The sequence below is a fragment of the Eucalyptus grandis genome, chromosome 3 (genome assembly GCF_016545825.1).
Source record: "Eucalyptus grandis isolate ANBG69807.140 chromosome 3, ASM1654582v1, whole genome shotgun sequence".
NCBI classification, from domain to species: Eukaryota; Viridiplantae; Streptophyta; class Magnoliopsida; order Myrtales; family Myrtaceae; genus Eucalyptus; species Eucalyptus grandis.
The window spans coordinates 13,214,742-13,275,689 of record NC_052614.1 but is presented as its reverse complement, the minus strand read 5'-3'; the positions used below and the strand labels follow the sequence as shown (position 1 = coordinate 13,275,689).

Here is a 60,948-nt window from a genome sequence, read left to right as displayed (position 1 = left end):
CGGAGCTTCATCCTCGACCACTTGGACGCGCTCCTTCAACACATCGATCGATGCTTCAAGGGCTTCGTCCTTATCGTGTAATGGCGCGGTAGCTTCGTTGAGGCCGGTCGTGAAGTCTTCACGGAGCGAACTCTCAACCTCCATGATCCGGTCTCGCACATCGTCAAGACCTTCCATGAGTTTGAGCACGGCGCTCCGGACCTTCCCGATCTTCTCATCGAACGCAGCTACGACGTCCATCGAGGCGTCTCTTTTCTTTGCATGGCCGCGGGTCTCTTTGACTTGTGTGGCCTCTCCATCCATGACAGCTTCTTGGCTCGACATTCCTTCGAACAGTTGGCGCTCCTTGGTCTCTCGAACGGATCTCTCTTTTGCTCTGATACCACTTGTCACGGGCCGATCGATTGGGATCGTGACCGCGCGGCGACTCGGGCAACTTTGGATCACCCAAGCCAAGCCTTGCTCGATCGAACACTTACCCGCTCGCTTACCCGGATCGTTGAGAGAGAAAGTTAGAGAGAGGAGCTCTGAAAGGGAATGGAACTTTGTAATGCTGAAATGGTGGATTGGATGATTACAAATGAAGGAGGACACCCCTTTTATAGTTGAGGGCCTCAGCTTACAACCGTTGATCTACTTTTCATCCAGCGGGCGAGATCGCACCGCCTCAACTACCGACATAATGTCTAACTACCGTCTACCGACATTAATGAAAAGGAAACTTCCGGAATTAGGCAAAATGACAGTGTCGCCCGCCCTTGGAAACTTCGGGGAGCAGGCTTGGTGGAAATCCGAGTGAGAGCAGGAGGTCCACGGGCGAGTCGGGATCACCCTTGGGGAACCTCTTGGGTCGACTCTCTTTAGGCCTGTGACACATGACAGAAAGAAAAAAGGGCAAGAAGAAAAAGAGAGGGTGATCTCAAACGGAGAGTAAAAGAAGAAGAGAAGAAAGAAAGGGAACGAAAGAGAAAATAGGAAAAAAAAGGGAAAAGGGAAAGGCTTTTGTGCATAAACTTTGCTAGCATAATAGTTTTTAAATTGCTGCAAAAATAGTAACTTATTGTGAGCCATAAACTCTAAAAGGAATAACCCCACAACAATTTATAATTATTCATTATTTAATTTTTTTCTAAAATAAATTGTTATTCTCATAGTGGATTTAAAACTGTCACCCAATCATTTTTCTTTGTGTGTACATGCCCTAGGTCAGATCAACACCATTTCACCACGTCAAGTAAGAATTCGAGCTCTTCATGCTTTGAATCGGAGTTGCTTTCGGGATTATAGCACAAATTTGAAATTATATTAAATTTGAATTGCAAAATCAATTTTGGAGTTGTTTAGTTGTGAAATTTCATGTAAATTATGGATTATGATGAAGTGGAGCTATGAGATTTCATGGGAGTTGTTTTGAAGTAATGGTTTAGGCGAAATGAAATATTAGAGATTTGCAATTAAGTTTCGTATTGCGGATAACTTTGAATAATCGCTTTGGGCCAGCGATTTGTTGGCGTCAAATTCATTTTGTTTGCGATTAAGTTTACAACTCAAAAGTGCTAAAATTAGGAATATCACTAGTCATCAATTTATCTCGAGAAAAGATTTTGCAATACATTTATGGCTTTGTTCACCATAAACCATCTATTCTGTTTTTTAGTACAATGAACTTATGTTGCCTTGCGCAAAATATGGCAGAATAATTTTCTCTTGAGTACTTTAGCTAAAAAAATAGTAAATATAGTCTCTGAGAGCTCAGAAGTTTTGTGAATTTGAAATAGGAAACCACAGTAGACCAACTATCGACCCCGCCCTTATCAATCCCAAGTAAAAACCAACAAAGTAAAATCAAAGTTTCAAATAACTTTGTGAACGAATAGTATAGGGGGGAAAGATGAAGTACCAGCTATTCCAATCGAGAAGTAGCAAGATGACGAGTTATGTTTTCCTAACCTTGTCACGTGGTTAAGTTAATTCAATATCAATTCTTGAATGCACTGCATGTCTTGGAAGAAAGGTCACAGGCAATATGCAACTTCAAAGAAAGAATCATAATCATCTGGTTGCAGCAGTCAACTTTTTCATTATGCCAAATAGCATCCACATGCATGTGTTCCACGAGCTAGTGTTTGATGATGCATTTCCATAGTCAAATAGGAAAACCACAAGAAAATAAGTCAAGTGAAAGTTTTTTGCGTCTTTTGGGGCTTGAAAAATCATCATCCAGATCAAAAGAGAAAAAAAGCCATGGATTCACAACCTACGTCAGTAATTCACTAATTTGACCGCTAAATTTTTGTTGTGAGTAGTGAAATTGTTCATGAGTAAGTAACTTACACTCCACTTGAAGTTGGAAAATTCCTTCCTCTGGTTATCACATACTACCACGAAATTGGAGCTCAGTTGGTAAGTTATTGGTAAAATACTATGTTCACAGCTCAATTTTTATTTTGATTGGTGAATATATCGAAAAATTGGGGAGAAGTACACTATCGGTGCCATAAGTTGTGTACGGCGCTCACTTTGGTGCCAAAAGTTTCTGTCGGATCACTTAAGTGCCAAATCGGAGGAAAAACGATCACTTTGGTGCCACCGGCGAGAAATTCCGACCAAAATGATTACGTGGCTTTTATATTTAAAAAAAAATTGATAAACCCTTTAAACGACGTCGTTTTCCGTCCTACTTAAGAAAATGACGTCGTTTTGCCGTCCTATGTGGATGACTTAGGAAAACGACGCCGTATAACTTATTTGGGATTGAAATTAGGGTTTTTTTTTTGTTCATCCTCGCCGACCTAGCTTGCTCGGTCACCGTCGCTTGGCCACCGTGCTCGGCCACCATCGCTTGGCCAAGAAGTGATGAGAAAATAGGAGGCGAGGGCAGAGGAGGAGCAGGAAGAAGGGGGGTTGAAGGTGTAGAGAGAGAGAGAAGACGAGGAGTGCGAGGGAAACAAGGAGAGCGTAGATGGAGATGGTGGATTGGGCTCTGCTCAGAGAGTGGCTAGTGCTGGTGTTGTTCTTCAGGGAAGAAGACGACGCCGCCATGGCTTCTTTCTCTTTCTCTGCTGGTGTTGTTCTTTGGGGAAGAAGACGATGCCGCCATGGCTTCTCTCTCTCTGCTGGTGTTGTCCTTCGGGGAAGAAGACAACATCGCCATGGCTTCTCTCTCTCTCTCTGTGCTAGTGTTGTTCTTCGAGGGAAGAAGATGACACCGCTATGGCTTCTCTCTTTCTTTGTGTTGGTGTTCTTCTGTAGGGAAGAAGACAATGCCGCCATGGCCTCTCTCTCTCTCTCTCTCTCTCTCTCTCTCTCTCTCTCTCGATTTAGGGATTTAGGGTTTCGACTTGGGGTTTAAGATGCCAAACGACGTCGTTTGGTGGTTTACATGCTGACTGTACTCTTCGGTGAACCACATTAGCGTAAAAAATTAATAAAAAACTGCCACGTCGGATTTCCGACTAACCAGATCGGCGTTGGCACCGAAATGATTGTTTTTCAAAATTTTTGGCATTTAAGTGATTCGATGGAAACTTTTGGCACCAAAGTGAGCACAGTACACAACTTATGGCACTGATAGTGTACTTCTCTTGAAAAATTGATATCCTGCTATTGCAGTGGACGTCCATAAGTTGCTAACAATTTTGATAAATTATCCCTGATGTGCCTGACCAACGAGATTTAAACTATACTAACCACATAAGGAAAATCATTAATTTCATAATTGCTTGCTCAGCAGAGTAAATTATCCCAATCTTTTAAGCACGTCTTGGAGAAGATACGTGTAAAAAGCTAGAAGGTGTTCACACACATTCATAAAAAGGCATTGAACTATTCGACCTCTACTATCAAATGCTTGGAAGCATTACCCTATTTACAACCTCTAAAATAGCTTCATAATGGTGTTAAGAAATTCATCAAGGGGGATGGGAGGAATTATCAGGTCATGAAGATGTTGCAAATTGCGCAATTCCAAGATCTCCATAACTAGAATAAGAACATGCATAATTGAGTAGAAAGATTAACGTACCTACTTTAGGATCCACGGTTCTTTAAAGCGTAAGCAGAAAATGGATTATCCACACATCAAGGGAATTACCCACGCGTCAAGTCTTTCTCCTCTATTGACCTCCGTATCACTGACTCAATGAGGCGACCCACTCACCTTTAGTATTAGGTTAACGCTCCTTATGTGAGGATATATGTGAGAATTAGGGTTAGAGGAGAGACTTGATCACTATTTATAGAGTTTCTAGCCAGGCCCCTTCATTACGGGCCAGGCTCAACTCGGCCCACACTAGGCAGTCCCATATTAGACTAATTAAGAAACCTTCTATCTCACCTTAGACCAACCCTATTTTACGGTAACCGTAAAAACAGTAAATTACAATATCAATTAATGTAATCCACATTAGAAAAACTCTTACATTCTCCCACTTGGAATATATTAATTGAAATCGTACTGTATGTGTGCACATTGGTCCAGAGATAATTCTTAATAGTCAATCCTATCCCATAAAGTCTTAAACATCGAATCATGGCGATAACTGCATGTATACACACAGAGCCTTCCATAATCACGTGTGTTCTCAACTTTATTGATATGGATTCAATATGATAGTGTGACAAATGGATAATATCTCTCATAGAGAGATCCCATTTGTCAGTCACCATTCTCTTACCTTAAGTGTCACAAAAAACTTGTGTTACTAGAGAATGTCTTTATGGTTCCAATGAACCCACATATGCCTTGTCCTTATGGTGAACATTTCTTTATGTATAACAAGGCATATGCATAAGATTAATAACCGGATGTCCCTAGCCTTCACTTAAGGTTTATATAGTACCCTGAGACTTTATCTATATGTGTTCAACATAATAACAACACATTCAAAAACATTTTATTGAATGCAAAAGTTGATACATATCAAACCGTTACAAAATGTAATGAACACAAATGAAACCTTTATCAGAGTAAAGTCAAAATAGCTCCCACTAAATAACAACATCTCATGAAGCTCCTAGGCCCATGCTAATGACATGTCGCTCAAATACACATGAGCGTATGCCTTTAGTTAGTAGATCTATAATCAATATAACGTCACCTTTATGTACTGTTTCTTTATGGTAAAAAATTTTGACTGCCATATACTTAGACCCCCTGAGACATTTATTATTAAATAATGTTACAAATTTATTATCTCAATACAACCGTATGAGTCTATTCATAAAGTTAAAAACGGTCAACTCCTTAATACGGTTCCGAAGCCTATTAGCCCAAGTAATAGCCTAAAAGAATGTTACAAACTCTACTTACATAGTAGACATAGAACTTCATTTACTGCGCTTCCTGCTAACATAAATATGTATTTCGTTAGTGATCACATGTCATCCTAACAGCCAGCAAAGTTTACATCTGAATACCCTACTAGCTGCACAAGGAACTTCATAGAAGTCAAAATATGAAAAAATAGATATGCTTAGATACTTTATTCTATGGATAAAGGATCTAATTGATAGAGAAAGCACCGTAAAGATCAATTAGTGAGGTTTTGGGCCGATACAATAAGAACTACTTACTTACTTATGTCATGATAGAAGATAAAAGTTAGGAATCCATTTATGTAATAAAGTTGATCCCCTAAGGTATTGAGCAGCGGTGTAGCATTAGATCCCAAAGATAGTAAGTCTGTTCTTTATTATGTTTGTAAATTAGTATATAATTTTTCGTTTTCTTTAAGTACCTTAGAACCTTCTTGGCGGCAACCCAATAATCGCGTCCTGAATTTGACTGATATCTGCCTAGAAGTCCCGTCACAAAGACGATATTTAATCTATTGTAAATTCAAGCATATATTATACTTTGAAGTGCATTAACACAATGTATACCATTTAACTAAATTTTCTCAATATCTAAATAAAGACAATGTAATGGATTCGATCCATCACTCTTAATGACAGGAGTAATTCCTGGCTTGCAATGATGTATATTGAATATTTCCAAAATACAATCAACAAATGTATTCTGAGATAAATCTAATAAAATCCAATATTTATATGGCGAGAACAATCTTTACGGATCTCAGTACAAAAGACAAAAGATGCCTAAAGGTCACTACTTGTAAATAAAATATCATGTACATAGAGTATGAGAAAAATAAATTTCCTCCCATTGACCTCGTAGTATATTGAATTATTTTGTTCTCAATTGAACAAAATAACAACACTATGAAACTTTAATAATATTGTCTGAAAATTTGCTTAAAATCATGAATAAAACTTTTCAGTTTACACATAAGTTTACTTGAATCTGTTGCAAAATCCTTTAGTTACATTTATATAAATTTTGTATCTCTTTGATGTAACTCCATATAAAAAAATAAACTATTAATGTCACGTTCACTCTGAAAGAATCTTTAAAAAATACTATAAAGAAATAATTATTTCTTCACTAACTATCCACCCATTTTTCAGAGTGAAAACTTTAGCTACCAATTTGGTTTTAAATTCCACAATCTTTCTTTGAAATCATTTTAGTTTTGTACGTCAATTTGCAACTAATGAACTTGTGATCTTTAGGCAAATCAGTAAGTTTCCAAACACTATAATGTTTCATAGATTGTATATCGCCTTTTATGGCATCTAATCACATACTTGATTGAGAATAAAAAACAACATTTATTTATGTCACTAAATCAACCATGTAGTAGATATTGCAATCATGCTCTTACAAATAGACTATATAGGCTAATGAAATTATTGATCGTCTTTCCCTAACAAATCTCCCGAGTAAAGCTACAACCACTTCATTTTATACTTGAGAAGTTTGAAAAAATTTCATTATAAACTATATTAAGAATAATACCTTAAACCTCAACAAGTTTTTAATCCATGGTATAAAAGATTCCATAATTGTTTGTACTACAATTATCTTATAGGTAAAGACAAAGATACAATGATTTTTCATCGTATTATTATCCTTAATAGTCTGAGAGCTGCTATCCTCTACAATTACGTCGAACTATAGAAACTTTACGGTATATGATTCCATAATACTTGTACCTTCTTTAGGGTCATAAAATTGACATTCATTTTAACAATCTGGGTAAGATACAAAATAATTCCGATTGGATCTAAATTCCAATACACTTAATATTGGATTAGATAACCTCACTTTTGCATGACATCTCTAAATTTCATATGATTCAAGTAATTTATATCTAGTCTATAACTCAAAAGAAGTTTATGAAACAACTTTTGTATGTTGCTTTCAAAATATCAACCCACAGAAGACTAGATAAATTAGTCTTACTAATCATACTCATCACCATGTTCATTATGGTGCATTTATGCCTTTCATCCAAATCTTTTTGTTAGGATTTTCAGACATAGTAATTAATTGGGAAAAGTATACTACAAGAGCCATAATTTTGCTCAAACGGACACTTAAGTGTCATAACTTACGAAAGGTACACTTAAGTGCCACATTTAAAGAAAAGTGGGACATCCGAGTGCCACATCTGGCGAAGCCAGCCGGAAATCATACGTGGCATTTAAATATTAATATTTCTCGCCAAGGTGGCCCGTCGGAGAGCTAACTTAGCTCTAATTCACCAAAAATGACGTCGTTTCAATAATTGGCCAAAATAGAGCCCTTAAATCAACCAAAACAACGTCGTCTCTCAAATTGCCTTAAATCTAAAACCCTAAATTGGGCAAAATTCCATTGAACGCTAGAGCCCTAGTCCCAAACCCTAATTTAATTTACCCCAAATTCTTTAGTCGAATATTGGAAATTGAGAGCAAGACTTTCAGCAGCGGTTCAAATTTCTCTTGCCGAAGCGAAGGAGAAGGCGAACGTTTCTATTTTTGTGGGTTACCAAGTCCAAGAAGAACATTATGGACTCGAACGAATCCCGGGAGAAGATTCTATGGATGTGCCCGATATAGAGAAGGGTCGAAGTGCAAATATTTCAAATAGGTCGATGCGAAATTCTCTCACCGAGCCACAGAGGTGATATTGGACCTACTTGATGGATGTCATCAACCTTCATCTACGTTTGTGGACGACTTGGACGATGTTGACTCAATGCAAGTTCAAACATCTTCTACTAACCATTTGAATAATGAAGTTTCAAGGATGAAAATTGAACGGAAGTGTTACCGAGCATTTATTGTGTTGCTGTTTTTTTTTTGTTTATCCTACTTTATGATGAAATGTAAAGTACTGTAAGTTGAGAAGAAGTTTCTCCAACTACCATAGTTGTAAATGAGTGAAGAAATATACTTGTTTTGAATGAAATGTAACTTGTCTTTTTGGAAGATGAGAAGAATTTTGTGCTGTCTACAAGATTGTTGTGGTTTTTTAATTTTTTGGGTTATCATTGTGTTATGTGTTACTTTTTGTGCTTGTGGGGAGGTCAAGGAAAGGGAATGCATGAATAAATGAATGAGATGCTGTTTGTAATATGTTTTTACTTATTCTTAAATATAAATCGGTGATGATGGAATGTATATTGGGTCGATGTGTTGTGGTGACTTCTTTACTTGAACTGATATAAACTAGCAGCAAACATTAAATTGAATGGGGTTGCCATATTAAACCAGCAGCTTCTCTAGTTTGCTGCAAACCACCATATACATAGGACAGACACGAGTGATTACTTGAGTGCTATAAGTTGTATGTAGTGATCACTTAAGTGCCTGTCGTGATAAAAAAATAGTCATTTAAGTGTCAAGTTATTAGTAAAAGTAATTACTTAAGTGCCACTTGTGATTAAAAGTGAACACTTAAGTGCTAGGTTTTTTAGAATGTGATCAGTTAAGTGCTAATTTTTTTGTACGTTTCTTCTACAAATTGCACCAGCCATCAGTTACTACCAGCCACCACCATCGCCCACCACTGGCCACCATCGGCCTCCAGCCATCACAACCAGCCACACTAAGCATCCCAGGCATCCACTTGAATCACCATCAGCCACCACTATGCTGATGGTATGCTATTGCAGAAGTTGCTAGTGCAAGGTGCCTTACACCAGCTTGCATCAGGTGTAGTACAAACTCCTAACCCAACCCCTATAATAGACCCATCATCAATAGGCATTAGCAGTCACCACCGGTCACCACCACTAGCAACACCAACATCCCAGCTACCACACCAGCATGTAGCCACCACCATAGACTTGCCATTAGCAGCCACTATTGGTGGTGGGTCGTGGGTCTGTTGCAAAAGAGGCTCGTGCAAGCTAGGCTATGCACATTGCATTCTTGCACCAGTAATAGCTGCAGTAAGAGGTCCCAACTCAACCCTCACAATGCACCCACCACCATTAGGCTTCACCAGCCACCACCTCCAACCACACGAGCACCCCATTCACCACCACAGATCCACCACTAGAAGCAATAAGTAAAAGTAAAAACAAAATAAAAAAATAAAATGAAAAAGGCAAAAATAACAAGCAATTAGATCGTTCCATTGATATTGAAATGAAGTCTGAAGTCTTATAAACTCAATGACAAACTATTAAAAAAAACATCCACAATTGTTTAACTGACTCCTCAGCCCCACAAACCATATTCCATCCCATTTTATCAATCAATATGCACAATGCCTCATGTTCGTGCTCATTTTGATGGACTTTTCAGTTGATTCATAATCCGTGCACTTTTTCTAACTGGATGTGAGACTTTTTCTTCAACTGTCTCGGGATGTGTTGATTCTGATGGAGCTGCAATTATCATAGGCTGAACTGATTCAGAAGGAGCTACAACTGTTGTAGGTTGAACTGATTTAGATGGACCTGCAACTGGGTTCTTCTTACTTTTCTTTCTTGTTGGCGCAGCCAATGTCTTCTTCTTTGTTGGCGCAGCCGTTGATTCTTGAGTTGGGCCTTGAGAGATAAGAACCTCTGAACTTTTCCCAGGCTTCGAAAAGAAAACTCAATTATCAACAAAAGTTGGCACTATAAATTAAATTAAATGCAGTCTATAAAACTTACATTAAGAATAATTGTTCCAGAACGCTCATCTGTATAAAGGCCATAACCATATTGTTTTAGCCTATTCCAAAAAGGCCCTCTTGTTCGAAGGGGAGCGTCACTTTCGGATACTTGTAATTGGTTGGCTCTTCTTCTCGCGTGTGATTTCTTGGGCTCTTGTTGTGGCTGTTTAGCTACGGCGGGGCTTCTTTGGCCAATTCTTCAGCTAGGTGTCTTCTAGATGACATTTTTGTAGATGGCTCTTGATTTGGTTTTCTTCTGGTTGTTTTTCTATTTAGCCATTTAGCTTCAGTGACACATTCAGTTGGCTTTTGTGGTGGCCCTTGTGATGACCTTTCTAGTGGCCTTTGTGGTGACCTTGGTGATGGATCTTGTGGTGGCCCTTCAGTTGGGCCCTCTATTGGCAACTGAGCCGTAGCTTGCCTTATTCGAATCTAAGAAAAAGACAAAGGACATCATAAATATAACATCAGGCCCTATAACAACGTCAAGGAAAACTAAACTCAAATTATTGAACTTACTGGGTATTTTTTTCTCTGCTGCTGCTGACGAATAGTCGACTTAACTGGCCCTCTAGTTGCTTCAGCCAATCTTGCAGCTGGCTGTCTTTTACCTTACCTTCTTTGAACAGGCCCTTCAGTTTCAAGTATAGCAGGGGTTTCGGCCAATCTTTCACGTGGTTGTCTTCTTCCTTGCATTCTTTGAACATGCCATTCAGTTTCAAGTACAGCAAGAGTTTCGGCCAATTCTTCATGTGTCATTCCCGTGACCTAACAAAGACAGAAATATTACATACATGTCACTTTTATCTATGTACATATTTGTAACCAACCATAAAGCAAAATAAACACAATTGTCATGACTTACTGGGTTTATTGTCATGGACTGAACTCACTTTGCCTTTCTTCTCCAACTGTCCCTTCACTAGGGCCTTCGGCCCTACTCAACTGTTCATGTTGCTTCTTTAATAGACAACGTCTAGTATTGTGCCCTACTATGTGGCAAACAGAGCACTTTATCGGTACACCTGTCCTATTCATCCTACGCTGACATGAGACCTCTCCCTTCGTCATTCTTCGTTTTTGCTTTGGTCTTCCCATTTTCTTCTTTATTGGCAAAGGTTGAAGTGCTTCGCGATCTGTTGGCTTCTAGAACTTGCTACTTCTGATTGACTGCAACATGAATTGATATGAAACAAGATATCTCGGTTTCTTATACCAATCATCAATGTAGTCTTATGTGTTGTGGCCTTTCAATTCAATGGCACATATGGTATGTGCACAAGGAATTCCACTTAGTTGCCATGCTCTACATGAACACTTCCTCGTATCTAAATGGACAGCATATTTATCGAAACCTTTCATGATCTGATATCCTTCATCCTCATTCCAAATGGGATGACAATAACTACTTGCAGCCAAGTTTTCATCCAATTTCTTAGCAATCCTAGGACCACATTGCCTAGTCCACTTTGCAGTCTCATCTTTTTGTTCGTGCAGCCGAGTCATGACCATAACCCGTATGTCTTCAAGCATCGAGATAATTGGTTTGCATCTGGCCTCTATTTTCTTCCCATTGAATGATTCGCGGATGTTGTTATCGATGTTATCGCACTTGAATTTCTTGCTGAAGAACGCCCTACACCAATACTTCGGTTCTGTTTGGAATAGTGCATCATAACCTTTCTTTGTCAATTGAAGCAGTTCTTCTTTGGCCATCCTAAAGTCAGCCATATTCATGCTCTTTGCTAGCTGCCAAAAGTGCGACTGCAGCTTGTCCCCTTTAAATTTCTTTGCCCAATTTGCGTATATGTGCCGCACATACAGTCGATGTTCAGCATAAGGCAACAATTAAGCAATTATTGGAACCAGTCCCTGCAATAATTCAAAATAATAAATGTAAACAAATGACATGTTGATATCAAAAAGCAAACAATTGACCAAATTTTTCAAAAAGCAAACATTACTTTTTGTTGGTCACTCTTGAACGCCCACCATGCCCCATTTGTTATCTCCAAATCAGTCATCAATTTTTTTAGGAACCATGACCAATCATCCTTGTTCTCTACCTTCACAACAACCCAAGCTAGTGGAAACATTTGGTTATTTGCATCTCTTCCAATTGCTGCCAGTAATTCTCCCTTGCACAAGCCCTTCCAAAAAAACCCGTCCAATCCTATAATCCATCGACAACTAGATAAAAATCCTCGTTTGCATACATCGATGCAAATATAGAACTTATCGAACTTAGTCACAATATCAGGAAGTGGTCTCTCCACGACCTCTATATACACTCTACTTGAAGGATTTTGCAGCCTACACTCCCAAGCATAATCCCACAACTGTCCATATTCGCTGCTGTATTGACTAATGAGTATTTTCTTCACATTTTGCTTTGATCTTTTGCATTGAGTCCTGGATATATTGATGCCTACCTGCTCCTTCACCAGCATCCTGAACTAAGTAGTATTAATCTGAGGCATCAGCTTAATCAAGTCAAAGAAGTGGTTCGACAACCATGCACTTGTTACCATTTTATTTTGAAAATTAATGGAACAAGTATGTTCCTCTTGGTAGGCTATAATCTGGAAAGATCCATTTCTTTTAACAAATACGACATAGATCTTCCATGGACAATTTTGCTGTGAACACCTAGCTCTTACAAAGGTCTTAATGTTTCTAATGAAGTCAATATTCTTCTGTGCAGTAATGGAGTTCTTCAATATAGCTTCTCTAAATTGTTTCGCATCAAGAAATTTCATATCTACTGATAAAGTAGGAGAGGCAACGGATGGATCATAAGAAAGAAACTTACTTTTCCTTTTACGCACAACTCCTTAGTCTTCTTCAAGCTCATCCTGGGAAGTAGCATTCTCAACGCTTTCTTCATAATCAGTGTCCTCGCCAGCAGCACCAGCACCAGCATCTGCAGGGCCTTCGGCTCTGTTTGTAACTTCATCAGCTACCTTCAAAGCTATAAACTTATCTGTCAAAAAATCCCTTCGCCTTTTTCTTGACTCTACAAGCTCCTCGTCGTTGTTATCACTTATAAAATTTTCAGCAGGCAATCCTTCATCATCATCATCAGTTGATTCAGTTACTTCCCACTCTAATCCAGTGATTGCGACATCACCTATGTCATCTTCATTTTGGGGAACTGCATCTGCGCTCCTCTCCTGTCCATCATATCTATCCTGCCCTCCTTCAACCCTAACGTCAGTACTACCTTGAATACCATCTCCTGTTTGTCCTATTTGGGCACTCTCTCCATCATCATTTTCGTCCTCACTTTCACTATCATACTCAACATATATTTTTACCTCTTCACCATGAAGATAATGGTATAGAACATTCCTGAAACTATTATCATCTTCTAAGCATCTCAAACCATCTCTTAAGTTTTTCCCAAGAATACAATACAGCAACTTCTGAACTTTACAAGGCAAATAAGTCCTTATATCCCTAACAAATCTTATATAAGATGCATTCTTTATATCGACAAAGATAGTGCCCTCATTTCTACCCTCATACTCCCACTCATTCTCTCCAATCACAAATTCCCCACCGTAGCAAACTATGATAGTGACATAATCCTTGTCATAAGCCATTTCTGCACCAAGAACAAGAAAAAGAATAATTAGTTTTTGGGACCACATCCACAAAGGACAATAGACAATAGACAATTGCACATGGGAGTCCCCCCACTCTCATAGACTTTATTAAACAGAGGTCTCCACATTGACAATATGCCTTTACATGACAGCCAAAAAAGAAATCACCACTTTAATTATTTGTCTTCCATTCCCTTAAAATATTAACCAAAAATAGAGGTCCCCACAACAAGCACAACCCAAGCAATTTTGTCAACTATCTTTTGCTAAACTAAACTTGCGATGTGAGAGAATGTACATCAACTTAATCAAATATATTTTTCCCATGAAAACACATACAAAAAATTAAGGAAAGCTCGATGTAAAAATATCAGGTGAAAGTTCTGTTTCTCATCCAACCAGGAGAAATCATACCATACTCTATGATATTTGGCCATTAATATATTGTGTCAAGAGGTCATTACACAAACCAAGAGAAATTCAAAGGAAAATCCAAGTCTTGAATTTATTCATTGCACAGTAAATTGATACTACATGTCAAAAGAGCTAATATGAACTTTAAAATGAGATACTTACATGTGGTTCCAAATATGTCCCTTGCAGATAAATGAGCTTTTTTAAAGTATCAAAACAAATTTTGCACTCCTCAATGTTCCCTGCATATATGTTGACTATTTGATTAGAAACAACAATCAGGAAAGAAGAGTAAAAGAACCAAAAGATCATAATCAAGGGAACAAAAGTAGATTGATAGCAAAGTTACGTGCTTTTTGAAGAGCACTTGAGGGCTATTATTTCACACATTCCACCTTAATCTATCTATCATATCCCACCTGATTCAAAATTTCGTTTCCCTCAAACACACTAGTTCCTAGTTCCACCTTATTCAATATTTCGTTTCACTCAAGCATCGACTGCAGAAATCATCGACCGAGGCAAGCATCTCCACACAAGGGAGTAGCCAAACAAAGCGCGTGCATTTCAACAGAAATTCCATCGGAGCCCTAATAAAATAATCGAGTCATAATTTCATCATAGGGGAGGGGGAGAAGGGGTCGAGCCAACCCTAATAAAATAATCGAGCCCTAATTTCATCACAGAGAAGGGGGAGAAGGGGTCAAGCTAGCCCAAATAAAATAATCGCGCCCTAATTTCATCACAAGGGAGGGGGAGAAGGGGTCGAGCCAGCTCTAATAAAATAACCGAGCCCTAATTTCATCACAGGGGAGGGGGAGAAGGGGCCGAATCTGGAGGAACAACGATGGTGAGCGGTGATGACGACCGACGATGGTGAGTGTCGATGATGACCAACGACGACGACTGACGACAGCGACCGATGACCACCTCTGGGTGTGAACGGCGACGGAGAGAAGGACCTAAGATCTAGTGTGAACGCGGACGGGGAGGAACGGCGACGGCCAGGTGTGCTTAAGCCAAAATAACCTAACGACGTCGTTTAGGTTAGCTCACTCAATGTGGATGGACGACGTTGTTTTTGTCGTTCACATGGGTTTTTTTTTTTTTTTTTTAACATTTGCCACCTCAGTAAAAGATGTCGCCGGAAAATGCCACATATGCAATTTGGCCAGATTTTGGCCGGATTTTGGCCAAATTGGCACTCTAGTGATCCACTTTACTCCAATTTTGGCATTTAAGTGTACATTTCGTAAGTTATGGCACTTAAGTGTTCCTTTCTGCAAAGTTATGGTACTCCAGGGGTTCACAACTCGTAATTAGTTTACCACCCTAGAATTTACCAAGTATTTGACAAAAAACCCTTTAAGCTATTTCGCATTATCATACTTTCCAAATACTCACGGCCACTATTAAACCTGACAACCTTTAAGACTAATTGTAACTGTTTTATTCTTTATCTTGGTCATTTTCTTTAAATAGAAAACTTTTGGAAACAACATTTTTAATCATATACAAGATGTATATGTTATTAGGACTTAAACACAATCTTTGCAGATGTGTCCAAATTTCGGTATTAGATAAGACATAATTCAAGCCACCGAGGCTTCCATTATCTTTTAGTAGTGCAAGTCAGTTGATAAACCACTTTTCAAGTGTTCCAAAATAAAACGCTTCATGGACAGTAAGCAAATTCTATTGCTTTTTTCCCAAGCAATAAATCATATGTTCACAACTTAAAATTTGAAGCAGTAAAAACCTCAATAATAGTGGAGTTATTAATTACAAAAAAGGTGACTGGAAAACAAGTCAAGTATATAATTAGCATTATGTGAGCACCATATAACTTGATGTACAAGTACACATCCAGAGAGTTACGCGCATAATCATATAATCACATTTGGGAAAAATACATGACATACAGTTGTACACTCCCCACATGATAGCGGTTATGATAATATATTTTAATCTTTGTGAATTCATCACCTTTGGACATATGAACCACTAGGATCAGTCACTCCTCCACCACACTATCATGCATCCCTCCATGAACTAATACACAATTACCTCATTTTGGAGTATGACTACGCATTAGACCAGGAGATATTCCAATTAATATACGAGATCGAGATTTCTCAAACTCAATCAAGCGTGCCACTTTGGCAGTCACTACTCAATTGAATCCTTGAAACTCTCTCATACTAGGGATATAAACTTTACTTTTCACATACACCATATACATGTGATTTTAACTTTAGTGATAGGGGCAATAAATCACTAAAATCACATAAGATGCTAATGACATTGCTTTATTCATTAATAAAAAATAATTATACATATATATATATATATATACCTAAAAGACATATTCCAATAAGATCATCGATCACAGTAACACAAGAAACTTCTTATAACAGAGAAGTAAGCATCTCTTATGTACCTCGATTACAGATTACCAAAACAACATAAAAAGAATGATGATATAGAGGATCTATCACAAGTTAACATCAATAGCAATACATGGTACACCAGATTAACAAGCCTAACAGCTGATCCACTATCGCTCATGAGTTTCATAAGGCAAATATGACTCCAAGACCAATAGCTGATATATTAGCCAATTTTAAGTAACAAATATCATTGCATCAACCAGTGGCCTATAAATTGAGTCAAACCAAAGAACCAAATATCTAAACTTTAATAGTAGTTACTATTACTATGCATAAATGTTGTTATACTCCTTAACCATAAAAAATATTCAACTTAATGGACATTAACTAGTGACTAGATGAGTTAGGTACAATAATGACTTAACTGATATGCATTACCAAAATTTAGCAAATATGTTAATTAGTACAATCAGTTTGGTCACAGGTTCTTAAGACGTCCATCATTCAAAGGTTACCGGCATGTAAAGGAGTATGCACGATCAACAAAAGTTTCATAACCTTTTACTGTTTTTTATCACCTCAATACATAGTTCAATTACTATCCCATAATGGTTGTTTCTCATTAAGCTAGCTTCAGTTCATAATAAAGTTTAATTTTTATTAATGAATCACACCATTATAATATTTATGTGATAACATACTTGTAACTCAACACCTGTATTTCCAAAATCACAGAAAATACAAGAAAAATACGCAAAAATACACGTATTTAGGGCTTTGTATATATTTTCAAATTCATAAAATCATCAAACATATAAAATAAATACACCACAAGATAGAGAATGAGCATACGAATGCAACGCCGCAAACCATGCGCCAATTAGACCATCCACGCGCCCGCATGTGCCGCCTGAATGCGCGGCGCGTGGAGTCCACGCGCGGGCGTACTGACCAGTCAAAACCAGTTCGATTGGTAGTAGTCCGACGAGTTCCTGGCTCGATCGTCTGAACCAGCTATTCGGTTCAGTCAACAATTGACTGGGTTGGGTCGGTCAATGAATCGGGTCGGTCGGTCAACGAGTCAACGGTCCCGAGTCAAGTCAACGGATCGGTTGGGGCTCGGTCGCTAACGTCATCGTGACGTCAGCAAGGTGCGTGTGTCGCATGCGCGAGCCACGCCCCGCGTGTGGGGGCGCGTGAAGGCGCGTGAGGCGGGTCTTCAATGCCTAGGCGGCGCGTGGCCGCACGTGGGGGCACGTGCGGCCTCCTCTGGCAACGCGCCGCCCATGGTTCTGCTCGTCTCGACGAGTCCAGTCCAAATATATAATTTAATTTATTTTTATTGAACGAAAATTCTCGAAAATCTCAAATTATAGCAAAATCCCTTGCGTTCGAGTTCTAGGGTTATAAAGGCCCTAATACCACATGTTGTATGCAAATTGCGCAATCCAATATCTCCATAACTAGAACAAGAACATGCATAATTGAGTAGAAAGATTAACGCACTTGTTTTAGGATCCATGGTTCTTTAAAGTAGAAGCAGAAAAGGGATTATCCACGCATCAAGAAGATTACCCACGCATAAGTCCTTCTCCTCTATTGCCCTCCGTATCACTGGCTTAATGAGGTAGCCCCCTCACCTTTAGCATTAGGTTAACGCTCCTTATATGAGGATATATGTGAGAATTAGGGTTAGACGAGAGACTTGAGCACTATTTATAGAGTTTCTAGCCAAGCCCCCTCATTACGGGCCAGGCTTAACTCGGCCCACATTAGCTAGTCCCATATTAGACTAATTAAGAAATCTTCTATTTCACCTTAGACCAACCCTATTTTACGGTAACCATAAAAATAATAAATTACAATCTCAATTAATGTAGTCCACATGAGCTTCATAATGGTGTTAAGAAATTCATCAAGGGGGATGGGAGGGATTATCGGGTCATGAAGAAACTTGTGTTCTTGGTTAAAGTTTCGGTGCTACAATCTCATAGTCGAAAAGAAGGGATAGCGCTACTTTCTTCACTAATTAATATCTGTGATCCTATTTTCAAATAGGGCAATGCTTATGTAACGGTATTGTTGTTCTTTCAAAATAATGGTGCATTCTCGGCCACAAATTGCTGACGGTAATACAAGGAGATTTTTCAAGCTAGTCTCATGATTTTTATCATTTCTTCTAATATTTTCTTTTGAGAGGAAGGATGAAAGATGTGGCCTTCTAGTGAATGACCACTTTGCACACTGCCCCTTGATACACTTGATCATTCAAAGAGAAAAATCAAAGGACTTCTCCGTTGTCTAATTAGAGTAACTCCATTGAACACTTTCTATGAAGCTTCTCTATGAGATGCAACTCAAACATATGCAAAAAAAAAAAAAAAACTTCGTTACTTCATAATGTTCCTGGTTTAATAAATTCAATTTGTTATGATTTTGGTAGAAATATGGCACATGTTGTTCTGTAAAAGTTTTATTATGATGTCTCACACTTTAATACGATGAAACTTCATAACTCCGTAAAATGTAAGTCACATTTTAGAATATTCTGCCTTTAGTTAGACTAAAAAAGTTAGAATTCATAAAATTAGAAATAATTGCATCTTAAAATATCTTAAACTTGGTGAAAACAAAATGTTTTAACGTAATAAAATATAAGAGATTGTTTCGTGATGTTTTACATTTGATTACAACCCATGTTTTAAAATTTGGTCCAGCCAGTTCGATCAAGAACTTGCCCTTAGTCATGTCCGATGATCACTAAGACTCGAATTGGTCCAAATCTAGATCAAACTGGCTTGATCAATGTTCAATAATTGAACTGACAAACAAAAATGATATTCAATTGCATTGGCCTAATCATGTAGGTTGACTTTCCAAAATATTTAAGAAGGAATGAAAAGAATGATTAAACTGGCTTTAAAAGTCTCCTCATAAATCTGTCAGCAATTTGTGGCAGAGAATGCATCGTTACTTTAAATAAATAACAGAACCGTTAGATAAGTATTTCCCTTTCAAATATCAGTAATTTAGCAAGCAAAACAAAGGTGACATTGAAAAAATCTAGTTTAGAAAGTTTAGTCAAGTCTACCATTTGCTTCCAAATATATTGGACTCCGTATAAATAAAACATTACTCTTTTGTAACAGTTGTCATTACCTAAAACATCATAATCAGAAGCATTCAAACTCTAAAAGGGATGCTAAAATTTATTACTTCGTTAAACAAAGAACAGTTAATGGTTCATACAAGTACATTTTGTCCTGCTCTTTTCTAAAAGAGTATTTCTAGTTAACGATTACATAGTAAGAAAAGGGTGGCAAAATCATTAAAATATTAAATTATTTTTAGCTAGTAACTACAAGGCAACATCCTCATTCCTAAAAAAAGACAGAGCAATGGCTAGAAATCCATAAAATTGTTCAAAAAAAAGTTAGTCATGTAAGAATGGCAATAGTTTTTTTTTGTTAATGTAAGAAGAAAGTTACTAGGAAAACCATTTTAACATTCTGAATCTCTCTCTTACACTGCAGTATAAGTTGACGATAGGGTTGTGCCCCTTTTTTCACCTTGTGCATGGTCCCCTGCAGTAAGCACCTTTGAAACTTTTTTACTATATATCAAGAAAAATATTCTGCTAACGCAAAGTTTTCTAAATTGTGCAGTTTTATGATACAATTAGAATATAAACCAGCATACCGGCCCAAAGGAAAAGAAAGAATTTAAATCGACATGCATGTGTAGATCGATCTTGTAAATATCTCTAATGAAGTCAAGGTCTTCGGGCAATAGAATAGACTTGTACCTACTCAAGAAGTCAAGGTCTCTTGGGGTTTCAAGTGTATTGATTTTTGGATCAGTATGTGTTGCAATGATTCCTGGAAAGTCATGGTCTTAATGGACTTTTACTAGTGATGTTTGGCTCTAAAATTTCCAACTTATCGTATGGGAAGGGTCATGGAGCAATTTTCCAGCGTTTTCCTCTTTTGACTAACAAGTCTTCATTTTTAATGCTGTTTAAGAATGGTTTTTCTTTCTATGCAGTGCAAGAAACGGCAAATGGAAAAGGAAAATGTAGCCAAACTTTAAGAAGGTGAAGTGTGAAAGATTAGACAGTGTTCGTACCCGAACACATCATAAAGCTCCCTATTTTTACGTCAAATTCTTCATCCATAGCCTCCCCCTGTAAAGTGCTTCGAAGGCATTCTATCATATTTGGGTTTGTTGACTTGGTCAAATGAAGTCGCTAATGATAAAATGAAAGAAAAAAGGAGACCACTTTATTTAAAGCAAAGAGACATGACCGAGAGAAAAAGAGGAAGAAGAAAAAGAGAGAGTGATAGCAAATAGAGAGGAAAAGAAGAAGAGAAGAAAGAAAGCGAAAGAAAAGGAAATAGGAAGGAAAAAGGAAAAAGCTTTGGTGCTTACATGCCCCAAGTCAGATTAACACTGTTTCGCAATGCCAAAGATTCAAGCTCTTCGTTTTTCTAATCAGAGTAGCTTTTGAGATTATGGCATGAGTCTTCAATAGAAGTTCAGTAGCTTTTGATTGCTTCAAAGTAGAGAAATCCGGACTTCGTTTTCATTAGAGCTTCAAACTTGAAGTGGTCAAATTAGGAAGATCACTGGTCATCATTTCATCTGAAGAGGAGATTCTCCATTGTTTCAGAAAGAATGCGATGCACTACCTTATATTTAAATAGCGTGAAGGCAGACAATATCCAGCCCTCAAAATCTTGGTGGTTTTAAATCATGATGGTCTGTTTTTGCTTGGCCTAGTTTCATTGTCAAATACAAGTAGAACTCATTTGTGGTTTAGCTCATCATCAAACATCTCTTTTGTTCTTCCGAACAGGGAACTTAGACCTGGAAAACAGCCTTGGCAAAACATGTCAAAAACGTCGCCTCATAAACTTCAGCTGGGAAACAGTAGACTTAGTCTCTAAGAGCTCAAAGTCTTGGGAATTTGAAAATGGAAACCATAGTAGACTAATGTTTGGCCCCACCCTTGATCGCTCTTATTCAAAACCCAACATCGTAAACTCAAAGTTTCAGAAAACTTCGTGAATATTCGTATAGACAGAAAACGATGAAGTGACAGCCATTCGAATCAAGGCGCAGCGAGACAATGAATTATGTTCACCCAATCATCTCAAGTATTTGTGTCAATTCATCTCAATTCTCGATTGTAATGCTTAGAAGAAAGGCAACAGGAAACATACAAAGTCAAGAAAGAACCATCCGGTGGGGATTGTCAATATTTTCATTATGCCAAATGGCATGTGCCAGCAGGCCTTCTAAGAGTTAATGCTTGCTGATGCATTTCCATTGTCAAATAGGAAAATCGCAGGAAAATAAGATCGAGGAATCCTCGTGAACCTGAGAAAAAATGACTCCCAGACCAAAAGAGAAAAATGGCCATGTATTCACAAGGCTTCGAGATAGTCATAACGCTTCTAGCTTCCCTAGCCATTTTCAGTCTGAGTCATTCCAACAAGTGAACTTCCTACTTGATGATGGGCTGGGTCCGCCTCATGGGGCCCAGCACATCTTTTAAAAAAAAAGTCAAAAAAGAAAAACAATTAAGGTGGAATGTTTTTTTTTTATAGTTAAAAGAGAAAATGAGTGTTCACACAAAAAGAAAAAGAAAAGAGGCGGAGAGCCAAAGGTTCAAAGGAGAAGAGGCAGATTAGATTTAATGGTGGAATCTTGTCGGAATCGGCAGAAATTTTAATATCTTATTCATGATATCAAGATCATCGTTGAGATCCTTCTCCAATTTGTCTTTCGATTTTTCTGGCCGTGGTTAGAGTTTTCTTACTTCATTCGTTAATCCACTAATGATGTATTGTTGTATTGTTGATGTGTTCATTCTCTAGCTGTGTGACTAGAGGAACTATTATATATTTTGCTATTCTTGGTGATTAGTGGAAGTTTTGAGTGATCTATAGTTTTTTCCACATTGAGTTTTGTATGTAAAATTTATGAGTGTTGTTTTTGTACTTTGTCATCAATTTTTTATATTAGTTGGTTGTGTTTTGGAGAAAATATTGATCCCGGACAAGTTTTAAAAACTCAATGAATTTTTGCTCTTCCATCAATTGATAAAAATAATCTTTTAGATTTATTTGGTGTTATTCTTAGTAAAGGATCTGGTTGTACGAATGGGTAGAAAATGGATCCAATTCACATTGACCAATATAACACATACTAACCCATATTTTTGTAATACAATTTTGGCAGCTCAAACTCAATCCCACTTGGACCCAAATCATACACAACTCAACCCAAGCTCCAATGTCCAGCAATTTTCCACTCCAAGTATGCCATTAGATTTTATTCTTTTTACCGTGCCAGGGGCCATTTGGCTAGATCATCAGCAGTCGTGTCTGCAATAACAAGGCCAACCGCGTCAAGATTTGGCTTCATAAAGGCTGAGTGAGAAGACTTTCCTTTTGCGCTTTGAATTTAAAAATCTGTGTGGCAGAAATTACGGTCTTATCTTGTGGAAAGTTGAGCGTTCCCAAACCACACGATAGGTCTCGACTTTACATCACTGTCCTCAAAGACTTCTCAGTCCAAGTCAAAGTCTCTGATTTTATATAATGGGTGGGACTCAATTCCAAAAAGAGGGACGGACCGAGTCACTATGAAGAGAGGTCAATTCTAAAAAAAAAAAAAACCCCAAATTTTAGGTTGTCTCAAATCTGCCCCAAAAATTTTTTATCTAAAAAAACCCCCAAACTTTTCTTTTATCTTAGAAAAACCCTAAACTTTAAGTACAGTCTCAATTCTACCTCAAATTTTGTTTTGTCTAAAAAAAGAGGTTAATAAAATGAAAAATCCCAAATTAATCCACACATGACAAATTTACTTCAAACTAATTTTTTAACCATGAAATATCCCAAATTAGTATATCTATGGAAAATTTATCACAATCTAATTTTTTAATCACGAAAAATCTCAAATGAGTACACCGCGACAAATTTATCTCAAACTAATTTTTTTATCATCAAAAACCCCAAATCGATACATACGTGACAAACTACCATTTGTTAGTTTCTAATAAATTTTATTGTTAAATTACTAAGTTAGATGACATATAGCTAGTTGATGAATGTACTAATTTTGATTTTACCGTCCATTTGTACCCAAAAAAATCACCAACTTTTAATATATTTTCAAATCTACCCCATGGTCCAGTCCCCATTTAATGTGACATTTCCATATCGATAATAAATACACATTGGCAAGGCGACATAGAAAATTATCTTCAAAATAAAACCGTTGTAGGATATAAACAATTAGGCACTACTAACTACGACTTTTGGATAGAAGGCTAATGGGGCAAATTTAGGACTAGAGTAAAAATTGATGATTTTTGATAAAAAAATTTGAGTTAGATTTGGGATTGGACTTAAAGTTTTGGGCTTTTTTCTAAGACAAAAGAAAAGTTCATAGTAGATTTGGAACAAAGCCTAAAGTTTTGGAATATTTTCTCGAGACAAAAAAGTTTGTGGTAAATTTGGGACTGGACCTAAAGTTTAGGATTTTCTAGAAGACAAAAAAAGAAAGTTTGGACAGATTTGAAACTAGACCTAAAGTTTAGGTTTTTTTTTTTTTTTTTTTTGGGAATTGGCCCCTAAGAAAAGTACAAAAGTAAAAATTCCGAAGTCTTCAAGGAACCAAAAATTCATCCCAGTCAACCCTCTGATGTCTACTCCTATGGCGTGCGAAGTAGTACCAATGTACCTTTTCCTAGTCTTCTTTGGTTGGTGGTTGTTTTATTGCATTCCCATTACCATGGAAAATGATAAGAATGTGAGTTTTCGCAGCCTATTTAAGCATCACCCACTGCCTTAGAAAGACAAAAACCAACTTACTAGAGCAAAAGAGAAGAAGGAGAAGAATCGATGGATCCTTCATTAGAATTCACAAAAGTCATGAGCCTTGTGGCTGCCCTTGCCCTTTTCATTACATTTGTCATTCCACTTCCTGCTCATGCTTCCCCTACGGAAGCCCAAGCCCTCCTTAGGTGGAAGTCCAGTCTTGGTAACCATTCGGTTACTTCCCTCTCTTCGTGGACTCCCTCTCCTCATCATGCCACTAGTTCCAACTCGACCATGAGTCCGTGTGCTTGGTATGGCATCTCCTGCAATCAAGCGGGGATCATAATCGGGATAAATCTCACCAGTGCTTATGTTGAAGGTACGCTCGATGAATTCCCATTCTCATCTTTGTCTCATCTTACATACATGGACTTGGGTATAAATAGTCTCTTCGGCCATATTCCGCCTCAAATCAGTCTCTTGCGTAACCTCACCTATCTTGACCTCTCTATCAATCGATTCATGGGGAATATACCCCCGGAGATTGGCCATCTAACAAAACTCAAGGTCTTGCACTTGGTTTCCAATGAGTTAAATGGATCCATTCCCCAAGAAATCGGGCAATTGCATTTGCTCAATGAGATCGCACTGTATTCAAACCAGTTGACTGGACCCATACCTTCCTCATTAGGTAATTTGAGCAAATTGGCTAGACTGTATGTCTACAACAACTCCCTTTCTAGTTCTATTCCTCCTGAAATGGGAAATATGACAAATTTGGAAGTGCTCCACATGGACACCAACTTCCTAACAGGACCGATTCCTTCCACTTTGGGGAACTTAACCAAATTGATAGAACTGCACCTATTTGCTAATGAGCTTATTGGTTCCATCCCACTGGAGCTAGGGAATTTGAATCGTCTTAATGAGTTGAGCCTTAATGAAAATAATCTTACGGGTTCAATCCCACCAACATTAGGCAATTTGACGGAGCTTACCTCTCTTTATCTCTACAGTAATAAGCTTTCCGGTCACATTCCTAATGAAATGGAAAATCTCCACGCTATGCTTGACTTAGAGCTAAGTACAAATCAGCTCACTGGCCCAATTCCTTCTTCTTTGGGTAACTTGACCTACCTAAAATCTTTGTTTCTTCGTGACAATAACCTTTCTGGTTCAATTCCTAGATCCTTAGGGGATCTAGTGAACTTAGAGGTGCTGCAATTGGATACCAACCGGTTAAGCGGCTCCTTACCAGAGAAATTATGCCAAGGTGGGTTGCTCCAAAACCTTACAGTGAGTGGCAACAACTTAATTGGTTCTATCCCTAAAAGCTTGAGAAATTGCACAAGCTTAGTCAGAGCACGCCTTGAGAAAAACCAGCTCACTGGAAACATATCTGAGACCTTCGGTGTCTACCCCAACCTGACCTTTATCGATATGAGTTTCAACAAGTTCTATGGAGAAATCTCAACAAATTGGGGAAGTTGCATGCATTTAAGAGATCTAAGAATTGTGGGAAATAACATCACTGGTAGCTTGCCTCCAGAGATTGGAAACGCAACTCAATTGGGTGCAATTGATCTTTCCTTCAACAGCTTAGTCGGTGAGGTTCCAAAAGAACTTGGAAAATTGACTTCTTTGGTGAATTTGAATCTAAGTAGGAACCAGCTTTCTGGCCAAATAAGTCCAGATATTGTGTTGCTACATGGTCTTCAAAAATTGGATTTGTCAAGGAATAGATTAAGCATGTCTATCCCGCAAACTATCGGGTTCTCTTCAAAATTAATCCACTTGGATCTGAGCAACAACCAGTTGAGCCAAGATATTCCAGGCCAATTAGGGATGCTAACTCATTTATCCGAGCTAGACTTGAGTTGTAACTTGTTAAGCGGTGAGATCCCAGCTCAATTCAATATGCTGGAAAGCCTAGTGAAACTCAACCTTTCATACAACAATCTTTCTGGCCTTATAAATGAGACTTTCAAGGATATGCGAGGTTTGATGGAGGTGGACATCTCTCACAACAAGTTCGAGGGTCCCATCCCCAACACCACGGCATTCCAAAATGCAACAAAAGAAGCATTTGAAGGCAACAGTGGATTGTGTGGAAATGTTGAAGGACTTGAGCCATGTAATCAAGCGGTGGTGGATGGGGGAAACTCTTCAACAGGAGGTAGGGTATTTCTTATTGTGTTTCCTATGCTAGGAGTAGTTTTGTTTATTTTCTTTGGAATACTCTTCATTTTCCTTAGAAAGAAGTTCCATCCAACAACGGACCTATCAAGCAAGACAACTGAAGTCTTTTCTCTATCAAAGTACGGTGGAATGATCTTATATGAAGACATCATAGAATCCACCGGGGCTTTTGATGAGATTTTTTGTATTGGAAGGGGAGGCTATGGAAGTGTCTTCAAGGCCAAATTAAGATCAGGTGATATAGTAGCTGTAAAGAAGCTCCATCAAACAGCTGATAGTGGGCAAACAAATCAAAAGGAATTTTTGAATGAGATTAAGGCATTGACGGAAATTCGACATCGCAATATTGTGAAACTGGAGGGCTTTTGTTCACATCCACAACACTCATTCTTGGTGTATGAGTACTTTGACAGAGGAAGCTTGTCTAAAATCTTGAGCAATGAAGAAGAAGCCATGGAGTTGGACTGGAACAAGAGGGTGAATATAGTAAAAGGCTTGGCTCATGCTCTATCCTATATGCACCATGATTGTATTTCTCCAATCGTTCATCGAGATATTTCGAGTAATAACATTCTGCTTGATTCGGAGTATGTGGCGCATGTTTCTGACTTTGGCACGGCTAAGCTTCTTAAGCTAGACACATCAAACTGGAGTGCAGTCATCGGCACATATGGTTACGTAGCTCCAGGTTAATTTCTAAAATCGACTCTTGATCCGACGGTTTAGCTAAAGCAATGTATTTGTGCTAACACATATATCTCCTTTGTGCAGAGCTTGCTTACACAATGAAGGTGACAGAGAAATGTGATGTGTATAGCTTTGGAATAGTAGCCATCGAGGTGATCAAAGGAAGACATCCGGGTGATAGTCTTTCATTTCTATTAGCTCCGATTGGCATGGAGATCTCAGTAGTTTTGAAGAATATATTGGATTCACGCCTGCCAATGCCCATGCCAGGCATTGAGGATGAACTTCTGACCATCCTGAAGCTTGCAATCGCTTGCATATCTGATAATCCCCAACTCAGGCCGTCAATGAAAATGATTTCTCATGTACTATCAGCTCGTTCAACCATTTTTGATAGAGTTAAAAATTCACAGAAGCCCACTGATCCTGAGAGAGATGCAACAAATCCAAGCCGTGCACTGGGTCAATTTGTAGAAGTTATCGTCTGATAAACGATTTTGCTCTGTCAACCACATGCTAGAAGGTTTGGTCTTTAATGAAAAACACTGTCGTCTAAACTAATCAATTAAGTTTCAAGCTTTTCCTAATTTATTGTTTCGCTCACTATTCTGTTAACTGTACTTGCATTTGGGAGAAATATTTTAACCGGAAACAAGGGTACGTGTTTAGGGTACCAGCATGAGGATGAGGACTACAAGTCGTTCATGCCCAAGTATAGAACAGCCTTTTGTTTTGGAAGGAGCAAAAACCTGTACTTACTGGCATCTAGTTTCATTTCTGGAGAGGACAGCTGAACTGGAGATATTCCAACTGTTTCTGCATCTATTAATAATCATACTAGTATCGTCGCAGCGAAAACTATGTATCCATGTCTAGTTAGAGTTATAAAGTATGAATTTCGTATCATTGTAAAGTTGCTTATGTATCTAGCGTTATCATCTTGAAAGCAGAGGGTCCATGTAAAGTCGCAACCGAATATTTTTATTAGGTCTCTGAGATCTTGTCCTTTTTTAGTCCTTTTATAAGGTTCATGGTGGATTTGTGTAGATATAAAATCCTCTTACATGCAGAAAAGTTTCAATCACCCATCTTTTCAGAGTGCATTCAATCAGAAACTAAATGTTCTAATTGCAGCCATGAACCATGTTTGTTAGATATTATCGAGCCATATGGGATGATATCAACACCCCCATTCCTGCAAACATACATGTGAAATAAATAGCACGAGCTCTAATACCACGTTAAAAAATCCAATCCAAAAATTTAAGCTAATAAATGCAAGGACAACACAAGAATATAAAAAGCATAAAAAACCCCTTGTCAAGCAATGTGGGCCAATATTCCAACGTTATATTTCGTGTAACTTAGTACCACGCTATTACATAACATAGTTTGTTCAATCAGCTCCTATTCCGAGTGCTATCTGCATGTTGTTATGGCGTGGGTACGTATTAGAAGTTCAGTTGCTTTTGATTGCTCCAAAAGAAATATGGCACTAGAGGAAATCCAGACTTTATTTTCATTAGAGCTTTGAACTTGAAAGTGCTTAAATAGGAAGATCTGATCATCATTTTACCTCGAGGGCAGATTCTATGGTACAATGCTTTGTCTCAGAAAGAATGCAAGTTCTGTTCTGTTACTACCTTATACTTCAAGAGCCTGAAGGCAGACGAAACGATGCCCTCCAAAATCTTGAGGGATTTAAATCACGCTAGTTTATTTTCCCTGGGCCTCGTTCCATCGTCAAATACAAATAAAATTTAGTCCTGTTTTAGCTCACCATAACCATCTTTTCTGTTTTTGAAAACAGAGAACTTATATTGCCTTGCGCAAAACATGTCGGAATAATTTTCTCTCATGTACTTTTATCTGGAAAAAAGTAAACATATTTTTGAGAGCTCAGAGTATTGTGAAATTAAAATAGGAAACCATAGTAGACCAATGTTTGACCCTGCCCTTGATCAATCTCAAATAAAACCCAACATTGTGAGATCATAGTTTTGAAAAACCGTGTCAATGGAGAGCGTAGGTGGTAAAATGAAGTAACAACCATTTGACTCAAGGCATAGCGAGACAATGAGATATGTTGCCCAACCTTATCAAGTAATTGGGTTAATTCAATCTCAAATCTTGAATGTGCCGCATATCTTAGAAGAAAGGCAACAGGCAATATGCAATGTCAAGAAAGAACCATTTGTTGGCAACAGTCAACCTTTTCATCATGCCAGATAGCATCAACAACCATGTGATCCACAAAATTTGATGCTTGCTGATCCATTTCCATTGCCAAAAAGGAAAATTAGATCAAGGGAAAGTTTTTAAGCATTCCCCTTGGTCCTGAGAAAAATCAACATCCAGACAAAAAGAGAAAAAAATGCCATAAATTCCCAAGGCTTCAAGACAGTCATCATGCTTCTAGCTCCCCAGCCATTTTCACTGTCTTAGGTCACTCCACCAAGTGCACTTCCTACCTGATAATGAACCTACAGGTTCCATCCAACCAGAGCAAGGGAATTTAAAATTTCTTTAATGGTTGAGCCTTTACAATAACAATCTCACCCTTTCAATCTTGCTGTCTTTAGGCAACTTGGCAAAGCTTACCCTTCAGTTTCTCTCCTGGGTAACCGGCTTCCCAGTAACATTCATAATGAGACACGAAACCTCCAGGCCTGACTCAGAGCAGAGCGAAAATCAGCTCACTTGGTTGGTTCCTTCTTCTTTCGGTAATGTGACAGACCTGAAATATGTATTCCTCCACTAGACTCAATGTTTGGGTTCTATTCCAAGAAGCTCGACAAATTGCATCTGCTAAGTTATTGATTCTTAGTTTTTTAGTATCCTATTTGAGATCTAAGAGACATATCTCGGTCGAAGCGTCACCAGCGAAGCCAACACAGCTGGGGCTACGACATTAACTCCTCGAACAAGAACTAACATGCAAGAGGAAAAAAACGACGAGGAAACGCTTACCAATCACATGCAAGAGGCATATTGCGGCATTAATTAATGTTTTCCAACCAACCACAGCGATTTCCCTCTCCCTTTTTCCTCTCGGTTCCTCAAGGCTCTGATTTCTCGTCTTTCTTCTATTTAAGATGAAGCAGCAAGAGGAAGAAGAAGACTATTGAAGCTTATTTGGGCTGAGGAAGTATACTGGGCTGGGCCTCTTGTTTTTTTAGAATTCTCTTTCTTTAAGCTCATATTTTATAATAATCTCACTGGACGTTCTTATTTCACAGTATTATTGACAAAACTCGTCATTATCTTGAAATACCAATTTAAGACACTCGACCGAATCTTATGACTCGATTAGATCCTGAGTAATTTCAAGATCTCGATTCGTGATAGGTGCCTCTTAATTTAACAGCTATCATGAGGGTACCTCTTGACAAAAAGGAAAAGAAAAAAAGTCATCAGAAACTCCAAACTATGCTCACTATAATATATTTACTTTAAAAAAAAATTTTGATATCAAAAATCTCAAACTTATACTTGCGTGATACACTTATCCTCTGCTACCTATATGGATGCTAAAAACAAACGGTATTGACATGGCACCATGTGATTTAAATGAAATATAAACCATGTTGTTTTAGCTAAAAATTATATGAGAAAATCTTGATGGAGGATATATATGTCACATAAGTACAAGTTTGGGATTTTTTCATGCCACAATAAATTTTTTAGATAAATGTGCTATGATGGGCATAATTTGGATTTTTTTTTTTTTTTTTGTGCACAAAAAAAGGAATAAAGTCCTGTGATGGTAAATTTTCAGAATCAATAAGAAATTTCAACTATAGTTGTTTGTGGTCTTAGCGTCCTATCTAGGAGTAATAAATCCAAGTGTCCGAAAATAACATACTATTTCATTTCACAATGATATTGAATATTCCAAATTACGACAGAATCATAGATTTATTTACTGTAGCGAAAACTTATCTTTCTCCCAAACTAAAAAATACCTTGTGACACCTTAATTTGTTCCAATTGGTCAATATTAGCCTTTAACAAGTTAAGACAGCAGTCTTCCAGCTGGGGTCTCTCAAAGCCCCTGGTCCTGACGGTATCAATGGCCTGTTCTACCACCAATCCTGGGATGATATTAAATCTGACGTGTTTCAGATGGTGCAGAATTTCTTAACTACAGGTATCCTTGATTCCTATATCAACAAAACACACATTACCTTGATACCAAAGATAAAAAATCCTGAAAATATAAGCCAGTTCAGACCAATCAGTTTGTGTAACTTCGGTTACAAAATTATCTCAAAGGTTCTAGCCAATAGACTGAAACATTACCTTCCAGAAATCATTGAGCCTGAATAGGGGGCTTTTGTCCAAGGACGTCAAATTCAGGATAATATCCTCATTGTCCAGGAAGTTTTACACCACCTGCGAATCACCAAAAGGAAGAAAAAATCTCAGGCCATCTTAAAACTGGATATGCAAAAGGCTTACGACAGGCTTGAATGGGATTTTCTTAAAGATTGCATGCTGAAAATGGGATTTTGTGAGAGCTGGGTAACCCTTATTATGCAATGCATCACTACGGTGTCTTTGAGTGTTATTATAAATGGGGAACCATCTCAGTTTTTCACCCCCACGCGAGGCCTTAGACAAGGCGATCCCCTTTCCCCATATTTATTTATCCTAGCTGCAAATGTCCTGACATGGATGATGAAGAATGCAACAATAGAAGGCAGCATCAAGGGGATAACACTCAACAGGTTCTGCCCTACTCTGACACACCTATTCTTTGCTGATGATGCAATATTTTTTCTAGAAGGAACTCTTATTGAATGCCAAAACTTAGCCAATATCCTTCATCAATACTGTTACGCTACGGGCCAAGCCATTAACTTAAATAAATCAGGGGTTTTCTTCAGCAGAAATTGTCCTCTGCCCTTGAAAAGAAACTTAGCAAATGAGCTTAGAGTTCCAATTTTGGAAAAAAACAGGCAAATATCTTGGTATTCCTACAGAATGGGGGCACACTAAGAAAGAGATGTTCGCTTGGATAATGGCAAGAGTTAATTCGAAGTTATCAGGCTGGAAAGAACAGTTGTTAACCAAAGCTAGCAAAGAAGTCTTGATTAAAAGCGTTGTACAAGCAATCCCCACTTATGCTATGTCAGTCTTTAAACTCCTCTCCATCTGTCGAGCTATAGAGAAAATGATTGCAGCTTTTTGGTGGCAGAAAGGTGATTCGAATAGAGGTCTGCATTGGAAAAAGTGGGAAGTCCTAAAAACCAGGAAAGATGAGGGTGGAGTGGGTTTAAGAGACTTGATCAATTTCAATAGGGCTATGCTCGGAAAACAAGCTTGGCGACTGGTTAAATTTCCTTCAGACCTATGGAGCAGAATCCTGAAAGGTATTTACTACCCAAATGGAGATCTATGGAAGGCAAACAGGGGTTCGCGACCATCTTGGGGGTGGCAAAGCATCTTAACTGGTAGAGATATTATAAAAACAGAAGTCCAGTGGAAAGTGGGGGATGGAAAGTCTATAAATATTAGAGAAGATCGATGGCTACACTCGGGTGTGCTCAGTGGCCCAGCAAATCAGCATGACCCTATTATGGTTTCAGACCTGATCAATGAAGATTCGAGCACATGGAATGAACCTCTAGTACTTAATACTTTTGAAGATTCTACAGCCAATGAAATTTTGGCAATTGATCTCAGCACCCACCCAGAGAAGGATTGTCTTGTGTGACAGGAAATAAGACAAGAGAATACACAGTGAAGAGTGGTTATAACCGAGCACCTACCCCCTCTACCAAACCTGACCTCACTAGAGCTTCCTGCTCTTACACCATGCTGAGACCCTTGTGGACTAGAATATGGTCTATCTCTATACCCCCAAAGCTGCGAATTTTCTTATGGTGCTTGTGCCAGAATGCTATTCCTACAAGAGAGAACTTGTACAGAAGGCGAATCATCCCTGAACCCTTATGCCCTCTCTGTTCTACCCACATGGAAACAACAGAACACTTATTCCTACTGTGTAAATGGACAAAAACTATATGGGCTGACCCTCGCATCAACATTAACTGTCAACCCAGCAACATCATAAGATTTGATATATGGCTTATGGAGGTTTTTCAAGAAAAGAAGGGCTTACCGGAGCAAGAACTTGTCACAACCGTACTGTGGAACATCTGGAAATCTAGAAACAATTTCATCTTCAGAGCAAAACCCCCTCAAACAGCAGATCTTGTCGATCTCGCACAAGAACAGCAACGGAACTTCAGTAGATGGCAAATCAGAACAAAGGAAAACCCCAAATTTCACGACGAACCTGGTCGATGGAAGCCGCCGGAGGGGGATGCGCTGAAGCTTAACGTCGACGCCTTGTGGCTCCCAGGTGAGTTCCTCTGCTCAATCGTCGGAATTCTCCGCGACTCGAAGGGGATGGTGGTTGCGGGATTTGCTTGTGAAGCTAGGGCTTCCTCACCCACTCAAGCCGAAGCCCTCTCTCTCTTGAATGGGTTGAAGTACTTGAAGGCAAAAGCTGATTCCCACGTGCAGCACTTCTCGAGTCAACCGGTTAAGTGGGTATGTGAAAGTGATAATCTCAGTTTGGTTGAGATGGTGTTGGGCCGGGCCGAACCCCCATGGAATTTGAAGGAAATTACTGAAAAGTGCCGAGACATGATGAATCTTTGCAATCCAGTCCAGGTCTTATATATTCCACGCGAAGCAAATCGGGCGGCTGACTGGGTCGCAAGGTTTCACCGCGCGAGGAAGCTTCCTGTTAATTGGGTGAGGCTTGGCTCTAGAAACGAAGCATTGCGCCATTTACAACACCTAAAGTAGCTTCATAATAGTGTTAAGAAATTCATCAAGGAGGATGGAAGGAATTCCCAGGTCATGAAGAAACCTATGTTCTTGGTCAAAGTATCGGTGGTACAATCTCAAAGTTGAAAAGAAGAGATAACGCTACTTTCTTTACTAATTAATGTCTGTGATCCTATTGTGGAATATCAATAATTTAGCAAGCAAAAACAATGCTATCATTGGAAAAAACTCAGTTTAATAAGGTTGAGTCAAGTCAACCATTTGCTTCCAAATATATGAGACCGTATATACAAAACATTGCCCTTTTGTAATAGTCGTCAATACTTGAAAAAAAAAACCAGTAGCATTCGAACTTTGAAATGGATGCTAAAATTTGTTTCTTCGTTGAACAAAATACAATTGAATATTCATACAGGTACATTTTCTCCTACTCTTTTCTAAAAGGGTATTTCTAGCTAGCAATTACACGCTTAAAAAGGGTGACAAAATTATTAAAATAAGGAATTATATTCAACTAATAGCTACAAAGCAACATCGTCATTCCTCAAAAAGGACAGAGCAATGGCTAGAGATCTATGAAAATGTTCAAAAAGAAAGTTAGCCATGTAAGAAAGGAAATAGTTTCGTGTTAACTTAAGGACAAAATTAAAAGAAAAACCATTTTAACATTTTGAATCTTTCTTTTTAATCGCAAAGTGTAAGTTGACAATAGGGCTATGCCCCTTTTCTCACCCTCGGTGCATGGTCCCCTGCAGTGAGCACCTTTGAAACCTTATTACCAATCCATCAAGAAGAATATTCTGTTAACGCAAATCTCTAAATTTCGCGGTTTTATGATACAATTACAATATAAGCATACAGCCCAAAAGAAATCAAAAGAATTTAAATCGGCATTGCATGTGTGGATTGATCCCATACATGTCCCTCAAGAAGTCAAGGTCTTCAGGCGATAGAATAGACATGTGCCTTGTGACATCCTGATTTTCCAATTCTATTTTCAATAAATTGAGACGGGCATTTTGTTGGCACGCATATAGTTCTTTTTCCTGAACTGATCACTCATGGGATAACTAGTCTATCAGGTGAAGCTGTTAAGAAATTCTAATGTATCGAACTCGAGAATTTGACTAGGAAACAACATTTCGACTGAGTTAATCTACAATGGTCATTACGGCATAGTTAAAAATCGATTAGAGACCGTAGATAGGTAGACTCGACAGAGGCATGTGATCGAGTGTGGGTGATTCCACCAGATCACACAATTCTTGTCGATCGGCATTGGATCGGTTTTTCTGTTGTTTGGGTACCCTGTGTCCGTGTTTGAAACCTTGAGATTATCCCGACAACTGAGAGTCGCTAATGTGTCAAAGATATATATTTTGGCTTGAATTGATCAAACACAGGTCAAATGCACGAAAATTTCTAAAAGCTACCCTCCCAGAAGTTTCCGGTGCCTCTGTTTGTATCTGGACTCGTGAGCTTGGTCCTTGTGTGCTTTGTAACCTCTAATTGTCTATATAAGGCAAGGAGGATGTAATGTGTTGGACAGAGTCCCTTGAAGTAAAGTGAGTGTTTTGTGAAAAACCTCTCTATGGCTTTTAAAACTTCTCTTCTTCTCCAGCTTGGTAGGATCCTCCAAGAAATGCAGCTTGGATAGGTTAAAAACGTTTCCATCCCGGCATCTCGAGTGTTTCTAGGCTCTGAACTAAAGGGCTGAGTGGTTTTCTGCTAAAAGGTTGTCCCTGAAGGGCTTGAACGGAAGTTGTTCGCCCACTGTGGAAAGGCATACCTACAGAAAATTTACTCTCCTTCCCCGGTTCTAAGTCTAGGTCCATTCATGGTATCGTGAGCCATGGTTTCGTTTTTGATGTTATCCATTCCATGCGCTTGGTAGGTGAATCTAGTGCTGAGAAGATCTCTTCACATCATGTCTACAAAACCAAAAATCCTCGAAGCACCTGTTTCTCTTGCTCCATCTCCTTCATCTTCAACCCCTCCAGAATTTCGTGTTTCCAATGCTTCTAAGATAGATTATCTTTATGAAGTCTCTCTTAGCGATGAAACCAAGATTTCTGAAACTCAACTTCCTCTCATGAACCCTTACTCCGCTTTTGCTAAACCCAACTCGTCATTTTCACCTATCCGCTCCATCCGCCAACTTATACATCAAACCCCAAAGCAAGTAAAATAGTACGTTTAGTCCTCCAAATTCGACCAGCATCCCATTCCTGTTACTAAAAAGGAGTACTTTGTTACTTTTCAAATCCCTCCAGAATTTCCCAAACAGTGGGCTCAACAGGGATACACTCATGTTCATTATGGCGCTATTCGTCTTGCTCTCACTTTCCATTGTCGTAAAGGTTTGCCAGTTGTGGTAAGAATTGCGTTGTTGGATACCAGGTTTTTACAATACCAGCATGCTTGCATCGGTATTATTCAAATTACTCTGAATGCTAGAACAGTCTTTGTGACTTTGTATCCAAATTTCGACATTGCTCTTTCAGACCCCCAGCTACTCTCTTTCTTAAAAGTCCAAGTACAGCTCACTGGAGCCCCACAAACTGCTGACTCTGTAGCCGCAACATTGCATTACTATATGGTTTATCGAGTGCAGAACCATGCTCTTGATCTAAATTTCAACAATGGTAACGAAGATGCCTTGTTCATCTCTATGCAGAATGACCAAGCGTCCTGCATCCATGTTCCTAGACAGATCCCGAAAAACACGTTGGCCAAGCTCCTTCCAGAGACTTGGATCACCAACTACGAAAAGCTACACCAGCATAACAAGCCTTTCTAGTCTACGGACTCTAAGTTCATCCGGAAAAAAGATGGAACTGTTTCCATCAAATTTGGCAAGGAAAAGGAAGAAAGTCATTCTATCTTCCAAACCCTCTTCATGATTGAACCATGTGTTCCAAAATCAATTTTCGAGCTAGATCCAAAAAAGCTTGTTCGACACTTCAACAGTGATGGACATCCTGTCCATTACTACAAAGACAACTATGGTAATTGTTTTTGGGATCCTTTTTGCCAATGTTCCTATTGTACAAATTCCCCTGACGAGGTAAATCCTTTTGCAAAACCTCCACCCCGAAGGAAAAGGCCAAAGGATAAGGTGTACCAAAGGTACTTAGACGGAGATCCCTCTGTTGATACTCTTGGTGAGTGTGATAAATACTAGTTCATGGTTTCTTATGCACCACCCCCACCACCAAAGTTTAGTACTACATCCCAAGCTTCACCAGATCCACCAAAATCACCCCCACCATCTCCTCCTTAGAAAAAACAAGCTCTCTCCCCGTTCTATAAGCCAATCTTAAAGTGGGCCAAGAAGCACTCTTACTCACTCAAGACTCTAGCAGAAACACCACCCACTTCTTCCACCGCTATGTTCCATGAGACTAACTTTCCCTCTCTTATCGAGAAAATTCTAAACTCGTTTCCCGCTCCGTAAGAATTCATAGATCCACAAGGCGATACCGTCATGTTCCTAAGATAGCTGCCCCACCGATGTGGATGAACATGGGAGACAGAGAAAGACTCCGCCGCCGAGGTTGTTCTAAATTGGCATCGGAGACTCGTTAGCACAAAACAATGCCTTCAAAGTAATTGATTCCAAGATTGGAAATATGCAACAAGATCTTTGAAAGTATGATGAGACCACCAAGAAAATGGTTTCTGAATTCCAAAAGAGGCTAAATGCCTTGGAATCAAGACAACATCTAGGGTATCATCACCTGGAGAGCCCAAAGCCGGAGATAGAGAAGCTCAAGAGGCAAATCCAACTCCTTGAAGAAGGAAGATTCGGACCACTTTGATCATTTTGCAACTACCGTCCGAACCGGGTATTTGCCTCCACCACCTCGCACGTCTATCTTTGCTGCCATCCCGAAGATTCTTTCGTAAAAGAATCGATATAGCGTAAATGCGAAATCGCCTAAAAAATCTACAGAAGGACAAAGGAAAAAAGAAGATGCCCACAGAATCAAGCTCGATGCCCACAGAATCAAGCTCGATCGTTATAAAAGAAAGGCCAGATCAGATGATGTTATCCAATCCATTAGAATCTTTTCTAAAGGATTTGGGTACCAGGAACCTGAGTTTGTTATCCAACAACCTGATCCTGGCATTCCAGAAAATCAAATTCTGTTTCCAGCTGAACAAACTTCTCCTAACATCTTTGATACTGAATCAGATTCAGTATCCCTTTCCTCCTCTTCATCCTTCTCAATTCCTATAGTTGATTCCCTCCCTATTGTGCCAGTAACTTCATCAATATTCATGGCTGATCCTTCAAATTATGAGATGGAATCAAACTATTATGAGCCTGAGAATGTTCAGACAAACAATCCTGGACAACAAGTGTCCATGGCATCAAAACAGTTTTTCACAATCGATGATATTCCTTATCACAAATGGCCAGAAAGACTTAAGGAATTTCATACTTGGTTGAATACTCAGTCCATCACCAATCATGATATGAATGATGTCCTTTACAACTTTGTTACGAGGTTTACAGGAAGCCTCAAACTTTGGTGGAAATCAGTTTCAAAACAAGACCAAATTCATTTTCTGATGTCACTTGATTTCAGCCATGCCATCACTCTCTTATATCATTTCTTTGTGGGAAAACCCACTGACCTCATAGAAATGAAAAGGAGAGAATTTTTCGAAAGAAAATGTTGCTTTCTCCAAAAGAAATATCTTGATAAGCATTATCGAGTAATGCTTCAGCTTTTCTATCGATTGAGCCGATCCAAATCTAAAGCATGTTTTCCTAACTTCCATCCTTAAAGAACTATCCGGATGATTGAAAGATCTTTCTTTGGAAGACAAATGAGAATACAAGATATTCCCTTGGGAGAAATACGGCAAAAAATCCATTTATGCCTTGAAGAATTGTGCCTGAAACGTCAGATGGTCCGCACTTACATCACAGATGACAAAGCCCTCGAGACAGCCTACTCTCGCTAGAAGTTAAAGATCAAATGTTCCAAGCAAGACTGTGATGGTACTTGTGGTAAGTTTTCCCGGAAAAAGAAACATTTCAAGAAGTTCTGGATAAAGAAATCCAAACATGGCCCCAAGAACTTCCAGGAAAAGAAGAAATTGCGATACTTACGCAAAAGGAAAGATCGCACAGGCCACAAGATATCAAACCGTTGCTTCATCTGCAATCAGAAAGGACATTTTGCCAAAAATTATCCTCAAGTAAGAAAAGGTCAGAATCGTCTAATTCATCACATTAAGAATGAAACGGGTATTTCTCTTGAAAATGATGATATTTAATCATTATTCTCTGCCGATGAAGAACCATCTGAACAAACTCTTTGTGTCATTCCTTCTTACCAAACTTCTAGTGAAACTTAGTCGGACTCAGATTCTGAAGATATTTTTTACATATCCCCCACATCTTCAGAACCAAGCTTTGACATATTTTCAAGTCAAACCCACTGTCCCCATTTCCCTGTAAAAATCATCACCTCGAAGTTTGCCAAACCTATCACTGTTATTACTCTCATAAATACTAGAGCAAGTTGTTCAATATTTGATACCAAAGTTCTCCCTGAAGAATACTGGACTCCTTATGTTCGATATTTCAACTCAGCTTCAGGAGATACTTTTTCCACAAATGTCAGAACCGCTCCTATAACTATCCAGTTCTTTCCTCAGTGTTCAATAACCACAAAGATCTTTGGATCCAGTCTCCCTAATAAAGATCTGATAATTGGGTGGGACATCATGACTCAAATCTCTCAGCTTCGTATCATTCATGGAAAAGGTCTTAGGTATAAAGACCAATTCTCGAGTTTGTCAACATTAAGAGATTCTTTCCATTCAGATGAGTCTATTACATCCAATCATGTAAAAGTTGTTAGAATCTTGTTCGGAATCCCATTTTGAATTCGCTCAAAAGTGTTCCCATCCTTTATGGGAAAATCCAGAGTTTTTTGTTCGCCTTCCTTTCAAGAAGAATGAAGATATAAATACAACCAAGGAGAGTCACATGGGAATGAAGCCAGAACATATGGCTTTAGCTCAAAGGGAATGCTCAAAACTATTGCAACAAGGCCTTATTGAAATCTCAAACTCTCAATGGGCTTGTGAAGTTTTTTATGTCAAGAAGTGTGCCGAGCAAAATAGGGGAAAAATGAGACTGGTAATCAACTATCAACCTCTCAACATTTTTCTCCAAGATGATAAATTCCCTTTACCCTCTAGAGATTCTCTCTTTACTGGTCTAACCAAGGCCCACATCTATTCCAAATTCGACCTCAAAGCCGGATTTTGGCAATTGTGCATCCATCCTGAAGACAGATCCAAAACAGATTCTCGTATTCGAACCAGCACTTCCAAAGTGGAAAGTTCTTCCTTTTGGCCTAAAGGTAGCATCATCCATTTTCCAAAAGGCCATGTGTCGTATCTTCCAACCAATCTTGTCAAGTGCAGTCGTATACATTGACGACATCCTGCTCTACAGTCCTGACGAGTAGTCACACTGTCAACTCCTTGAGTAGTTCGCAAAAATCGTGAAGAAATATGGTATTATGCTTTCTCAAAGAAAGATGAATATTGTCCAGACAAAAATTGAATTTCTTGGTATGCACCTCAACAAAAGCACATACTACCCAGGGCCACATATTGCTCAAGAATTATTGAAGTTTCGAAGATAACTTCACTACAAAACAAGTTCAGCAATTTCCTGGGATAGTCAATTATCTCAGGGATTTTGTCCTAAACGTTGCAAAGCTTCGATTCCTTTGCAATCTATGCTGAAGAGGAATCCCCGCCTTAGGGAAAATCTCGACCAAAGCAAAGCCGAGCTTAAGGAGATTATGCAGAATCTCCCACCATTGCAAATACCATCAATAAGAAAAAGAATTCTCCAAACTGACGCCAGTGATGAATACTGGGCAGCCATCCTGTTTGAAGAAATTGATGGTAAGAGACACCTTTGTGCTCACAAAAGTGGAAAGTTTTCTCAAGCTGAAATGCACTACCATTCCACTTTTAAAGAAATCTTGGCAGTAAAAAATGGAATAAAAAAATTTGAATTTCATCTCATCGGCCATCACTTCCTAGTAGAATTAGACATGGCATCCTTCTCTCAGATGACCAAGTTTAAACATAAGCAGATTGCAAATTCTCAACTGCTTTGATGTGCTGAATGATTTTCAAAATACTCTTTTGAGACCAAACATATTACTGGAAAAAAGAATGTGCTTGCTGACTTCTTGTCAAGGCCGAAAGCACCGGCCGAAATCAACATGTACATCAAGAGTCCTGCTTTCCATATGCTCAATCATGGCGTAAAATACAAGATTGAAAAGATCAAAGATTTGCCAAGATGGAAATATCCCTAGGAGATTATTCAACAAATCCGTAATGAGTCTTATGGAGAACCTTGAAATCTCATGTGGCAATGCCACGAGATATGTTCAGAAACAATGGAGGTTCGATTCTTTATCCTTTTGGGCTAAATTCGGATTATCCATTCATATATCATCTTATCTGGAAGGAAGATGACTTCCCAGATCAGCTCAAGACATTATTATAGTACTTGATAGCTATTGAAATTCCAACCAAAAGATTCATCGCCAACCTCACCAGGATATTCTTACTCGGAAGAAATGTTGAAAGAGAATGTGATCAAAATCTTTTAGACTTTCTTAATTGGTTCTATCCTCCTACTCACTGGAAACATCTCTTGGAGAAAGAATTGAGAACCATGACACCAAACCCTGAAGTCCATACCATCCTGTTTTTTTGACGTCCATGGCATTTTTTCAGGAATAATGGCAACATCATTAATGCCCCACATGAAATAGGAACCACATCCTACAAACCTCACTTTGATAGCAGAGAAGCTCGGATTCACAAATCTTATCCAGGATCTGTTAGATCTTGTGAACACCAGTACCGAGAACTCTAGAGAATCTTGTGCCAGGAAAACAAGACCATTCCTGAAGAGGCTTGGAATTATGATGTACCCACTACATGGGATCATTATGATCTAGCACTAGAAGCTAAGGAAGCACTTAGGCAATGCAGACAAGCTGCATCATCCCAAGATCATGAAATGATAGGTACAGATGACATTGTCCAATCTACTCAGGACCCCTCTGCACGTTGGGGAGGTCCTCTTTCCCAAGATCCCTATGATCCAGGACCTTCGTCCTCATCTCAAAGCATGAACACATCTTTTTATGCACAGCCGATCAATTGGCCTCAGCCAAGCATTCCTGCCGACACTGCAGTACATGACAATACAGACTGGGCTCGAGAAGAAGCATCCCACTGGGCTCACGTAGAAGCATCCTCATCACGACAGCTGAACCAAATCCTCTCACCAAAAGACCTTGAAGCTCTTGAATAAAAATATGAGGAACATCTTCTAGCAACAGTATACAGCTCGGATGATTCCGAGTATGACTACAATGCTCGTGACGGATGAGACCGCTGAGTCCGTACAATTTCACTGTAGCAAACTACTGTTCACGTTTACTGTAGCACTAGGATATGGAAAGTACTGTTCACAGTACAGTCACTGTTCATAGTGTGCTAATAATTCTCTCCCGGAAGTTTCCGGTGCCTCTGTTTGTATCTGGACCCGTGAGCTTGGTCCTTGTGTGCTTTGTAACCTCTAATTGTCTATATAAGGCAAGGAGGATGTAATGTGTTGGATAAAGTCCCCTGAAGTAAAGTGAGTGTTTTGTGAAAAACCTCTCTATGGCTTTCTAAACTCCTCTTATTCTCCAGCCCTAATAGGATCCTCCAAGAAATGCAGCTTGGGTAGGTTAGAAACGTTTTCATCCTGGCATCTCTGAGTGTCTCTAGGCTTTGAACTAAAGAGCTGAGTGGTTTTCTGCTAAAAGGTTGTCCCTGAAGGGCTTGAACGAGAGTTGTTTGCCCACTGTGGGAAGGCATACCTACAGAAAATTTACTCTCCTTCCCTAGTTCTAAGTCTAGGTCCATTCATCAGGACGCGCTAATATCGTGCCAGAGTGAAATTAAACGTGAATTGAGATCGAATTCAGAAATTGGAAGTTTGGGTGTGTCACAAATCATTTTAGGAACATTGACTCATATTCGGAAGATTTTTCATGTAATCAGAATTTTTCAGCAAATTAAATCAGAGAATGGCTAATTTGGCTCGAGAAATTAGTAGGCCCGCTTTGGTCGTGCTTTTGGGACTTAAGTTGGTTCTATGGTCAAGTGATTACGTAAATTGAAATGTGGTGATATTGGATTAATCTTATGGACTTCAATTTAATTCAATTGGAAGGAAATTGAATGAATTGTGTTTTTCAAGATTTTGGAGAATTCATGCCACGGCGGAAAATGAAATTGAACCTATTGGAATAAGGTTGTGGAAGATTGGAGATAGTGGAGTATGACATCACCAAGTGATGTCATGGTGTGGGGGCAAGGGTAGCTAGGATGTTGACAAGTGGAGGGTGGATATTTGCTCTTGAAAAGGTGGGATTTCACCCTCACCAATCAACATCATCTTCAAGCTTGGGAAGAGAGAGAGAGAGGAGGGAGGAGCTGCCCGTGCGACTAGCCAACCGGATGCCACCCCCTTCGCCGCTCGACACCGCCAGCTTCGCTGGAGAAGCTTGCCGCCACCGTCGTCTGTATGCGGCGCTCGTGCACCGCGCCCACTCGCAGTCGTCCCGCTCTCCGCTCCGCCTCAGCCCGCGTCTCCAGCCTTCGCCCACCGTCCAGCAGCCGTCGTCCTGAGTTGCCGCCGTCACCGAGGTCGCTGGAGACCTGCCGGAGTCGCCGCCTCGCCCGCACGAGCTATTGCCGCCCATCCCCGCCGGTTTCCCGCACAACCGACCGCCTTGCAGCCCTCCATCGGCCTCAACCAACAGCCAAGAAAATGGGTATGGCAGCTCGGTTTTGGCGCGTTTTGGCCGGCTTCCCGACCCCGAATGCTTGGCCCGCCTTGAGGAAAGTCAATCCTCGCATCAATCCCGTCGTTTTGATCCGCTCGGCTCGCTAATCCTGTGAGTTTAACTCACTAAATCTTGATTAGAGAGTTAATGATGCCCTAAGTGTGCTTAGTCTAAGTTAATAAGCTTAGGTGGTTAGTTTAGTTTATTTAATTGTGATTTAGATTAAGAGGTTTGTTTAATTTAAAGCATGTTAATTAAGGCTAAGAGAGTTTATTTAATAATAAACCTTGATGGGACATAATAGGGTTTTATTTTTGATTTACTTAAATGTTTTGAAATTCTGGATTATTTAATAATATATTATATTCCGAAAATTATTAAAATATTATTTAAAAAATTCGAAAAATTATTTTTGACCTCAATTGCTCAAAATTTCGTGCCGATCGCTGCCGTGTATTTTGATTTTGAAATTGATGGTTGGATATTATAAATTGAGTGTGGATTGCGAAAAATATGGATATTATTATTTAATTAATTTTCGGAATAAATTTAATTATTTAATAAATTCCAAAAATTATTTCGGGACCCTAAATTCTCATAATTTCGCATTGATCGCTGCTGTGTATTCATATTATGAATTTGATGATTAGATATTGCAAATTGAATGATGATTTGTGCAATTGATTGCTGAATTGTGAAAGTGAGTGGTGATTGTGAAAAGTATATAATTTCTTCATAAAATCCCGAGTGTCGAGTTTGACACTGAAAATGGATTTTAAGTATTATATCAAACATTTGGATTTTAAAAAGGAAGGTATTGGTTTTTGGTTCGAAGTGATGTGTGTCCACGCACGACTACTTTCTCGAATGTTTTAATACGAAAGAAAGATGCCAGAACTACTATTTTAATCAGAGCATTGAGTGAAATGCAAAGTGTCCGGGGGCCAATATTGAATTGTCGTGTGCTACGCCAACTTGACCTTTATTCCTTAAGAAACGCCGTCAACAGAGTGACGTGGCTCGGGTCGCAGTAGGGGCTAGGCCAACTGGACCCATGCTCCTTCGGGAATGCTGTCGATGTAATGACGAAGCCGCGCTCCAAGGGGGGAGGCTATGCCTAGCATTAATGTCAGTAGATAGCCGAACTGCGAGTAGGCTATGCCCTTGTGTGGCAGTGAATAATAATTGGAATGCGTGCTAAGTGCGATTGTGATTTATATGAAAGTGATGGCGTTCCAATTGTTTGAATTAATATTACTACTTGAGATTGTGTGATACAAATTGTGCTAATTTGCAGGAATGAATTAAGACGAGATAAGTCTTCTGTGTGATGTGGCTAGGCCACCCGGGGTGTATTTTCTTTCTAATAGGGGTTTAGGGGGTTGAACTTGCTGAGACAATGTCTCACCCTGTTGTGGGCCAAAAATTTCAGGTTCATAGATGGTGGAACCCCCGGAGGCTGATCAATCAGAAGTGGCATCAAAGAGCGAGTACGACTAGTGGTCATGGGACTGATCCCTTTTGTAGACTGCCCCTTTTTGGCATATGTGTAAACCCTAGTGTGGTTACCTTTGAAAGCATGTTTGTTTATGAAAGAGTTGGTTTCCTGCTTTCCTATCCCGTGAGTTTTTGTCAGGGGTTTTATAATACGTTCCACTTGCGCAATAATAAATTAATGGGTTCGGTGACACTACCTGGGAATGTCGCATTTGCCTGACCATGGCGGGATGTTGGCGCACTCGAGGTTCGGGGCATGACATGCCTCCTCAAGAAGTCAAGGTCTCTTGGGATTTCACGTGTGGTGATTTTGCATCAGTACGTGTTACAATGGCTCATGAGAAGTCATAGTTTTTATGGACTTTTATTAGTGACATTTGACTCTAAAATTTCTAACTTACCGTATGGGAAGGGTCATGGGGCAATTTTCCAGCCTCTTCCCTTTTTGGCTAACAAGTCTTCTCAACTTTTAATGTTGTGTAGAAATGGTTTTTCAGTGGGCTTGCCTTGGATCTTGACGGCTGGTTACATGACAACGTCATCAAGGTAGGTATTGTTTCCAAACAACAGGGCCACCTACGCCTGTCCACTAGCGTGGCGGGCTGCTACATTGCGTTACTTATTTAAATGTGTGTTGGGTCTTGTATTTTCTTTTTTTTAGCCCAAGCCCAAACTCTACTCTTTAAGTGTTTTACATATGAGGATGCCGAGATCTCCAAGGGATCTCAGACGAAGCAATTTAATTTCGTACTTAGGAAGAAAGTCTTCAACTTTTAATGCCGTATAAGAATGGTTTTTTCTTTTAATGTAGTGTAATAAATGGCAAATGGAAAAGAAAAATGTAGCCAAGCTTTAAGGAGGTAAAATGTGAAAAGTTGGAGAGTGTTCATACACGACACAACACAAAGGTCCTTATTTTACGTCACACTATTAATCCATAACCTCTCCCTGTCATGTGCGTTAGAGTCATTCTGTAATATTTGGGTTTGTTGACTTGGTCAAATGAAGTGACTAAAAAGAAAGAAAAGAAGACCACTTAATTTAAAGCGAAGACATGTGACGGAGAGAAAAGGGGAAGAAGAAAAAGAGAGTGATCGCAAATAGGGGGAAAAGAAGAAGAGAAGAAAGAATGGGAAAGAAAAAGAAAAAGGAAGGGAAAGAGAAAGGAAAAAGTGTGAGGCTTTTGTGCTTGGGTTTTGCTAGAACAACCGTCTTTAAGTCACTTAACTTGTTGTAAGTTATAAATTTTTGAAAAAGTGGCTCCACAATAATTTATAATTATTTATTATTTATCCTTACAGTAAATTAAAAATTATCACCCAATCATTAAATTAAAAATTATCACCCAATCATTTCTTTTTGTGCGTACATACCCTAAGTCGGATTAATACCGTCTCACCACGTCAAGGAAGGATTCAAGCTCTTCGTTCTTGAAATCAGAATAGCTTCAAATTCAAAATTGTGGGAAATTTAGACCGCAAAGTCTAATTTCAGAGTTGTTCAGCTGTGAATTTAATGTAAATTATGGATTATGGTGTAGTGGAGCTGTGATATTTCATGGGAGTTGATTTGAGGTAATGGTTTAGTTGAAATGAAATATTAGAGTTTTGCGCTCAAATTTCGTATTGCGAATAATTTTGAATAATCTCTTTGGGCAAGAGATCACCAGATTTATTTTGTTTGCAATTAAGCTTAGAACTCAAAAGTGCTTAAATTAGGAGTATCACTAGTCATCAATTTATCTCGAGAAAAGATTCTGCAATACAATGCTTTGTCTTAGAAAGAATGCAACTAATGTTCTGATGCTACCTTATATTTCAAGAGTGTGAAGGCAGACGATATGCTGCCCTCCAAAATGTTGAGGCATTTATATCATGATGGTCATGTTTTGCTCGGCCTAGCTCCATTGTCAAATACAAGTAAAACTCAATTATGGCTTAGCTCACTATAAATCACCGTCTCTGTTTTTCAGGATAGTGATGTTGCCTCGCGCAAAACATGTCAGAATAATTTTCCCTCGAGTACTTTATCTGGAACATAGTAAGCATAGTCTTTGAGTGAGAGCTCAGAGTTTTGTGAATTTGACATAGAAAACCACAATAGACCAACGTTTGACCCCGCCCTTGATCAATCCCAAGTAAAAACCAACACCGTAAAATCAAAGTTTCATATAACTTTGTGAATGTATAGAATAGGGGAAAAATACGAAGTTAAAACTATTCAATTAAGAAGTAGCACTCCAAAGAGTTATATTTTCCCAATCTTATCAAGTGGTTGGGTTAATTCAATCTCAATTCTTGAATGTGCTGCATGTCTTGGAAGAAAGGCAACAGGCAATATGCAACGTCAAAGAAAGAACCATCTCGTGGCAATAGCCAGCATCCACATACATGTGTTCCACGAGTTAATGCTTGATGCATTTCCACTGTTAAATAGGAAAACCACAGGAAAATAAGTTTGAGGGAAAGTTTTACGCATCTTTTGGGGCTTGAGAAAAGCCAACATCAAGATCAAAAGAGAAAAAGTGGCCATGGATTCACTCCCTACAACGGTAAGTCACTAATTTCACTGCCAAATTTTTGTTGAGAGTAGTAAAATTCTATAAGAGTAACTTACATTTTACTTGAAGTTGGAAAATTCCTTACTCTAGTTATCACATACTACCACGAAAGTGGAGCTCGGTTGGTAAGTTATTGGTCAAATACTATGTTCACTGCTCAATTTTTATTTTGATTGGTGACTATATCGAAAAGTGGATATCCTGCTATTGCATTGGACGTCCGTAATTTGCTAACAATTTTGATAAATTATCCCTAACGTGCCTGACCAACAAGATTTAACCTATACTAACCACATTAGGAAAATCATTAATTTCATAATTGCTTGCTCAGCTGACTAGATTAGCCTATGAATACTAATGCATCCTATCCCGATCTTTTAAGCACATCCTGGAGAAGAAGCGTGTAAAGAGCTAGAAAATGTTCACACACATGCATAAAAGGCATTAAACTGTTCGACCTCTGCTATCAAATGCTAGGAAGCATTACCCTATTTACAACATGTAAAGTAGCTTCACAATGGTGTTAAGAAATTCATCAAGGAGGATAGGAGGAATTCCCAGGTCATGAAGAAACCTATGTTCTTGGTCGAAGTTTCGATGCTACAATCTCATGGTTGAAAAAAATAGATAACGCTACTTTCTTCACTAATTAATGTCTCTGACCCTATTTTCGAAAATCAGTAATTTAGCAAGCAAAACAATGCTGACATTGGAAAAATCTCAGTTTAGAAAGTTGAGTCAAGTCTACCATTTGCTTCCAAAAATATTAGACTCCTTATATATAAAACATTACTCTTTTGTAACAGTTGTCAATACCTGAAACATCATATAATCAGAAGCATTCAAACTCTAAAAGCGATGCTAAGATTTATTACTTCGTTAAACAAAGTACAGTTAAAGGTTCATACAGGTACATTTTATCCTGCTCTTTTCTAAAAGAGTATTTCTAGTTAACGATAACATGGTAAGAAAAGGGTGGCAAAATCATTAAAATATTAAATTATTTTTAGCTAGTAACTACCAAGAACCATACTCATTCCTCAAAAGGACATAGCAATGGCTAGAAATCCATAAAATTGTTCAAAAAGAAAGTTAGCCATTTAAGAATGGCAACGGTTTCATGTTAACATAAGGAGAAAGTTACAATAAAAGCCATTTTAACATTTTGAATCTCTCTCTTACACTGTAATATAAGTTGACAATAGGGTTGTGCCCTTTTTTCACCCTGTCCATGGTCCCTTGCAGGGAGCACCATTGAAACTTATTACCATATCCATCAATAAAGATATTCTGCTAATGAAAAATTTTATAAATTTTGTGGTTTTATGATACAATGAGAATATAAACCAGCATACCGGCCCAAAGGAAAAGAAAGAATTTAAACCGACATGCATGTGTAGATCCATCTTGTAAATATCCCTAAAGAAGTCAAGTTCTTCGGGCGATAGAATAGACATGTGCCTACTCAAGAAGTCAAGGTCTCTTGGGGTTTCACGTGTGTTGAGTTTTCGATCAGTACGCGTTACAATGATTCATGGGAAGTCATGGTCTTAATGGACTTTTACCAGTGATGTTTGGGTCTAAAATTTCCAACTTATCGTATGGGAAGGGTCATGGAGCAATTTTCCAGCCTTCTCCTTTTTTGACTAACAAGTCTGTGTCTTTTAATGCCGTGTAAGAATGGTTGTGCCCCTTTTTCCACCCTATGCATGGTCCCTTGCAGGGAGCACCATTGAAACTTATTACCATATCCATCAATAAAGATATTCTGCTAATGAAATTTTTTATAAATTTTGTGGTTTTATGATACAATTAGAGTATAAACCAGCGTAATGGCCCAAAGGAAAAGAAAGAATTTAAACCGACATGCATGTGAAGATCCATCTTGTAAATATCCCTAAAGAAGTCAAGGTATTCGGGCGATAGAATAGACATGTGCCTACTCAAGAAGTCAAGGTCTCTTGGGGTTTCACGTGTGTTGAGTTTTCGATCAGTGCGTGTTACAATGATTCATGGGAAGTGATGGTCTTAATGGACTTTTACCAGTGATGTTTGGGTCTAAAATTTCCAACTTATCGTATGGGAAGGGTCATGGAGCAATTTTCCAGCCTTCTCCTTTTTTGACTAACAAGTCTTTGTCTTTTAATGTCGTGTAAGAATGGTTGTGCCCCTTTTTCCACCCCGTGCATGGTCCCTTGCAGGGAGCACCATTGAAACTTATTACCATATCCATCAATAAAGATATTCTGCTAATGCAAAATTTTATAAATTTTGTGGTTTTATGATACAATTAGAGTATAAACTAGCATACCAGCCCAAAGGAAAAGAAAGAATTTAAACCGACATGCATGTGTAGATCCATCTTGTAAATATCCCTAAAGAAGTCCAGGTCTTCGGACGATAAAATAGACATGTGCCTACTCAAGAAGTCAAGGTCTCTTGGGGTTTCACGTGTGTTGAGTTTTCGATCAGTGCGCATTACAATGATTCATGGGAAGTCATGGTCTTAATGGACTTTTACCAATGATGTTTGGGTCTAAAATTTCCAAACTTATCGTATGGGAAGGGTCATGGAGCAATTTTCCAGCCTTCTCCTTTTCTTGACTAACAAGTCTTTGTCTTTTAATGCCGTGTAAGAATGGTTTTTCTTTCGATGCAGTGTAAGAAATGGCAAATGGAAAAGGAAAATGTAGCCAGACTTTAAGAAGGTGAAGTGTGAAAGATTAGAGTGTTCGTACCCAAACACATCGTAAAGCTCTTTATTTTATGTCAAACTCTTCATCAATAACCTCTCCCTATCAAGTGCTTTGAAGGCATTCCGTAATATTTGGATTTGTTGACTTGGTCAAATGAAGTCGCTAATAAAAAAAGGGAAAAAAAAAGGAGAGCGCTTTATTTAAAGCAAATAGACATGACCGAGAGAAAAAGGGGAAGAAGAAAAAGAGAGAGTGATCGCAAATAGCGAGGAAAAGAAGAAGAGAAGAAAGAAAGGGAAAGAAAAAGAAATAAGAAGGAAAAAGGAAAAGGCTTTAGTGCCTACATGCCCAAAGTCCGATTAACACCGCCTTGCAATGCCAAGGATTCAAGCTCTTTGTTATTCTAATCGGAATAGCTTTCGAGATTATGGTGCAAATTCGAAATTGTGTTAAATCTAAGCTATAAAATTTAATTTTAAAGTTCTTTAGTTATGACATTTCATGTAAATTATGGATTATGGTGTGGAGTTGTGAGATTTGACGGGAGTCAATTTGAAGTAATGATTTAGTTGAAGCAAAATATTAGAATTTCACACTCAAGTTTTGTGTTGTGAATAACTTTGAATAATAGGTTTAGGCGAGCGATTTGTTGGCGTGTCAGATTCATTTTGTTAGTAATTAAGCTTATTTTAGTGAATTCATAGCTAATGTAGTGTTTTACTTGGTTTTGATGTCAATTTTCGTTTAATTGATAGGATTACAAGAGCGTTTGCCATTTAGCTATGTTGTTTGGTTTTGGGCATTTCCATATGAGTGGTGATATCTCTTCTTTGAGTTAGTAAACTCATATTTCCAAAGTAATATAAATTATATATAGTATGGATTATGAAATGGCATTTTTGTTGCATAAAAGTCTAGATCTAACATTTATTACTTTTCGATTATTTGTGAATGGTTTGAGAAATGCTTTATGGGTTATTGGTTTATGAAATGTATTTCGAAATGATATGAGAAATGTCTTGTGAAATATACTTTGTTTGATGACACGGAATAGAGAAAGATTATGTGTTTTGTTTTGTGAAATTGATTTAGGATATTAATTTTGGATTGGCTTATTGGATTTTAGAGGATGTTGTCGCGGATTGGTGCTAATGATTAGTGTCTCTGTAAGTTCATTGAGAGGTCTATGGGCATACATACTAGCAAGATATTCTTGTAGGCCAGCCACTAGCAATATAGGTGGAGACCTAACCAAACAGTTATGTCACCGTAAAATAGCTAGCATCCACGTTAACAATTTCAGCTAAAATTGACTAAATGTACTAAATTAACATAATTGTAAAATGTTTAGAACTAAATTGACAAAAAAAATGTTTATGAATATTTTTTTTTGGCAATTCTACCTTTTTTGGACAAATATATTAAGAATATATATCAAAAAGAACTTAGAATATTTTATTTTATATAAAGTTATTAATTGAAAGTAATTAGTCACTTATTTACTGTATTGAGATATCTGTGAATTCATTATGTTAGTGGTAGTTTACTAAGTACACTGTAAAATTTGAAAAAAAATTAGTAAGTTTCTAGTTTATTGGGGTGTTGGTAATTTTTTTTATAGGGTCAGTACTCTTCTAACGCTTTCGTAAAACTTGAAAGAAGTGGATCATTACAAATTTATTGGAACGTTCATAAATCCGTTGTAATGTAATTAGTTTACTAACTGCACTTGTAAAATGTACAAGAAATTGGTAATTTACAAATTTATTTAGATGTTGATAAAATCAATATAGTGTTAGTTGTTTATTACCTATACAGATAAAATTTACAATTAATTGGTAACTTACTAATTATCTGGGTGTCAGTAAATTATTCATAATGTCAATATTAACTAACTATACTCGTAAAATTTCAAAGAATATGGTGACCAATCATACTTTAGTTACCGATATCTGAAATTAACCAATAAGTTTAGAAATCTACCATCCATGGAAAATATTTTTAGCCTTTTCCGCGGTGGTCCTAGTCCGTCCAGCATACTGCGGCTGTGCAACGTCACCCAGAATGCATTCAATCATATTCCTTTTTATCCGACTTGACATTTATTTTTATTACTTATGAAAAAGAGTATCTGGATAGTTTGGATCATAACTGACGCATAAAGCTCATCTGTTTCACTACTCACTGACAGAATCGATTATGAGAATTTAAATGACAAATAAAACAAATTACAAATTGAAGGGCCAATGTTAGGGTTTTGAGTTGAATTCCAATTTTTCCTCAATTTAAATGAATCTCTGAGCTTTGGTCTTCATGTGAGTCTCGTAAAAAAGTAAAGTTAATTTCATGTACATTGAGTAAATTTCATTTTCCAGGGAAAAAAGGGCATTGGCAGCAAGATGAGCGCTGATTGAATATTTCCAAAAAGATTTAGAATTTAATAGATCACGGGACGATAAGTAAAAGGTTTAACACTTGTTATGCCCTTGTCCCGAAAAATACATTTGTTAATTCGTGCTGAATGAAGGGCTCAAGAACTTGGACTTGCTCCATCAGCACATTGATGACACATCCTAGTCAGATGAAGGATGTGTCTGTGTTGCCCTAACTAAGATGCTGTGGATGACATTAGACTCCTATGATCCTCCTTAACAAGTAGGCTATCAATGTGGTATTGCTAATTTCTTTTAACTAGTTTCTATTATGCCATTGACTTGTTGGTTGCTAGATTCTGCTTTTCTGTCATTTAAGCTCTAAACCAGTTTATTAGGTGACGTCCAAGCTTGTTGCACCTTGTTCTTTCGTTCGAAGTAAAATGAATACATACATACATACATACATACATACATACATACATATCCACTGACGTGCCTTTAAGTAGCGGTTGTCCCTTAACCGTCTTCATGATTCATTGTATCTCGCAGAGTTGCATGTGATTCCCTCTCATTCTCTGCTGCAACTGATAGCAAGATCGATTTTCAGGGACAGAGACGAATATAGAGACCATGATTACCGGAGGAGAAGTCGCAGCAGAAGCAGGGGACGATATGATTGTGACAGGTACAGAGACAGGGAAAGGAGTTACGGTAGCCGAAGTAAGCTGTAGCACAAGTCCTGATCGTCACAGGGACCAAAGGGCACCCAAGTATGATGATGAGGACCGAAGTCGGAGTGGATCGTACACAAGGTGAGGGCCCTCCTTATTCCCCCCTTGGTGCTTCTTCTGATTGTTTGAGAATTTTTATATGATTGGAGACTCTTTTTTTCCCTCATTTTCAGTTCATCCCGTAGCCCGTGCCTAGCTGAATATGAGAGGAATTACATCTCCAAATCAGAGACCTTCTACACTCGAGAGTCCTGATATACGAAATCGTGAAAGAGCTTCTCAGCTCCAGTAAGGCGTGCCCAGGGGATGCCCTGCCGATTCCCGTACTGCATCTTCACATAGTCCATAGAGTCTAACGTGAGTTGCTTTCCACTTTGGCATCCTTTTACTTTTGGCAATTTTTTTGGGTCTTCACGAAGTTGCTTGAAAATGGGTTCGATTTCTTGGCCTTACATCCAGCTGATGCATTAGTTACGGGATTCTAACATGCAGCAGTGACGAAAAATCACAGCATTAGCAATCTTGTCAAGAGATATAGCGCTATTGGTCTTATGAATTGTTCAGACTCTACTACCGCGCGCTACTTCATTTGAAATTGAAGGAATTACTTGGAAATATAATACTAGTATGTAGAATGACAATAAGGTGGTTTTCTGAAGATTTTGGGTGATATGGAGTTATAGGATGGGACCAGAGAGCCCCATTAAGCCCTTATTAAATGCGTGTGCTGGAGGTTTTGCTGCCCCCAAATAGTTATACGTCAGGAATTAAATGGAAAGCATCCTGGCATTGGTTGGGGCCTTAGCATCGCATGTTGTGACCTCGGAGCAATAAATCCGAGTGTCCACATATGACATATGATTCCAATGAGCTCGGCTATCTTAACGATGCCGTAATTTTAATCTTCTAACCGTTTAATACCAGCCATGACTTTTAATGGAGAAAACTATTAGGATTCACCGTACAATTACAAAGAAAATTGAGAGTAAAAATGAAACTAAGAATTTGAGATACAAGATTTTATTTGGGTTCACTCTTAAACTAGGGTTACATTCAGCTAAGGATTCCACTATAATTAACACATCGCATCTCTCTTTTACATTAATCAATTATAATAAAAAGAGAATATATATATCCAGTAGTTATTCATGGAACTCCGTGTCATCTTGTTAATGAGAGTATAAACCACACCCAAACGGAAACCAAAATAATGCTTTGACCGGTTTCATTTGTTTGTTTGTGTTTTTATTTTGACTTTCCACCGTTTCCCTTTTTTTCTTGGCCTAATTTAGGATCATGGCTTAATTTAGGATTAGACTATTTATAAAGGCCCGAAAAGCACCAATCTGAATGGGGAAACTCTTACATATTTTAGTAAGTTAAAATCCTTCAATATGAAAAAGAGAAAAAAAAAATCGCATACCACAAAATAGATAATCAAAAGTAAAAAAAGTATTATCACTAAGTTAAAAGAAATCATTAATGTCATTAGAAATATCCATCAAATTCCAAAGATGATAAATACTTGAAACGTTGGCTTTGCAACTAATCACAAAATCATCGTGTATTGTGACTTCTCATTAATTCCGCTCGAATCATTGCTGTAAAAGTCTCTTTGGTGGCCTAAAAATATTAGTGAGGTTGTTTTCATCACCAATAATTTAAGATTGTATGGTGTCGTGACACTTTCATCACTAGCATTTTCAATTAAATTGTTTATGTCATCTTTATCACTAACATTATTTTCATCAGTAAAGTGCTGTCAATAAGAAAGCCATTCATCCAAACAAGATAAGAGAAAAAAATCATGTTTAAATGTCTATATATATATATATATATTGACAAATACCAACTAAAATACGGCGTCACAGTACATCTTACTTTCTTATAATGAAAGAAGTAAAGAATAATAAAATTTTCTCCATGGCTGTGTCAATCCATGACAAAATCCTAAAAAAATCTAAGGTTTAAAGTATACTACATATTTGCATTCTAATTTTGTTTCCCTTTTGAGCTCTTAAATTTCTTTTATTTAGGAACAATATTCACCAAATCTCTTCTTTGGCCAGAGAATAATATCCCAGAGAATAATATCCACTATTTTAAAAGCTGTGATTGGATTCTTCATATATTACTTGTTGTTCGAATATTATCAATTTGATTTATTTTTTAAATTAAAAAAGAAAAAATAAATACCATCTTGTTCCTATGTAAAATAGTAGTTATCCGATCGATTCGTTGACAAAAAAAATTATGAAACTGTCAAAATCAGTATCCCTGCTCCCAACTTCAAAATTGGTGGTTGACATTCCACCGTCTGTTTTGTAAAATGACTGTGCGGTCATGTACTCATTTTCCAATTTCAATTCACTATAGTATTAAATGTTCTATGTTGTGACAGAATGATAGGTTGTATTTAATCATATTGAAAGCTTATCCTTCCTCCGAGCTAGAGATACCTTGTGAAGCTTTAGCTTTATTCCAATGAAGTAAATTCTAGCCTTTTAAGAATAGGTAAACAAGATAAGCTCATTAGCAGCTCGAGCCCATATACATTTTTGTTTTGTTTGGATTTGAGATACCTTTGGAAATTATGGTCATTTAGGAAGGAGAGAAGTGATTTAAAATAAAATGAAGCGCCTTTGGGATGATCTAAATCTAGACTAGATCTTAAGAAAATTTGGGCTACACCATATGAATGTATAATTGTTGATTCCCATTTAGGAACGATAGTCTCTTAGATCTATCTAGTGTTTTTCCTAGTAAAGGACTTGGTAAAATATGAATGGGTTGAAAATGGATCCAATTCAAATTGATCCATACAACCCATACTAACCCATATTTTTGTAATACAATTTTGACAACCCATATTGAATCCTATTTGGATCCAAGTCATACCCAACTCAACTCAAGTTCCAATTATTAGCAATTTTCTCCTTCAAATATGAAAAATAGTATATTTGAAAATTGGATGTGGATCGCTTTTTCTTTTTCTTTTTTTTTTTTTGCAGCCGTTAGAATTTTTCTTTTTTGACGGTGCTCTCGGGGCCATTTGGCTTGATAATCAGCTGTTGTTTGCGGTCAACCGCGTCAAGAAGTGGCTTCATGAATGGCGAGTGAGAAGACTTGTCTTTTGCGCTTTGAATTCAAAGTTGTGCAGCGCAAATTAAAGTCTGATCTTGTGGAAAGTTGAGTTTTCACGCACCTCACGAAAGACGGTGAGTGAGAAGACTTGTCTTTTGCGCTTTGAATTCAAAGTTGTGCGGCGCAAATTAAAGTCTGATCTTGTGGAAAGTTGAGTTTTCACACACCTCACGAAAGACGCTGACTTACATCACTTTCCTCAAAGACTTCTCTGTCGTTGGGTCTGGATTTCGTATAATAGGTCAGACCCCCCAAAAAAAAAAAAAAAAAGGAATTTCCGAAATAGGGACTGACCGAGTGAGAAAAGTCACCTGCGAAGACTACAGAAGTAACAAATACCAAAGCCTTCAAGGAACCAAAAAAATTCGTCCCAGTGGGCTCTCAGATGACTACTACGGCGTGTGAAGCAATATCGACGTACCTTTTCTTAGTCTTCACTGTTTAGTTGTCAATTTATTGCATATTCCCACATCCCATTATAATGGAAAATGATAGGAAGGTGAGTTCTCACTGCCTATTTAAGCTTCGCTCGTTGCCTTGGGAAAAGAAAAACCAACTTATTAGAACCAAAAGAGAAGAAATAGAAAGAATCGATGGATTCTTCATTAGAATTCAAGAGGGTCATGAGCCTTGTGGCTGCCCTTGCCCTTTTCACTATCTTTTTCATTCCACTTCCTAATCATGCTTCCCCTGCAGAAGCCCAAGCCCTCCTCAAGTGGAAGTCCGGTCTTAGTAACCATTCGGTTCCTTCCCTCTCTTCGTGGACTCCATCTCCTCATCATGCCACCAGTTCCAACTCGACCATGAGTCCATGTGCTTGGTATGGCATCTCCTGCAATCAGGCGGGGAGCATAATCGGGATAAATCTCACCAGTGCTTATGTTGAAGGTACGCTCGACGAATTCCCATTCTCATCTTTGTCTCATCTTACATACATGGACTTGGGTATAAATAGTCTCTCTGGCCATATTCCGCCTCAAATCGGTCTCTTGAGCAATCTCACCTATCTTGACCTCTCTATCAATCGATTCATGGGGAATATACCCCCGGAGATCGGCCATCTAACGAAACTCAAGGTCCTGCACCTGGTTTCTAATGAGTTAAATGGATCCATTCCCCAAGAAATTGGACAATTGCATTTGCTCAATGAGGTCGCGTTGTATTCGAACCAGTTGAATGGACCCATACCTTCCTCATTAGGTAATTTGAGCAAATTGGCTATACTGTATGTCTACAACAACTCCCTTTCTGGTTCTATTCCTCCTGAAATGGGAAATATGGCAAATTTGGAATTGCTCCACATGGACACCAACTTCCTAACAGGATTGATTCCTTCCACTTTGGGGAACTTAACCAAATTGACACAACTGAACCTATTTGCTAATGAGTTTATTGGTTCCATCCCACTGGAGCTAGGGAATTTGAATCGTCTTAATGAGTTGAGCCTTAATAATAATAATCTCACAGGTTCAATCCCACCAATATTAGGCAATTTGACGGAGCTTACCTCGCTTTTTCTCTACAGTAATAAGCTTTCTGGTCACATTCCTGGATCCTTAGGAGATCTAGTGAACTTGGAGGAGCTGCATTTGGATACCAACCAATTAAGCGGCTCCTTACCAAAGAACTTGTGCCGAGGTAGGTTGCTCCAAAACCTTACAAAGTGAGTGGCAACAACTTAACAGGTTCTATCCCTAGAAGCTTGAGAAATTGCACAAGTTTAGTCAGATTAATCCTCCATGGCAATCGACTTTCAGGACAATGGCCAGTAGAAGGTTTCTTAAAAACCTCATTGTCAAAAATTAGTTTGTCCAACAACAAATTTGAAGGTCTACTTCCACTTCCATCACCATTCACAGATTACTATGATATCGCAAATAATAAAATAGTGGGGAAGATCTCTTCATCAATATGCAATGCCACCAACCTCAAAGTCCTCATCTTGTCTAATAATTCCTTAGCTGGTGGCCTACCCAAGTGCTTATCAAACTTGAGCATTGGTTTAGTGGTTTTGAACTTGCGAATGAATAGTCTTTCAGGCACAATCCCTCTAACATTGTCACGACGAAGTAGCTTGAGAACTCTTGACTTGAGTCAAAATCAATTTGAAGGAACATTGCCACAATCCCTTGTCAATTGTACAAGGCTAGAAGTTCTGGATTTAAGCAACAATAAGATAGAGGATAAGTTCCCAGCATGGCTAGGAAAACGCCAAGGCTAAAAGTTCTTATTTTGAGGTCCAACAATTTTAAGGGTTCCTTAGATTTTCCAAGGGTAGCTCATCTCTTTCCCAAGTTGCACATTTTGGATCTCTCGAACAATGACTTCGTCGGTCCTTTACCAACCAATTTGATAGCAAAACTTCAAGGGATGATAAATGGAAAAAATGCACAAGAGCTGCAAGACAAATCATTGTACATGACGCAGGAACTTGGACTTGGAATGGGGTTCTATGAAGATTCCATCAATGTGATCATGAAAGGAAGGGAGATTCGGCTAGAGAGGATCTTGACCATCTTAACAACCATCGACTTATCGCTCAACTCTTTTCAAGGGAACATCCCGAGTGTCATTGGAAATCTTCATTTTCTCAAAGGGCTCAATCTTTCCTACAACCACCTCATGGGTTCCATTCCTTCAACTCTTGGAAATTTGACTAACCTTGAATGGCTAGATTTATCTTCAAACAAGCTTAGTGGGAGGGTTCCTAGAGAACTGGGAGATTTGTCATTTCTTGGGTGTTTAGACCTCTCAAGGAACCAACTCGTAGGCCCCATACCTCAAGACAAGCAACTAAGCACATTCACAAGCGATTCATTTCGTGGAAACCCAGGCTTATGTGGAACTCCATTACAAATCACTTGTCGCAGTGATGCTCAGCCTCCTCCAACTTCACAATCGTTCTTCCAAGAGGATAGTACAAGAGTGCATGGTGGTGGTTTTGATAGGAAAGTGGTTGGCATAGGTTATGCATCTGGAATCGTCATTGGAATATCCATAGCATATATTTTATGTGAAACTGGAAGACCCAAATGGCTAGTGAGAGAAGTGAGAAGGATGGAGAGAAGAGCCAAATTGATGAAGAAGCCAAAGTGGAAGGCCATCAAATTTCATGGGGCCCGATGAAATTATTGGGAAGTGGTTGCTTTGAATAAAGTGGAATGTAGGGCAGGAAATACAATTTTTGTTAGTTAGAATGCAATTTCCCATTTGGATGCTTGTTTTTATGATGCCGTCATCCTCTTCTTGAAGTGTGATTACTGAATCAGGCCGATTGAATAGATGGACAAAAAAGAGAACTTTAAAAAAAAATCACTTTGCATCAACACCCTATGTGTCCTTTCTTGTTTAGTGTGCACCATTCTTATTTCTCCATGAGAAAGAAAGAAAGATAAAGAGCTGTCGAGGCCCATTTAGCCCGGGGTTTCGTGATTGAGTGTGCCATTGAAATATGTCAAGGATTTCTAAATTTGTCATTGTCCCATTGCAGATTTCTGTTGAAGTTGCATGCCGATATTAGAATGTTAACTTGCTCATAAGTTGACTTGTCAATATGTTACCACCATCATAATGAATTTAGTAAGTAACTTCTTCTAAATTCTAGGTTTATTATCACCAAAATCCCAAATTAGTATATGTTACTCTTGTCGCATTTACCTCTTTAATTTTTCATGTCACGAAAAAAATATAAAAATAGTACACTCATGCCACATTTACCTTAAATTAATTTTCAAGCCATATAAAATTATGGCTTTTAATAGATTTCCGAAACTTGACAGTGCTCTTAGGGAAAAAGTAATAGATTTTAGCAAATTTCCCGATCTAAAATTTTGGTGAGGCTAAATATGGTATAAGTGTACTAGTTTGGCAATTTGTAACATGAAAATTAGTTTGAGGTAAATGTGGCATAAATATATTAGTTTGAAACTTTTTATGGCGCAAAAATTCGCTTAAAATAAATTTAACATGGGTATACCTGCCGTGACCCTCCCAGCGAGGCGAAGACAGGTTTAAAGATAATTGTTGAGTTGAGAACTTGGTTCTCAATTGACAGGAGTTCTTCCCAACCCTCACCTTGCGCAACATTTGGAAAATTACAATTAAAATAGATCCAT

At 38.4% G+C, this 60,948-nt stretch overlaps 3 protein-coding genes across 3 annotated transcripts; all 3 read left to right on the top strand.

Annotated features, from left to right (window-relative positions):
- The first annotated feature begins 24,482 nt into the window (after window positions 1-24,482).
- Window positions 24,483-28,152, top strand: LOC120291063 (MDIS1-interacting receptor like kinase 2-like). The gene is made up of 2 exons (XM_039307929.1): window positions 24,483-27,122; window positions 27,206-28,152. The coding sequence occupies exons 1-2, from the start codon at window positions 24,530-24,532 to the stop codon at window positions 27,607-27,609; spliced, it is 2,997 nt and encodes a 998-aa protein (XP_039163863.1). The 5' UTR covers window positions 24,483-24,529; the 3' UTR covers window positions 27,610-28,152.
- A 29,274-nt stretch (window positions 28,153-57,426) lies between these two features.
- LOC120291656 (MDIS1-interacting receptor like kinase 2-like) lies at window positions 57,427-58,500 on the top strand. Its single transcript, XM_039309322.1, has one exon. The coding sequence runs from the start codon at window positions 57,427-57,429 to the stop codon at window positions 58,498-58,500; it is 1,074 nt and encodes a 357-aa protein (XP_039165256.1).
- Window positions 58,501-59,251: 751 nt separating this feature from the next.
- Window positions 59,252-59,959, top strand: LOC104446735 (putative receptor like protein 25). Its single transcript, XM_010060555.2, has one exon. The coding sequence runs from the start codon at window positions 59,252-59,254 to the stop codon at window positions 59,957-59,959; it is 708 nt and encodes a 235-aa protein (XP_010058857.2).
- Window positions 59,960-60,948: the final 989 nt, after the last annotated feature.

Bases quoted from the DNA above. Each gene is read 5' to 3' on its own strand.
- LOC120291063 (XM_039307929.1), top strand. From the start codon at position 24,530: ATGAGTCCGTGTGCTTGGTATGGCATCTCCTGCAATCAAGCGGGGATC. The intron at 27,123-27,205 runs GTTAATTTCTAA...TCCTTTGTGCAG, and splicing joins ATATGGTTACGTAGCTCCAG to AGCTTGCTTACACAATGAAG.
- LOC104446735 (XM_010060555.2), top strand. From the start codon at position 59,252: ATGACGCAGGAACTTGGACTTGGAATGGGGTTCTATGAAGATTCCATC.
- LOC120291656 (XM_039309322.1), top strand. From the start codon at position 57,427: ATGGATTCTTCATTAGAATTCAAGAGGGTCATGAGCCTTGTGGCTGCC.